The sequence below is a fragment of the Schistocerca nitens genome, chromosome 3 (assembly GCF_023898315.1).
Source record: "Schistocerca nitens isolate TAMUIC-IGC-003100 chromosome 3, iqSchNite1.1, whole genome shotgun sequence".
In the NCBI taxonomy this organism is placed as follows: Eukaryota; Metazoa; Arthropoda; class Insecta; order Orthoptera; family Acrididae; genus Schistocerca; species Schistocerca nitens.
In genome coordinates, this window is record NC_064616.1 from 705,861,073 (window position 1) to 705,933,161 (window position 72,089).

Genomic DNA, 72,089 nt, shown 5'->3' on the forward strand with positions numbered 1-72,089 from the left:
TGCCAGCCCGCCCCAATGGGGAATTGAAATACAATAAAGGAAAAAAAAAATTTCCTCTGGCAGTTATCGTTATTGACTCACAGTTCTCGCTCTATGGCAATTATCGGGCTACCATTACAGGTAACCTGGAAGTTGGTAACGGAATAACAGTGTATCTGTTTTCCTGATACAGTGACTCATCTTAGACCCTGGTGATATTACAGAGACGATAGTTACTGGAGTGAACAAATATTTACGTACTTCTTCGGAAATAGCCGCTGGCCATCGCGAATGACAAATAACATGTCAGAAAGTATAACATAATACAGTTGGATATAATAATTATTATCCTCATCATTTGTCAGGAGATTGTCAAAATATGTGAATATATCACAGTAACTGCTAATATTTACAGAATTGATACACTGTCAGAATAAAACACAGTTACGCACTTTTAATAAATTTATCATACACAGAATACCTGATCTTGACTGTTGCAACCAAGTGCTGTCAAAACTGAAATATAGCAGAATTTTTACCCAAGCTGGTCTATCAGTCTCTGTTACGATATTCATCTACAGAGTAGAAGGAGGGGTCAATGGAAGCATCTGATTCCACCCGTCTGCTTCGACGTAAAGGTGTTTTGGTGTGTGAATGTCATTACGGCACGGTGTTTATGAGCTGGTTTTTGTGTGTTTGTGTGTGTGTGGGGGGGGGGGGCTGCCAATCTAGTTTGCAGTGCCGGAATTTTCTGGTGGTAATTAATTTTTTTTTCTATCTGTGATGTTTTGTGTATTTATGGAGTATTGAATGTGATTTAATTTATGTAGGGATGATTGATTTGAGGGCTTTTGGGATTGTGGTTCTATTTTTCGCAGTTGTAGGTGTTGGTTTTTTTGGCATCAGTAGCTGTGGTGGACCTATATGGGTCACCAGAAATGTCCGATTCCCATTTTCATAGTTGTATGTGTTGTTGTTTTAGTATCGTCATCTGAGGTTGACCTATGTAGGTCAAGGGAAATGTCCGATTCCAATTTTCGTACTTCTAGTTGTGGGTATTGGTGTTTTGGTATGGTCAGCTATGGTTGACCTATATTGTTCAAGGGAAGTGTCCGATTCCTGCAGATTTTTGTTGGTGTAGCAGAATGCTGCATTTTTTTTTACTTTTTGTTCTTCATTTTGTGTTTTGGGATCATGGTGTTTTTATTACTATCTTGTCCCCACACTAAAACCCCCAACTTCCCGCAGTTGTCCCGTTCGTTTGATAGTATTTTTGGTGGGAGATATTGTATTATTTATATGTATCTTCGTGTTTGTTGCCATGTGTATGTAGTGACGTCATAGACACACTTAAAATAGCCATTTCCGGCATATTGATGACGGGTGGAATCAGACACTTCTGTATCAAATAGTCTTTCTAACACACTGTAAACCGTGCTTTATCTGAAAGCAAGTTTTTAATGGTTGCTGACTTGCTGGCAGTTTATTGAAAATGCATGTTCCTGAATATTGGACCAAGGTAAGTGATTTTAGGTCTTTATGTAGATTGCTGTTCCCATTTCTAGTACTGATATTATGTATTGAGCTATTGGTTGGAAATACTTGTAACAAATTTCATTAAGGAATAAATATACTAGGAAGCAGTGGTTAGAATACAAAGTTCCTTGAACAGGTTCCTACATGATGTTCTTGAATTTATACCACAAACGATTTTTATTACACGCTTTTACATGCGTTAAACTTTTGCTACGTTTGATAAGTTACCACAGAATATGCTCCCTTATGAAATAATAGAGTGAAAAAATGTGGTATGCCCTTCCCAACTGCATTTATTATCGAGTTGTAGTCCCAGAAATGTAACACTGTCAACCTTTTCGATCTGAATGTCTTCATATGTTATAAACATGCTGTAGCTGGAGAAATCGAGCAGTTTCCAAATCTGACATAAAACTTGGATTAGCGTACTCACACTTTCCCCAATAGGACGAGCTTTTACAGCACAGGAGTAAACGAATCTGTCACATTACGTATATTTTTTGTTGTATTACAAGGCTGTACACTTTATTCTATTATGTGAGCAGCACAAGAAATTAAGCTTCGAATTTAACCTACAGTACTCAGTTTACATATTACTTCATACTTAAAAACGCACGTTGTTAACATTTTACTTAAACAGTGCTGTGGCGAAGTTCCGCGTACTTTATGTCGCAGTTGCGAAGATAATATTTCTAATAGCGACCGATAACCTACAAACATATAATATGAAACACTAATAATCGTTCTAACATCAGCTACAATGTACCCGGAGTTAATAAGTTAAGGTTATGACACGATTCATACGACATTTCTGCCATTTCACACTACTCGCAGTTATACTGATAACTAAACTGATGGATTCAAACTATGTCGCTATTTAACTGTAGCCCCTCGGAGTATTCGGTATTCGATAGCGAAAAATAACTTGGCAGTTATTAATAACCGTTAACGATAACGGTTATCAAAGAATAACTGAAACTGTGATAACGGTTACTCCAGAATAACCGTTTGGCCCACCTCTATGCAGATAGCTCTTGCGTGGTGTTCACACTGGAAGCGGAAAACGTGCAGCAAGCAACTTCCGCAATAAATTGGTACGGTCGCAAGTCGACTTGGCGATAAGTTTACACTCGCAACTAGGGCGGCTAGTTCCTCCGCGCAAGTAAATTGCTACCTTATCCATTACTTTTTCCTTATGTAGTCATTAACATCATAAACAACTATGTTTTTCTTCGTCAGAAAAGCAGACTTATCACTTAAAATGTTATGTAATACAAAAATTTTCCTCAACTAAAGCTGGGTTTACACAAGCAAGTCGCTTGCAGAAGTTTTTGCTGCAAGTTATTGCGAGCCGCTTGCAGCTGTGTTTACACAGCAGCGCAAGAATTAAGCAAGATTCTTCCGCAAGTTCTGTGGCAAGAAACTTGCGTCAACAACTTGTTGATACTGTTTATATACACTTTCAGTACCACTACGAGTGTCAGCCAAAGTATAACATCACAAGTAGGCGGGTGAGATATGCTGCAGCTGTTGTAATTGTAATGAAAAACGTGAAAAAGAAAAAGAGAAGTATTTGGGTTAGAGAGTGGATAATGATAAGATCGCAGAATGATGCCTATAATAACCTTTTGCAAGAACTGGGTATCGAGAGCATGGATACTTTTGAAAACTTTTGCAGAATGTCCTCAAATGATATGGAGTATTTGTTTATGTTAATAGCGACCGTCATATCAAAACGAGACGCAAACTCCCGTACTGTTATTTCAGCAAAGGATCGTTTGCTAGTCACTCTATGATTTATAGCTACAGGGGAGAGCTACGAATGAAATAGGCATTTCATTTATTTATGTGAAACATACAACCAAAAAAAGTTTGAATTTTAAAATCTTTTCGTTGTAGGAGACTCACACAAGTCCCTAATGTACCTGTTTCACATTCCCGTCAGCACGATTTCTCTAATCGTACCCGACGTATGTAGAGCCATTTCTGACGTCTTGAAAAGAGAAAATTATTTGTAGGTATGTGAAAACATAAGAATGAAATTACATTTTTTTAAAATAAACTGCATTTTACAGAATGATATGCTTATAAAAATGTTTTTTTTTCTAATGCTCATAAAATAGAAAGTGACAAGCTAATTAAATAGAACATGTAATAATTACACATCTTCTTTTTCCAGACTCCTAAAACCGCAAGCGGGTGGATACAGGTGGCAAAGGGGTTGTGTCTTGAAATTATGCTACTTTCTCTGTACTTCATTCACAGATGTGTCGAATATCGACGAGATTCCGTTTAATGCGATCATCTTCTTCACTCTATCCTTAAAGTCCCGGTTATGCACGTTACATATTTCGGGGTAGCTCTCCACGGCTTCAGTAAAATGTTCTGTATCCTGCTTCATCCATTCCCGTTTCTCCTCCATTTCTGAAATTTGTTTGCATATAATGCGTAAGATGGTTGCATAAAATTAAGCCACCACTTTAAGTAAAATGTTAAATGTAAGTGTTATGCAGACGACATACTTACTATAACTTGCGCTTCCTACTTGCAGGAAATAGAAATAAATCCTAAAAGCTGCAAGTTACTTGCAGATACTTCTTGCATGGTGTTCACACTGGAAGCGGAAAACGTGCAGCAAGTCCCTTCCGCAATAAATTGCTATGATCGCAAGTCTACTTGGCGATATTTTTACACTCGCAGATCGCGCGGCAAGTTCCTCCGCGCAAGTAAATTGCTGCAATAACTTGCTAGTGTAAACCGAGCTTTATGTTCTTATTTATATATAGTATGACTGTCAGCTTTATTCTGTTATTGCAAATCTAAATAATTTTTCACTTTCACCTCAATGTGGAAGAACACTCATTGGAAAAAAAATATCCAATTCGTCATGGAACATTTGCAGTTTTCCACAAAAACAAAGCATAATAATAAAAATAAAGGTTAAGTAGACGCAAAAGTGCTAAATCCACTACTGTAACATGAGTGAGAATGGCAAAAACAGGTTAACTTCCGATATTAGCAAACGACGGCAGTGTAAAAACTTTCTTTGAGAGAAACCTTGACGTGACGTGAAGGTCTGTTGACAGCCTATGTGAATATCCCATTTGATATGCGTTGTGGAATGATTTGGTGCGACATGATTTCACGGCCAGTGTGAATTCCCTTTATTGTGACAAAGGGGAAACTCGCTGGTAAAGTCCAGGATGTTTGCTGAAAACACAGATTAAATGCAGAGGTGATTTGTTAATGCGTGGTTGAATAAGGTTAGTCTGATTTGTGCATTTACTTCTGAAGTGAATATCATTTATTTTGTTCAGGAAAATTTGTGTGACTAAAACAACAAAATGATTTATATTGCATGTCTAACCTTCATAAGTCAACATACTTGCCCATGCATAGATTTCAGTATGAGATGGAATATGTGAAGCTCATTCAGTTTGTCTACCTACATAAAATAAGACAGCCATCCAGCTCAGTGAGTGTCAGTAACTTTTATGTTGTAAATGACGACGTCCACTAATATACAGGGTGAGTCACTAACTATTGCCACTTAGAATAACACCGGAAGTATGATAGTAGCTGAAAAGTTTGTGCGAAAAATGTTGCATGGGACAATGGGGGCCATAATATGACGTTGGTTTTTTTGTTGCTAGGTGGAGTCACGTCAGAGATATGAAGGTCAACTCTGCTTTTCTTTTTTTAATGGTATGCGATAGTTCGGTACTTATTTTCTGATAGGGGCTATCGAGATGAATCCAATAATGTGTAACAGTAAGGTCTTTGAATGTCAACGAAGTTTAAAAAGTTGGCATGGGCGTCCATTTACAGAAGGTGTTCGAAGTGATGACCATTGGCATCATTGCAGTGATGCAATCTTCTTATCGTGGATTGAGTGGTGTTCCTTATCAGATCAGCACATATAGAATCACATGCTCTGACAATTCTCTCTCGTATATCGTGCAAATAGTAAATTTTCGCCGAATACGGCATATCCATCTCACATGTCATTGACATGTAAACACCATTCGACGGTTTCGCAATACAACACTTATAGGAACGGTAACACTAGTATCGTCGAATCAAGCGAATGTAAATGATGTATTCCTTCGAAGAACAAGTCGATATGCTTCTTATTTATGGAGAATGCTAACGAAATTCAATGAGAGCTAGAGACTTACATGCTGAAAGCTATCCTCAACGTACTCATCCTACACTTCGTACCTTTAAATATGTGTATGATAAATTGAGAACAACTGGATCTTTAATGCATCTGAAACATATCCAGCATAGGAAAGTTACTAACGAGGAAACGAAAATAGGAGCTCTTGCCACTGTTGTTCGAGATCCTTGTGTTAGTTCGTGTCAAATCGCAAGGGAATCCGACATGAGCCAAAGTAGTGTTGTTCGTGTTTTGCATCGCCATATCAGTCTCCACCAAGAATTAACCGGTATAAATTGTATGTGTCACATGAATTCTGCTGATGGGCTCAACTTCAGTTTCAGAGGGCTGACACATTTATTAATTTGATTTTATTTACTGATGGGGCTACATTCACGAATCATGGAAATGTTTATTTGCATAACATGCATTATTGGGCAACTGAAAATCCATGTTGGCTGCAGCAAGTTGTACACCACAAACTGTGGATCTGTGAATGTATGGTGTGACATTCTGAGGAACAGAAGGCAATCTTAATGGTAGGAAGTACACCACATTCTGTTATTGGAAGAAATACCTTTAGGAACAAGGAACAGAATGTGGTATCAGCATGATGGGTGCCAACACATTTTTCGCTGATGGCTAGAAATCAGTTGCAGAGACAATTCCCAAATCGTCGGATTGGACGTGGAGAAGGTGTCGTGGCTGGCTCGTTCACCAGACTAGACGCCTCTGGATGTTTTTATTCTGGGGATTCGTAAAAGACATTGTTTAAAAAAACATTCCAACTACACCTGAATTTGTGCAAGAGAGAATTGTAAGAGCATTTGCTTCAATAAGTGCAAATGTGGTAACGAATACCACTCAGTCCTTGTTAAGAAGATTGCAGCACCGTATTGATATGAATGGTCATCACTTCGAACACCTTCTTTAAATGGACTTTCATGCCACCTTGGTGACCTTCATTAACCTTCAAAGATGTTACTGTATCACATCATTGGATTCCTCTCGATAGCCACTATCAGAAAATAAGAACCAAACTATAGCATCCCATTTAAAATAAAAAAAACAAAGTTGACCTTCATATCTCTGAAGCAATCCCAGCTAGCAACAAAAAACCAACACCATATTATGGCCCCCGTTGTCCCATGCAACTTTTGTCCTACAAACTTTTCAGTTCCTATCATACTTTTGAAGTTATTCTTGGTAGCAATAGTTAGTGACTCACATGGTATATTAGACCTGCATGTGTGTGATGAAGGGAAATCAGTAAGTGGGAAAGAAAGCATATTGGTGGAACTCAGTAGACAAAATATTGAGCCTCCACATTTAAATCAGCACAAGTTGAAACTGAAGCAAAAATTTACTGATCAGACTGACAAAATTTCTCCAAGGCCACAGGAGGTTTCAGAAAGTAAAATGTCAAACCTGAAAGCTGCATTAGCTACTGTTGGCTCCAAAGCAAATCATCAAAGAAATGGACCCTGCATTGCTGCACCGAGAAGGGAACATGATCTACAGCCTCAGAGATGGCTATTCTCTTCAAAAAAAAAAAAGTAGAAAAATAGTGCTCCATAAGCACTTCGATAAACCATGTACTGCTGAGTTACAAGGCATTATAATTTCTCTGTTACAAGGCAGGCAATAGATACTGACTTTTACATAATTCAAATTAATCTTAACGAATTTTTGTAACGTTTCTTAGTAGTTTGCATATCGTTCTAATGTTGCTACTATACTTCAATCATTGACATAAAAATGACATTTCCCCTTGATAAGTTTTAAGAACTTGAACATGCAATGTTGTGTTTTTCCTCACTCTTATATGTTTTATTTTTTGTAGGCACAATTAAAACAGTAAAACGCGACCTCAAGAAGTTAGAGTGCCAGTGACATGGAAGAAGCTATCGTATTTTGTGTGGGACGATTTTGGATTCAGCTTCTGACACCAATAGAAAACGGGTGAGTAATACAGTAAGAAGAGATCTCCACTTTACAATTTTATTTAATTTCAGTCTTCCAGTGATATTACAGCATAGTTTCTTTATTAAGTGTTCCAGTAAAACATGTTGTTAATATGTCAATGTATCAATTTTACTAATTTTTATGGTATTATGTTAATAGCACTAATCAGTTACATATTAAAGTATCTACAGCATAGGTTCTCTTACAGAAAAATAAAGTAATCATTACAGAAAAAACAAATATTGCAGAAAATATGATATAAAGAAATGAATATTTTTGTAGTCATAAATAGATATGGTCATAAATAAAGATCTAGGAATGTATCTGAGCGTTACATGTACATGATTATTATTCATTGTGGTTCAGGAACTCCTCTACAGCTCTACAGTGTAAAATTATAAATGACCCTTGCAATAGGAACTGCCTTAATGGAGGGAGGGCATTCAAAACCTTACAGCCATTTACATGGGCTCCCTTATGTACCATACTCAGGTTTGCATCCTCGTAGTGGATACTGTCTTTTCTTCTAATATCAAGATTATGGTACACACCATCATATTTGAAAAGGGAGTGTTTTCCTTATGGGGCACACCAGGTGCAATATATATTGTTGAGTGGATGTGAAGATTTCGGGTTCCTTGAAAAGATTTCTGTATGTGGCTCTAGGGTGGACCCACTCATGTGTCTTATAGCTCTTTTCTGTGCACATAGCACTTTTCTAGCAAGTGGCTGATTTCCCCAAAATATGATTCCATATGCCATAATAGCAGATAAATAACCATAACAAGCAGATTTAATGGTTTCCATATTTCTGTATGAGCAGACAATGTATAAAGTATCAGTTGTAGAATTTAGTGTTTTGCTCAGTTTATTTTGATATCAGTATGCAAGCCCAGGTATTTTCAACAAGTCGCTGTAGCTGTCTACTGGTCACCTAGTTTTTCTCCAATTTCTACATCTTTAGAGGTGGTAAGACACTGAATATAGTTTGTTTTACTGTAATTAACAGAAAGACCATTTATGTTAAACTAGTTCACAATATCCCTAAAAGCCTTACTACGTAGTTGACACCTCAATTTTCTTTATTGAATTATCGATAAGTAGTGTATGTGATCGTCAGAGATGGGGAATTTGCGATTGTATGTACAAAGAGGTAGATCATTAATAAAAATAATAAAAAGTGGAAGGCTCAGAATGGAGTCCTGAGGCATGCCACATGTGATGATAATCCATTCTGATGACGATTAGACACCTTCACCATTATCCAGTACAACTTTCTGCTTTCTGTTTGGAAGATATGACTGAAGTTACTTTCCTGCTGCAGCATTTATTCCTAGATACACTGAAGAGCCAAAGAAACTGGTACTCCTACCTACTAGCATGTAGGGTCCCATCAGCACGCAGAAGTGTCACAACACGATGTGACATGGACTCGACTAATGTCTGAAGTAGTGCTGGAGGAAGTTGACACAATGAATCCTGCAGGGCTGTCCATAAATCCGTAACAGCACAAGGTAGTGGAGATCTCTTCCCAACAGCATGTTACAAGGCATCTTAGATATGCTCCATAATATTCATGTCTGGGGAGTATGGGGGCCAAGGGAAGTGTTTAAAGTCAGAAGTGTGTTCCTGGAGCCACTCTGTAGAAATTCTGGATGGGTGGGGTGTCACATTGTCTAGCTAGAAGTGCCCAAATCCATCGGAATGCATAATGGACATGAATGGATGCAGGTGACCAAACAGGATGCTTACGTACATGTCACCTGACAAAGTCGTTTCTAGATGTATCAGGGGTCCCATATCTGTCCAACTGCACACGCACCACACTATTACAGGGCCTCCACCAGCTTGAACAGCCCCTTGCTGATATGCACAGTCAACAGATCGTGAGGTTGTCTCCATACTCGTACACATCCATCTACTCGATACAATTTGGAATGAGTCTCATCCCACCAGGAAAGATGTTTCCAGTCGTCAAAAGTCCAATGTCGGTATTAATTGGTCCCAGGTGAGGCGTAAAGCTTTGTGTGATGCAGGTATCAAGGCTACATAAGCGGGCCTTCGGCTCCGGAAGCTTATATCGATGAGATTTCGTTGAACGGGTCACACGTTGTCACTTGTTGATAGCCCAGCACTGAAATCTGCAGCAATTTGCGGAAGGGTTGCACTTCTGTCACGTTGGACGATTCTCTTCCCCATTCTTGCAGGATCTTTTTCTGGCGGTAGCAATTTGATGTTTTACCAGATTCCTGATATTCACGGTACATTCGTGAAATAGTCGTACCAGAAAATCCATACTTCATTGTTACCTCGCAGATGTGTCGCATCTCTCGTGCTCCGACTTTAACACCACATTCAGACTCACTTAAATCTTGATAACCTGGCATTGTAGCAGCAGTAACTGATCTAACAACTGCGCCAGATACATGTTGTCTTACATAGATGTTGCCGACCGCACCGCCGTATTCTGCCTGTTTACTTATCTCTGTATTTGAATATCCATGCCAATACTAGTTACTTTGCCGCTTCAATGTAAGTAGCTTTGTGTAACAGTATTTGGAGACTGACATAGTCAGCCTCTTTTGATAGGTCATAAATATTCCAAATACCTTCATCTTTTTGTTGATGGGCTCCAGAATATTGACAGCAAATGCAAATATTGCGTCTTCTATTGATAATCCCATTCTGAAATCCAAACTGACTTTTGCTGATGATATTATGCTCACTGAAGTGCTTAACTATCCTGGCATGCATTAGTTTCTCTAAAACCTTTGAAAAATTTCTCAGTAGTGAGATTGGCTGATGGTCTCCAGTATCTGTCTTATCTCGCTTCTTATACAGAGGTTTCCCAACTGCATACTTAAGCCTTTCAGGAAATATTTCTTGCTTAAGTGATGCACCGAAAAAGTGGCAAAAGATTTTACTTATGTGGTTGCAGCATTAATTTAATAATTTACTAGAAATGTTGTCAACTACAGTAAAGTTTTTACCTTTCAAAAATGTAATGACTTTTCAATTTCCAAACTAGTGCTTGTTATTACTTCGATCTATTGTACTGTGCTAGTCATTGTGCTCTGCAGAAAATTCATGACTTGATTTATGGAGCCTTGCGATCCCATTTTTTCTGTTCTTGTTAAAAAATATTTGTTGAATAAATCAGCCACTATTTTTTTATCACTGAGAAGAGGATCCTCATTTTTTTTATTTCGATATTATCAGTGCTAACTGTACATTGCCCTGTTCCCTTCTGTACAAAATTCGAGATAGTTTTTACCTTATTGCCTGATTTATCAATTTTTGCCGTCAAGAACATGTTCTTTGATACCTGTATGGTTTTGTAAGGATAGTAGTGGGTTGTAAAGATCAGATTGCATTCGTGCTGCACATCGCACAAATATCACTGAAATTCGTATGTCCCATCAAATCTCGGTTTGCTGCATAAAATCTTTGCACACTTCACAAGCATGGAGGCGTAGTTGTACGAAGGGCGCTGGACCATGATCACCAAATATATGTATGTTCCATATCTTTGGCTACTACTTTATACAAAGATTGGATGTGTCATGCAGAGATATTGATCTCAGTGCGCAGAGATTACTTGGGACATCTTAAAGAAGATCTGTGAAAGACGCTGATGTGCGAAAACAGTGCTGAATTTGTGGTTAGGTTGCGGTAGTTCAGCCCCCGAAAACTAGTAGTACTCTGTGGTAAATATTTTGTACGTGTTTTATAATCTGCCGCAGTAAATGACGAGTTACGGAATGGGCCCAAGGACTGTATCGAAGTAAGTATTTCGCAATGAATTATGATGTCTTAAGTTCTTGTATATTATTTTCTACTTAATGCTGAAAGAACTGCGATGCGAATCACTATGCAGATCCTTCCGTGTTTTGTGATGGGTGTGATTCATTTTAGTTATATAATTGTATGACTTTTGTCCATCGAAAAACTCTTTACTACTGTAAAACGGACGTTCGGTATTTTTTCCAATTTCATTCGATGTACGTTTCCAAATTTTTTCACGGCAGTTATGAAGCTTTATCAGAACTCTTTTCGGCTGCCGCCTCCCAGCCCCCCCCCCCCCCCCCGAGCTTTTTTTTTACGCCCACTATGATTTCTTCCCTTAGTGTAAGTTACCACGACATATAAAGACGGAAAATTGCAACGTATTTAATACATGTTGTAACTTAATTCTTTATGTAAGAGGAAGTTAATTGGAGATAACGAGAAAGTGAACAAAGTTATTGATTTCTTGCCTTTTTTACTGTATCGTTGTTGTACCATGTTCATCTAGTGATATTTCATAAATTTGCAACGTTGTGTGATAAGAACAATGTAAAAATTAATGTGTGTTAGAGACTTAATAAACTTGCAATATTATTTGCAGATACCATACATTGAGAACTCATGAGACTTTTACAATTTTATTATTCCTACAAGCCTTGATTGTGGTTTTGCGTTCTTTCATATCACATCTTGGATCGGAAATGGCAGTTCATTGATGCTGCCTATTGTACATTTGCTTGAATGCAGTATTTGCAAAATTCGAACTGTTCATTCAGCGGATTATATTCCATCCCGATTACCCAGTATGTGGAATGTCCTGGCATAATTTGTTGTCAAATGTAACTGATTAAATGCTGAAGGGATACTGTCATGGAAATTGCCGAAAATTAATTAGATTTTCGTACATGTCATGGAGTCACCACATTGTCTTTAAACTTGTGCCTGTTATGTGGTTGCATAGTTTGAGGATGTAAACTTCATAATCAGTTTAGTCATATGTAAACTTAATACTTTCCTGTTATAGTCTTTTTTTTCCAAGAACAATAGTTGTTGTGGATTATGCCCTACTTGGTGCTGTTGTGCAGCTCTTTTAATGTTTGATAGTTACTTTCTGTGACATCTTGTGCATAATATTTTATTTTTTCATTCATGGCTTGTTTCTTAAAATGATTAAGAAACTGTAGAGCATTTTGGAGATTGAAAAGCTTATTTTGACAACTCAAGGTAGCTGATAGGTATACGATGATTGTATACCCCAATGGAATGTCTCTTATAAATGTCACATAGATAAAGTATCTCTAATTGAAGAAGTGTGTACTAAAGTTTATTTGTGGACAGATTAGAGGGAGAAAAAGTTATTAATCTCACTTTGCAAAACAGTGTATGGCGTTGAGAGTTAACTTTTACAAATAGAAAATTGATGATGGTCCCAATGTTTAATACTAGCAATCAAGTGAATAGTAGTATGTGACATTTGTGTATAAAATATACAACATATATGTGAGGACATGAATTACTTCCATTATGTGGAAGTGGAGGAAACAGTCAGGAAGAGGACAAAGTAGGAAAGTGAGTAGGAGTTGAAAAAATTATGTGGTGATGAAAGTAACAGCCAGTGTGTTTAAAAATGAAACTGGTAGGAACAACATAATAGAGGAAAGAATCAGTGTGATGAAAATGCTAGGGGGTTGTCAGAAGTTATTGGTTTAGCAGAATTAGCTCACTGAGAGTAAGTAGTGTTTTTTAGGCTCTTATTATACTGGACAAAGTCTGAGTAAGTGGAAGAAATGCAATGATGGTCAAATTAATGGCAATTGTTTTTCTTAGAGACATTTCTTAGAGGTAAGCAGTGTAATAGTGGAGGTTTGGAAAGCTGGTACTGATCCTTGTGTGGATGGGTCATAGTAAAGTTTAGCCCTGGCGCTTGAGTAATTGGTGTGTTCTTCTAGGTTTGTATATTGTTATGACAATATGCATTGGTATTAAAGAAAAGCATCAGATTTTGTCTATGAAGTTGTTGTTGCTATCCGTTCGGAATACTGTAGTAATTTTCTCATGCATTAGGTAATGGCTGTCAACTTTAGAAAACTGCAGTGGAACTGCACATACAGCTACTTTAAAATAGTTTAAAATGTCATAAGGTGTATGATAATTTATGAAAAAAAAGGACTTGAATGAAAGTGAAAATCTGTATTTAATGAACAAGATAGGGAAATGTCTAATACAACATAAGAAATTTCAGAGAACATCTGCCTTGTGTTGGTCCCTAGATCCAGTGGATGTACACTGTATTTTTATCTTATTGGCATTGTGTGTGTTAAGATGTGAAGCCTGCACTTAACTTTCATGTTACATAATTTGTATTGAGCAGTCCACAAGTATACTGTAGTTCATAGTGTCTGATGGCGGTGTAAAGAATTACATTGCATTGACCATGTTAAACTGTATCAATTCAGTCAGGCAAGGAAAAAGTCTTACCTTCATAATCTCAGATGTTATTGAATTTAGTATATGACTAAGTAAGGAATACGTATTGTTTTGTTTTCTCTCCTTTTTTTTTTTTTAAACTCAAAGATACAGACAGCCCTCCAAAGATGACTTTGCACATAACATTTTGAAGAAGTGAATTTTGGAAAAAAATTTAAAATACTGTATCTCTGGAACAGTTCTAGATATTCTGTTTGGGTGTTTTATTTGAAAGATAATTGCTTTATGATTACAAAGAAGTCCTCCATTTGGACTTATCTGTCAAAGTTCTTTTACTATAGCATTCTGAACTTTTTTATAGTATATGGAAAAACAAATTTTCAGAAATGCTGATCCATAAAATTTTGATTTTTTTCTTTCCCCCCTTCTGTTGATTAGTACCATATAGTTCGTTTTATTACCACATTATCACATAACAGGCTCATGAAAATCAAAACTTAGCCTTATTTAACATAATTTTAGTTTTGAAAGAGGAGTAAGACTCATTTTTCAAGCATTTTAAATGGTTCCAAAATGTATGTGAAAGGTCCAAAGACTTAAAAGGTTTCAATTTATAAAACTCCTGTGCACTTTTGTACTGACATTAGCCAGTCAGTGAACTAGTGTTCCACTGCTTCAGTATCTTCCTTTGATGTAGAGTGATGCCTTCCTGTTTAACCAATAGGAACTGGAGCACTTACAATCATTGTGAACATGAACTCAGCACTGATGGTGTTGTTGCTGTCTTGCAGCTGGAAACTTCTATCCAGCAGCTGGTTCATGTGGTAGCATAAAATTCACTACAATCTCGTGTAACTCATAACTGGTTTGTGTCTATAATCTCTGCAATCCATCAGTCACAGTCATACACACAGGCCACAAACATCTGCCTTGTCAGGTTATGAATCTGAATTTTATCCTGCTGTTTCTGAGGTGTTGGCCGAACGAACAGAATTTCTTTTCTTGCAATTTAAAGTGCATGCAATATGAGTTCGCTCATCACTTTGAGTCCAAAAATGTGTTTTCTCAATTCCTTTCGCAGGAGGGGTTTGTTTGGACCAGCCTTCTTTTTTCTGCTCACAAATTGTTAGATTTCCTCTTTGGACAAAAAAGAATGAGGGCTGTGGATGTTTAAGATTTCATGACTCTCGTAAAACCCTCAGCATTCTGAATTGCAGCTGTATTTGGTCCAGAAACATTGATTTTTAGCATGGTGCTTCAGCAGGCCACCTACACCATCATAAGGTCCCTTCCTGTGACCAGTAGCACTATATACCCAGTCAGTTGCACTAGCGACTTACTCAGTTCGAACTGCTGATGATGATTTTTAAAATGACCAGGAGCACCATCAGAAGTAATGAACTTCTCTGGCCCTGTTCGCAGTTGAATTTTGCACATTGCTAGCAAAGCATGTGCCGAGTCATGTCATGTGTCATCACTTATAACTGCAACGCTTGTGGTCTTGTTTTCAAAATGTCACTCCTATAAAAATTGAAACCTGGTCACAACTCCAATAATACCCTTGTACTTCTTGTGGGAGAATTACAGACCATTTCTCAGCAAAATCACAGTGACACACTAAACATAGTTCTTCAGCCTGTACACACCCTTTCCCTTCTGCAATATGTTGTTGTTGCAATTTCTTCAGATGCTGGTGTACTACTGCTTTCACTGACCATTTACCAAGTTCATCAATGAAACTGTCAAAGGCAACAGTTTTCTTAGTTAGTTTATTTTCCTCCCGTGTCTCATATGTAATTTCTGCAGAGTTATCTGCTATGTCTTCCAGGAAAAGTGTTTGTAAAGACAGCCCTCACTTTCCAGGGCAGTCACCACATTCTTGAAACGAACAGGTCTCTCACTTTACATCACAGACTACTAATGAGTTCACACACCCAACCAAGGTGTCATATGTCACATGCTCCAGTAAGTTCTTCAAAGTTACTACACAAAGTTCAAAATTCGTGCAGTACACACATAAACAGACATCTCTAGGTGGATGTGGAACTACCCACTTAGGTCGTAGTGTATAAAATTTTGATCTTCCAATATGTGAAGTTGTCTTATAAACTGCAGAAGTATCTTGAATGTTGCGAGTCATGTACCTCTTCACTTTCACCACTTTTTGACCTTCAGCTGTTACAGTTATAGTGTCTTTTGTTAGCACTGTGGCGAGAACAGTCCCATTTATCTTCCAGGTGAAATGACTGCTCTGTTTGAACTTGAGCTGCTTCTACAGGATGATCAGAATAGGGATCTGATCATCCAAAGACTCCTTTTACAATCCTCACATTTTTAGTTTTGTCTCCCATGTACTTTGATACTTATGGAATGGAGTTCAAAATTGTTTTCTTTAAAAATGTATCTAGAATAATAGTTAAAACTTGCACCTTTTCACTGTAGGATGCACAGTATTCGACAGGTGAATTGAAATTTGTGAAAAATTCCTGGCAAGAGGTGCAAGAGTGCTTTGGTTAATTTTCTTCTGAAGATTGAATTTTTACTTTGAAGAGTGTGGTCAGTTTTGCTGTAGTGTATTCATCCATAGCTTTAGTAATTTTTCTGCGCTTTCTTCATGCATAGAGCTTAAGACTCGACTCCACTGACCACGGTTTCTTAACAGGACTAACACCTACCTCTGTAGCTGACTGATTCAGGGTATTTAATTCTTCCTCTATTGATGCAAAATCTGCACCATGGGAGGCTTCAAGTTGTTCAGACACTATCATTGTTGTTGTTCTGTCAAAACATTTAGAACACAAAAAGTTGTCACTGGAAACATCATCACTTCGAAACAGAACAAAGTCAGAAGACATTTCAAACAGTTCTTTTCACAAAACACACTGCAACTGTGTCAACTGGCAGATTCCTTGTGAAAACACAGAACTCATTGGATGGTCCTAGATTTCTTAGAAGCCTCTTCAATAAACAAATTAGAACTGAACTACTACAATACAGAAACCTGCCATGAACAACTATGACATAGAAACTACAACAGAGTGTAAAAAATATCTGCAACAAAGAAACTGATAAGAAATAACTGCAACAAAGACAATAGATATAAACATCGTAACAAAGAAATTAGTAAGCAACAACTTCAGTGAAGACATACGTTACCTGTGAAAGTTAAAAAAATTATTTAAAAAAAATAAATAAATAAAACCTGTCCAACTTAGAAGTGGAAGTTCTCCTTTACAGAAAATATAGTACCACGGGGTACTAATCAACAGAATAAATTTAACTTTTCTGGATGTACATTTTTGAAAAAAAAATCTGTATATTATTAAAAAAATTCAAAAGGTGACAGTAAAAGAACTTTGACAGATGTGTCCAAACTGAGGATACCATTGTAATCATAAAGCAATTATCTTTCAAATAAAAAAAACTCTTATCAAAATATGTAGAACTGTTACAGAGATACAGCATTTTAAAAATTTTCCAAAATTCTCGTCTTCAAAATGGTGTTCGCAGTGTCGTCTTTCAAGGCTTGTATATCAGGGAAGGAATTTTGTTGGAGAAAACAAAAAATACATGTTTCTTACTTACTCCTGAATTTTAACATATGCTAAATTCAATAACATCAGAGACTATGAAGGTAACCCCCTCCCACCTGAAATGATACTGATTATGCTTAATGCAACTGTCGTATAACAAATTGGAGTTGATTTTTCCACTGGATTGTTTCAGAACCCCTATAACAACTGGGACATCAGTTATAGGAGTGAAATTTGACAGTGGAGTTGTAATCGCAGCGGATATGCTTGGTTCCTACGGATCCTTAGCAAGATTTAGAAATATTTCAAGGATTATGAAGGTCAACAAAAATATAATCTTAGGAGCTGGAGGGGATTATGCAGATTATCAGTATCTGTGTGATGTCATTGCTCAGAAGATGTAAGTATTAATAACTGTTATGTGTATAGGCTATGCTTGATGTGTTCTTCTGATGCAGTAACACCACATGTGCACTTTCAGTAGTAAAAGAGTAATAACTTTAAAGTTTCTGAAGTCTGTATATGCTGTTATGTATGTTTCTGTGTCTATGTACTAAACATTATTGAGTGGTTGATCTTCCCTTGTTTGTATTTGATGTGACTTTAGTGTTTCTGGAAATGACTTATTTTTTAATGTCAGATATGTAATTAATTACACTTTCTGCAACCTTGCGAGTTGGTGGACACTGAATTTAAGTGTGATGAAGATCTGAAATTCTTATCTTACCTTTGAGTATTAATGCTTTCAGATATTTTTTTGTAAAGACAGGCAAATGCCATGATGTGTGGCATATTCAAAATCGATACAGAATGGCCTGAAGAGAACACTTGAAAGTTCAGATGATCTAATATAGTTTTCAAGGATTGACATATGCTGTGTAACAAATGGCTGATATTTGACAAGAAGTTGAAGTTTTCTGAAGGGGCAAAATTCAGCCTAATTATTGAAAAACCATCTGTACCAGTGGAAATGTATCTTACTAGAGAAGATAATGAGCTATGTTCTGTGGTGTAATAGCCAAAGGCAAAGGCCGTTTAGGAGGTGTGATGTAATTTTGAAGACTTGGTACATCACTCCTTCTGCTGCCAAAGCATTCTTCTCCAATTTGCTAGACCACTCACAGGTGGTACTTATCTCATGACACTAAGTGCAGTTGCACAGCTTTCACTGCTTAATATTTACTGTGTGTGTGTGTGTGTGTGTGTGTGTGTGTGTGTGTATGTGAGTAAGTAAGTAAGTAAACGGTTACCAGCTAGTTAACATTTCTTGCCTCTTGGTTGGTCAGTGTTTATAAAGGATTATATCGTGACTTGAACGGATAAACTGGTTTAAGAGGATTGCTGTACTACACTTTAGACTGAACTCGTGAGACACAAAAAGACTTTCTGAGGAGAAGTGCACTTTTGTGACATAATCAGTGTATAAAATTACATTACATGTAGTTGAACTCATATTCTTGAAAGTACCATGGCACAGAAACTTAATAGCATATTTTTGTTATGCATACTTTATCTTTGTTATAGAATTGATGAGGATTGTTTAGATGATGGCAACCATTTGAAACCCAAATCGCTGCACTGCTGGCTAACAAGGGTGCTCTACAATAGGCGCTCCAAGTTTGATCCTTTGTGGACATCATTTATTGTGGGAGGTCTACAAGATGGAGAACCGTAAGAATTTCTATTACTTTCTATCCCTCAGCTGAGAATCTGTGTTTAATGCTTGCTTTTTGACAAGCTGTAGGTAACTATGTTCCTGGTTGTTTGCTATAGTAAACTGCAGATGGTGTCTGGTGGATAAGAGGAAATGTGAATTATCTGTGTAACAGTTAACTTTTTTTTAGTTTATAAAATTCTATTTGAAGCAGTCTCATGTAAGCATATGTGGAAAAAATAGTTTCAGTGTAATTATTCGTACATTGCCGCATAGTTGCTTATCAGCTTTGTAACTGCTTTCTGCTTCTCTCGTCTCACTGTGTTTTATGTAGCAGACTCCAATAAGGTGCATGTCATCGGAGATGCTGGCAGTTGTGGATTTTTGTGTAATGAGCCAGTCATCTTCATCTCAGTCTGTCTACTAAACATAAACAGAATGAGGCTAAAGATTCAAAGACTCTCCCAGCTGCACCTTAATTCCTCATGGTATCACATATTGAAGACGATCAGTCCTTTGCTATGGTTAATCAATTTATTATTCAGAAAGGTGTTGATACAGTTGCAGGCCCTGTGAAATCCTGCTCTCGTTTACGTAATGGCACTTTGTTTTTGGTGACTTATTGTGATTCTCAATAAGATCTGCTTACAGCTTCGCTCATCCACGTCTATCCTGTTCGTGTGAGAGGCCCATTGAATGCTGTCTCTGATCAGGATGTCACTGCAGTCCATCAGGTCTTGAAAAATGTTGATGCATCCATAGTGTCTACATGCACTTTTTTCCCTCATGTTTGATAGAGTAGTGTTTCCACTGAAGATAAAAGCATGCTATGAAGTCATCACAATCCGAACGTACATCCTGAATCCAATGCACTGCTACCAGTGTCAGTGTTACAACCACACTCAATTGTCCTGTCAAAACCTGGTCAAATGTGTTACTTGTGGTAGGAATGCTCATGAGGGTGACTGCTCGCCTCCTCCTCCCTGCTGTATTAATTGCAATGGCAACCATGCAATTTCATCCCGAGAATGTTCCGTGGATCTCGATGAGCGTCCCATCCAGGAGATGAGGGTGAAAGAAAAAGTGCCTAACCATGTCACCCGCAAGTTGTTGGCTAATCGAAAGCCCTGCGTTTTACCATCTGGCACTTACAGTGCCATTCTTGCTACACCTCACACCACAAAGGACATGCCCACGCACACTTGCGACCTTAAATTCAACACCGCAGTTGTAAAATCTCCCAGTGTCACTGTAGCATCCCCGTCTCCTTCACCTCCAACTGTGCAACAAGCCACCAAATTTTCGCCTCTGGCAGCAAAATCATCTGCTACACAAATGGCACGCTGGAAGAACAGAAGGCATACTCGTCTGAAGACTTTTTACATCCCTCAAGCCAACATTCTGAGTCTGCATCAGCCAACTGCTAAAACTCGAAGGAATCGAAGGCAAATGATCCTCTCCTTTGCTGACTCACAGATCCTCTTAAAGTGTCACCACGTGATACCCTCGCCCAACCGACCTCTGTTTCGCTGGTTTGCACTGCCAACCATTTTTCTGCCCTGGAATCTGCAGACTGACTGAGGGAGAATGCCAATGCCTCTGTAGATCTTGTGGAACAGATCCTCCAGCCTCTGCACTGTGTAGCAGTGAGTCTTTGAGGGCTGGCTGTCAGCAGCTACTGAGATGACAGCCCTTCATCCCCCCCACCGCCCTGTTCCCCATCATGACTCTCCTCCAATGGAACATTCGCAGCAAGGAGAAATTACGGCTGCTCTTGGAATCACAGTGTCCAGTTGTTTTCTGCCTCCAGGAAACAAAATTGTCCTCAAGACCACTTTCACCAATCACATTTTTTTTCCGGTTCACTTTGACATTCCCCCGAGGATGGCATTCCATCACTTATGGGTGTCATGCTGCTCATCCGGGATGACACTCATAGTCAAACCATCTCACTGAACACCTGGCTGCAAGCTGTTGCAGTCCACATTTTCTCTCTGTACCGTCTACATCCCTTCATCTCTCGGTGTCACCAGAGCAGACTTTCTCCAGCTTATTGGGCAACTTCTCACCCCTTTTTGCGGCTCAGTGACTTCAATGCGTACCATCCCCTTTGGGGATTGCCAAGAACCTGTCAGAGAGGTGCCCTCTTGGATGACCTTCTCAATCAACTCAACCTCATCTGCTGTAACACTGGAGCACCCACACGTATTCTCATTGGGACCTCTTGTTCTGCACTGCCCAGCTTGCCTGTTGTCTCAAGTGGTCTGTTCTCTCTGACACGTTAGAGTGACCATTTCCCGTGTTCTATCTGTCTGTTGCCCCCTACCCACCTGCATGTAAACCCAATTGGCAGCTTTCTAAGGCCAACTGGAAGCTTTGCTCCTCCCTGGCAATCTTCAACAAGAAACATTTCTCCAGTTGTGATGACCCGGTAGAATACCTTACAAACATTATCCTAACTGCTGCAGAATGTTCCATTCTTCACAATTCATCTTTACCTTGCCATGTCGTGATCCCTTGGTGGACTGATGCGTGCCATGATGCAGTTTGCACACTTTGGCATGCTCTCCCCATTTTTAACTGTTATCCTAAAATGGCAAACTGGATTCATTATAAACAGTTGTGTGCACAGTGTCATTTCACTGGATAGAAAAGAAGCTAGCAGGATTTCATTTACTAGGTCTTTTAACAGTTCTGCTCCCACATCCGTCATGTGAGGCCTGGCTGTAGCAGATGTCATTGTGGACCCTATTGCTATCTCCAATACCTTGGGGCACTATTTTGTGGGTATTTAGAGCTCCACACACTATTGCACTGCCTTCCTCCATTAGAAATGAGTAAAACAAAACAAAATCAAGTAAAGAAGAAAGCTGGCCATAGACAAAGATAATAGGTTAAAACCATAAGATCACTAACTACTGTGCCTATCGTATGGTGAAGGCCATATTACTGACATAACATCCCAATAGAGGAACCAAATAGCATGGCTATTTGTTGAGAGGCTGGTGGAGTGATTGATGTATGCGACTTTATGAAGAAAGTAATCTACCGAATGGAACAGTCCCCAGAGGGAAGCTGTCATGGTGGGTTGAACACTAAGGCAATATACAGGGCTGAGTGGACCACGTAACAAATGTGATCCACCATGCCACTGGTTTATTTGACCCAAAGCCCTCAGGTCAAATTACGAGGTAGGCTGTACCTTAAGTTAACACGAGTGGTGCTTAACAATCTGGACCAGGCTCTAATTTGACTTTTTAAATACTGACTAATGACATAAAGCCTTGCAACCTTCCACTCAGTTAGAGCAAAAGGTCATTATAAAAAAAGAGAGAGGAGGAGGAGGAGGAGGAGAAGAAGAAGAAGAAGAAGAAGAAGCAATGAAAGGTCATGGGGATTATGCTTCGACTCAATCATTCCACCGGTTTCACTTAAGTATGAGAAGTCATCAAGAGATCTTACGATAAATGGAGTTGGTCACTTAGAGCAGCCATGCTGAGGCAGGAGTGTGAACTTTAGATTCAACAATTATGAGTTGTGTAAGTGTCTCTTCATTTGGTAACTGAAATTGGCACTGCCTGAAGCTTGTGGTACTGTACCTGGTCATGACCAGGTCCAACACAGGATGATGTGATATTTGTTGAACGCAATCAAAGAAAACCCAAGATTGTTCTAAACTGATGTGGCAGACAGAACTATTTTCCAACGCGTGGAGGGCAGCAATTTGAATGTTCACCTGAAACCAAGAAAGGCCCAAATATGCCACACTCGCTGCAGAAACATTGATGGAATGGTCTGTGTGGGACCCTGCAGTAAATGATCAACTGTAATATGGTTTGGATCCAAGATCAGAACCTCATTAGCTGCTCCTAGTGTCAATTTAGAAGGTGTCAGTCCACAGCTGACAATGTGTCCATGCAGAAGCCAGCTAAACAGTGTCCCTTCCTATGTAGATAGTATTACACAGAATTTTTTTCCATGAAGTATGTCATTATTTGGATGTACAGCATTCTAGGACAGCTTGACATGTGGTGGTTCTGTTGTCATCTTCCTGTCTTGCAATCCATCTTATCACAACAATTCTTAAGTTTCCAAGTTAGTCAAGTTCTGCCTGATAGTTCTGAGCAGGAGAATGATGTCCCTTGCAGAAATATGTTTTACCCTCTGTACTGTTAACTTGCCAGTTGCAGGGAGCCATAATCAGTGCTCTAATTTTGCAGATTTTGTTTATAATTTATTATGGATGGTGGGGAAAGAAAGAGTGAGTTTTCTTGCCATATTTTTAATTTTTTGTCTGTCAAATGGGGGACATTAGTCTCAGGTGTTAGGAGTAGACAAGCTGCAAAACAAAAAAAGCAAGAGAAAATGTTGCTCAACTCATTATAGCAGGCTGTACCACTTAAGAGGGCCCACGCCGGGGTAGTGGGGTGCCTGTAGGCAGAAAAGTGGTTGTTACACGGCTGATGCATAGGCAGTCAGGCAGCTGCACTGTAGCCTACATGACCATATGTCCACAAGTGAAGTGTTCACATAGGATCTGCATGAAGCATGAGGTACACACACCTGCTGTGGGGCTAGTAAAAACCCAAACCCAGGACTGTAAGTGCCACCGTGGTTACTGAAGAGGCTCAGAGTATTTTTAGAATGAGGAGGTAAAGAGGAAACTGTCACTACTACATATACTTTAATTAAATGATTAGATTAGTACTTGTTCCATAGATCATGAGTGTGACACTTCGTAATGATGTGGAACGTGTCAGGTTAATAAAGTGTCTATACAGGATATTACATTACACAAAATATTACATGACACTTAATATTTTTAATAATTTTTTTTTTTTGGGGGGGGGGGGGGGATTACCCACTTACTACATCCAAAAATTCCATATCCATGAAGTTTCAGTGGGCAGTAGAACTATATAGCTGTATTTGCAGTTTATCTCAACCCTGTGGTTTTCCCCGATTGTTTCCTCAAGATCTGTCTACCTGAAGAACTTACTGGATATAATGCAGAATTACACAAAATCTTGAGGCAACTGGAGCAGACAAAATATCCAGGATGCCCAGTTTTCCTTGCTGAGGCTGAGGAAGTATGTATCATTGGGCAGGGTGCCACAGTATGAGGGAATACAAGGAAACAAATTAGCAGATATGGCAGCCAAGGAGATGTGTATAATAAATTGGGTCAATGTGCTGGCCCCCTTACATGCTATTTTTGTATGTCGAGGCCCGCTGGACAACAATGTTGGTGCTGGAACATTCATCCTCACTTTTTTAGGGGCATTTGCTTCTAGAGAGAGTCAAAATGGTGGCTTACGACCACAATGTGAGTCCAGATTTCCAACCCCTGCTATGGTACTTTATATGACAGTGCTTCAGGGTACTTCTTCCCAGTGAACTTACGACCCGATTTATTGAGCCTGTGTCTTGCCACGTCATGAAAATTCACCTTGTACATTACCATCTGTCTGGGTCAGTTACGGGAATGACCATCCTCCCCAGTCCCAAAGTGTGCTACCCTAATTAATGAATACATAATACGGGAACTGAAAGTCTTCATTTGTCTTTCATAATTTGAAGCTCAGAAGAGAGATAATCATTTATATCCTATCTTTATGATTTTGACATTTGCCTCTACTCTGCCCAGGACATAGGCAATAACTGCTGTATTTACTTCCTCAATGATGACCTTTGGTAGTTGCACAAATAAATTAAACATGGGGGTGATAGGCCCTCCCCTCACATTGTTCCTGCAGCACCATCGTTGGGAACCACTCCCCAACACCCAGCCAGAATGGCAGCAGCAGCCTCCTCCAGTGTCTAGTGGTGACAGGCCCCCCTTTCAGGAACTGCCTGCCTGGAATCCTGTAGACCAGTGGCCTTACACCAGCCAGTGTTTGAAGAAGCCACTGACAGTGAGACCCATGGTTTCCCACTCCTCTTTTGCTCCTTCACCCACAGGGAACTAGTTCTCACAAGATTCTTGACCACCACAAGAGTAAAACAGTTTTTTGTTGCCTTGTACAAGATTGACATCACTGCAAAAAGTCATAGAGATAATGGGATTCCTTGTTTCAGACTGTTTCTGTGCTTCATTTTATGTGTGTAACAATGCCTTTCAGATAACCAATGTATATACATGCAAGTATTGGTTTTCAACTGTTCGTTTCAGTAAGGTTAAAGTATTTGAGCTCTCTCTCTGTTCTGAAAACTCTTTATTTCATGTAGGCTAAGTGCTCACACATGTATACATGACTTTTTCTGCAATTCATTCTTTGTGAAGTCACATGTAGGCAGTTTAATAAACAGTAGCAGTAGAAGCTGATGGTTATGTTAATTGATAGTGAGTTTATACACAATCATTTTACTGGATTTTTTTTTTTATTTTTGTGATAGGTTCCTTGGAGCTGTAGACAAGTTAGGAACTGCATATGTTGATCGGCATATTGCAACGGGATTTGGAATGCATATTGCTCTTCCTATGTTGAGAGATGCACTCGAGAAGAAAGAGACACTAACAAAAGATGAAGCTGTTCAGTTAATTAAAAAATGTATGGAAGTGCTTTTCTATCGTGATGCTCGTTCATTTCCAAAGGTGAGTGTGCAAACTTTAAATGATAGAAAATAATCTAACTGTTAACACCTACACCATAGACTTCTGCCAGTTATCTTTTCATTGTCCCTTCATTATACATTATAAACATTATACATTATATTAATTGTTTCTGAAGTTGACACACTACCAAGACACACAGTATACCATGATGAGCTAAAACACTATGACCACCTGCTTAATAGCATACTGGTCCATCTTTGAAATGCATTATAACAGTGATTCTGCATGGCATCATTTTGACTGGTCTTTCATAGTTTTCCGGAGGTATGTTGCACAATATGCCTGTGCATACATCACAATTCCCTGTAAATTATATACCAATTGCTTGAGAATGTGCAGCTGGTGCCTGATAGCATCAGAGGCTTGTTCTGTTGGATTAAGATCTGACGAATTTGATTGTGAAGGCATAAATGTGAGATTATTGTCATGCTTCTCAAACTTCTGTAAGAAAGATTCTGGCCTTGTGACAAGGACGGCTGGGGAAAATGTTAAGCATGAAGGGATGCATATGGTCAACAATGTCAATGTAGTCCACAGCTGTCATGGTGCTTTCTATTGAGCAACTGTTCACGTGAATGATGTCATATCTGGACACAGTCAGCGACATACTGTAACAAGAAATGTGGGTCATTCAGCCTGGTGACACATTTCCATTGGTTCACAGTACAGTCTTGATCACATGCCCTCTACAATCATAATTGACAGTGTCACTGTGTCAGCATGGGAGCATATAGGGGTTGTTTGCTGATGTGTTCAAAATTGTGTGCCAAACAGTGTGTTCTGTAACACTTGTCTGCACCTTCAGTGTACTGTCAGGTCTGCCACAGATCACCACCCTTGTTGCTTTACCCCCTGTGGGTCCGGGGCTATAATAGGCCCGAGCTATTCCTGCCTGTCATAAGAGGCAACTAAAATGAGTCTCTCACGTTTTGGCCTTTATGTGATGATCCCCTGTAGGATTTGACCTCCATTTTCAAAATTTTCCTGAAGAGCGAGCCAATTCGGGAAGGCCACCTTACATGGTGCATCGTGTCCATTGTGCATTGAGATATTTAGCCCACTTTCTCATCGTCACATATGCAGTCCCACCCACTCTCCATCTTCTGGGTGATGACATCTTCCTGGGTGTGTTTTCCACCATGCATTATGCAGTGTCACTTTGTGCCGACAGTGACCATGGACTTCTTTGCACTTCATATCCAACACAGTAGCCAGTCCGTTGTGGTGGGTCCGCCATGTACCCTGTTAGCTGTAGCCCCCTGACAACACAGGGATCGCTGTGCTGATGCCTGCGCCATAAAGTCCCCACGTATGCCAAGGAATAGATGCCCGTCACTGGGGCATTGGGACTCCCGGCAATGGCCATGCTGCCAGGTGGCCTTTGTTGCGGCTGGGTGGCGTCTGTGGGGAGGGCCCCTGGTCAGAGTGGGTGGCATCAGGGCGGATGACATGCCATGAAGTGTAGTATGTCATCTCTTTCTGGTGGTCCGCCACCAGTATTCTCTAAGTGGGCAAAGTCTAACTTCAATGCTAAGAAATAAAACCCTGTCATTCCCCGCCCTGGCCGCACCTTGGGAGGAACATCAGGCTAAGGATGGCAGTGAAGCTTATTCACTCCAGTACCTCATATGTATGAGAGTTGATGGGGAATCTTTCATGTCCATGAAACCTCAGTTTTATGTGGAGCATTTGGAGGACAAGTTTGGGGAGGTGGAGGGCTTGTCCAAAATGCGCTCTGGGTCAGTTTTGATAAAAACAGCATCCTCTGCCCAGTCACAGGCATTACTCGCTTGTGGCAAGTTGGAAAATGTTTGTTACTGTCACGCCTCATAAGAGTTTAAATATGGTCCACAGGGACCTTCTTTTGCAGTCTGACAGCGAGTTGCATTCCAATTTAGAGCAATGAGGTGTTCATTTCAGCTGATATCTGTAGAAGAGTGTAAGGTTGTGGACTGGGTGTGGGAGAGTGATTCTTTGGTGGAAGTGGTGTGAGGTGCAGAAGATGAAGGTAGCCCGCAGTGACAATTTTTTGACCTCTGGATGGGATAGGTGAAGGTACGGTGCCCACAGGATGTAGCAGTAACAGTTGGTGAATCTCTGGCTGGGGCTGGCTGTCATTGGTGTGCCTGAGTCTGCACTTTTCATCAGTATGGGGCTCAGCAACAACCTTGCCAACAGCCCTTCATACTGCCTCATTGCTGTGTCAGATGGCAGTGCACCTACTCTCATATATGTGCGGTCTGGATGAGCCGACCTGGTGGTGGCCTGAGCTCAAACCTGAGAGCAGTGGCTGGCACTATTAAACCCCAGCTGGTTCGGATCAGAGAGGACATTAGCCCAGCCCCCAGCCCATCCAGGTTGCAGCTAGACCCGTGGCTGACAGTCCAATCATGATGGCGGAAGAATGGTGGTGGCCTTTCAGCGGAAGGCAACATGCAACGGGCACTGATTCAAAGTCCAGCTTTGCAACAGGCCCAACATGGCCGGAAGGCCAATTTTTATACATGACAAAGCGGGTCTTGTAGCAGTTAAGGTCATGTATGCAGCATGCCAAACTCATCGAAATGGCTTAAAATGCTCGTTATGACGCCAGCACGTGGGTTATAGTTACAGAACTGCTGGCGTCGTGTAAATGTTGAGCCAGCAGGTGTCAGCAAGCACTTGGATTCTGGCATGGCCCCTGACTGGAGACCTTGTCATGACACTCTTTCTGTCTTGGATTGATTTGGCTCACCAAATTCCTGACTGGACAGTCTGGCTGAAACAGATGTACTGTTACCACAAACTCCCAGTCAAAACACAAGTCTGGGGTGCAAATTGTCGGTAAGCTTCTTTATGAATGTGAATTGGTGTAAAGAGTATAAATATAAAGAGGAAATGAAGAGTATAGTCATAGGGTACCACTCTTCATTCCCATCTTTATATCTACACTATTTAAACCATTCCACTCTCACAGAGTCTTTGATTCATAACCTATGCAATACCTCACTTTAATTCTTCAAGGTATGGTCCTTTCCTAACTCATTCTGAGACTGTCAGTATAATCCCACAGGCCAAAATACGGGAAGGGTGGGATCTGGGCAACTCTACACTTTAGGTAACAATAAACAATACCTACTATGACCAAGATGGTGAATGCACTGATGTGGTAGTTCCTACTGCAGTGAGCTGATGCTGATGTTTGGCAAGGTATATTTTCACTGGTCCAAGCAATGTGCCAATGATTCATAGCCATTCTGGGTGGTCAGCATCTGGTCCAGAGGGGCCAGAAGGGTTAGGTTTAGGTGTCAACATTTATTTATTTTATTTATTTATTTATTGTTCCGTGGGACCAAATTAAGGAGAAGTCTCCATGGTCATGGAATGAGTCAATACATGAAATTATAACACAATAGTAGAAACAGATAAAATTAAATATAAAAAACATATTCAGGCAACAAGTCGTAAGTTTAAATAAGGAAAATCAACAATGTAACACGGGAATTTGCTTATTTTTTAGCTCTTCCAGGAGCTCCTCGACAGAATAGGAGTAGTGAGCCATCAGGAAACTCTTCAGTTTAGACTTAAGAGTTTGGGCTACTGCTAAGATTTTTGAGTTCTTGTGGTAGCTTATTGAAAATGGATGCAGCAGAATACTGCACTCCTTTCTGCACAAGAGTCAAGGAAGTGCATTCCACATGCAGATTTGATTTCTGCCTAGTATTAACTGAGTGAAAGCGGCTAACTCTTGGGAATAGGCTAATATTGCTAACAACAAACGACATTAAAGAAAATATATACTGTGAGGGCAATGTCAAAATTCCCAGACTATTGAATAGGGGTCGACAAGAGGTTCTCGAACTTACACCACATATAGCTCGAACAGCCCGTTTTTGAGCCAAAAATACCCTTTTTGAATCAGAAGAATTACCCCAAAAAATAATACCATACAGCATAAGCGAATGAAAATATGCGAAGTAGACTACTTTTCGTGTTGAAGTGTCATTTATTTCAGATACTGTTCTAATGGTAAATAAAGCAGCATTTAGTTTCTGAACAAGATCCTGGACATGGGCTTTCCACAACAGCTTACTATCTATCCGAACGCCTAGGAACTTGAACTGTTCCGTCTCGCTTATAATATGCCCATTCTGTTTGATCAAAATATTGGTTCTTGTTGAATTGTGAGTTAGAAACTGTAAAAACTGAGTCTTACTGTGATTTAGCATCAAATTATTTTCCACAAGCCACGAACTTATTTCATGAACTACATTATTTGATACTGTTTCAATATTACACACAAGATCCTTCACTACCAAGCTGGTGTCATCAGCAAACAGAAATATTTTTGAATCACCTGTAATACTAGAAGGTATATCATTTATATAAATAAGAAACAGCAGTGGCCCCAGCACCGATCCGTGGGGAACGCCCCACTTAACAGTGCCCCATTGGGACTGAGCATCACTACCACTCTCAATATTGCGGAGAATTACCTTCTGCTTTCTGTTCTTAAAGTAAGAGGTGAACCAATTGTAAGCTACTCCCCTTACTCCATAATGGTCCAACTTCTGCAGTAACATTTTGTGGTCAGCACAGTCAAAAGCCTTCGTTAAATCAAAGAAAACAACTAGCGTTCGCAACCTTTTATTTAATCCGCCCAAAACCTCACAGAGAAAAGAGAATATAGCATTTTCAGTTGTTAAAACATTTCTAAAACCAAACTGTACATCGACAGCAAATTGTGTGAATTTAAATGCTCCAGTAACCTTGTATATACAACCTTCTCGATAACTTTAGCAAACACCGATGGCATAGAAATAGGTCTAAAATTATCAACATTATCCCTGTCTCCCTTTTTATAAAGGGGCTTCACTACCTAATACTTTAATCGGTCAGGAAACCGACCACTCCTAAAGGAAAAGTTACAGATATGGCTAAGTACTGGGCTAACATACATATAACAATACTTCAGTATTCTGCTAGATACCCCGTCATATCCATGAGAGTTCTTGGTCTTTAGTGATTTGATTATTAACTCAATCTCCCTCTTGTCAGTATCATGGAGGAGCATTTCAGGTAACACTCTCGGAACACTTTTTTCTAAGAGCGCTATATGATTCCCTGTTGGGACTAGGTTTCTATTTAGTTCACCTGCTATATTCAGAAACTGATTATTAAGTACTGTACATATATGCGACTTATCAGTAACACGGACATTCCCACTACGCACTGATTCTATATCTTCGACCTGTCTCTGCAGACCAGCCACTTCCTTTATGACTGACCAGATGGTTTAAATTTATCCTGAGGCTTAGCTATTCTATATGCATACCACATACTTTTTGCCTTCCTAATAACATTTTTAAGCACCTTACAATACTGTTGTAATGGGCTGCTGCATTTAGATTTTGCCTGTCTCTAACGTTTTGATATAATTGCCACTTTGTTCTACAAGATATTCTTATCCCTCTAGTCAGCCACCCGGGCTGCCTGTTTGTGCTAGTACCCTGTTTTGAACGTTCTAATGGAAAGCAACTTTCAAAGAGCACGAGAAAAGTCTTGAGAAAAGCATTATATTTATCATCTACTGTATCAGTGCTATAAACATCTTGCCACTTGTTCCTTGATAAGGTTTACAAAGGTCTCTACAGCAACTGGATCAGCTTTCCTAAACAGTTGATAACTATATTTAACATGTGTTGCAGCACAAAAATCTTTTAGAGTTAAAATTTGTGCACCATGATCTGAAAGTCCATTCACTTTTTTGCTAACAGAATGCCCTTCTAGTAATGAGGAATGAACAAAAATGTTGTCTGTGGTTGTTCTACTGTTCCCTTGCACTCTCGTTGGAAAGAATACGGTTTGCATAAGATTATATGAATTAAGGAGGTCTACCAGCATCCTTTTCCTTGCACAATCACTTATGCAATTAATGTTGAAGTCACCACATATAACTAACTTTTTGTATTTCCTATAAAGTGAACCAAGAACCTCCTCTAGCTTTAGCAAAAATGTTGTGAAATCGGAGTCTGGGGATCTATAAATAACAACAGTTAGAAGTTTAGCTCCATTAAATTTAACCACAACATTATCAAAGTGGTCCCTAACAACACTTATCACACAGCCTTCCCAAGACTTGACAACTCTGTAGTGTGGTGCTCAATGGTTCCTTGTTTATACTTCATGCTTGCCAGTACCTGATACAGCACAAAGGATTGTTTTTCCTAAGTATTCCACATCAGTGGTACCTAAGATAGTCTTTAAAATCAGACCACCTGAGTTCATGCAGCCTCTCTCGTGTTGGACTCGTAGAATCAGTTCATAGTCTATAGCTGCCCCTGTAACTGTGCAGAGAAGAACCAGAACAGCTGGTACTCCCCTTGATTGTCATTCAACACTGTTTTATCCTGTATCATGAGTTGCAATTTAACAAAGATTTTCTCCAGTTTTTGAATTTTGTTTTCAGGTGCCCATATGTTAAAGTCCATTCATATTGTCCACTGATGGTCTGGCAGCACTGCATCCGATTACTGGTGAACAGTACGCCACCATTCAAAGGCTGTAGCCTGAGAACCTGTAACTGCACGGCAGTCCCAAGACAGTCGCTATGGCAGTGTTCCTAGATTTCACAATTCCCTCCATCAGGTACTCCGTGGCCGAAGCAGTGCAGCCACCCGTCACCCCTGTGGATTAGATCCATACTGTGGTAGAGGAAAACACTATGTTAGCTTGCTAGGCCAGCCCCTGACTTTGGGATGTACGGATATATTGCAGTAACCACAGGCGTATCTTGTTCCTTTTGTCTGATCTTACCTTTCTTCCTTACCACTTTGCTCCCCACTTTCGGAGGAGTTTCTGGCAACTGAGGCAATGTGTCAGGGTTGCCCTTAAACTGTTACACCCCCCCCCCCCCACCCTCAAGTGTAAAATGGTGACAAAAGTCGGGAGTTGCAGTTTTACATTAACCAGAGCTGTAATTTCAGTTGTTTGATAATGCCTTTTTTACTGTGTACCAAACTTCTTCATTTACTCTCGTTGCACGTAAGGGTTAGAAAACATCACCCATTGTCCAATGTAATACATGGATTTTTTGCTTTTTGCACACCCTCCAGTGGCTCCAGGGTTTTCGTATTTATTTGAAAAACAGTGTAGTGTACAGTAGCGCCATTGCTGTCGACCATTTTATCGACCCTCGTATCGTACAGGCTTTTGTTTGTTTGGTTAGAACAGCTCAGTGTCAGTTAGACCGTCAGTGAGAGAGCACTTAGATTTCCTGCTGCTAATAAGGCGAGTACACCATTCGTTTGTTGCATTTTTTTACGAGCTGCAAACAGGAGTGACTGCAGTAATGGTTAGGAACTGTGATTGTTGTGTACAGATGCGAGCTGAGGTGGCGACACTTCATTCACAGCTCTAGGCTGCTTTGGCTTCCGAAACACAGCTTGTGGCTGCTGCCAAGGGGCATCACTGTGGGGGATCGAATGCGGGGATGCGAGGGACGTCGAGCACGTCCCACGTATCCTCCGATCGGTCCACTGTTGTGGCCGTCACGGGTACTGTGTGCACTGAGGTTGACCCCTCACCTGTTGTCGAGTGGGAGATCATTCCAAAGTCTGGCAGGCAGCGAAAAACTTTCAGTGGCCGATCGTAGGGTCTCCCCGGTTCGTTTGACAAACAGGTTTTGGGTGTCGTCTGTGGCTGACGATGTCTCAGTCGGATGTAGTCGTCCACCCTGTTCCAGAGGAAGCTTCTCAGCCCGCAAGGTCTGGGCATTCACAGGGTGGGTTTGCTAGTAGTTGAGAGCTCCAACGTTAGGCGCATAATGGGGCCCCTTAGGAACATGGCTGCCAAGGAGGGGAAGGAAGCCAGTGTGCATTCTGGGGGGAGTCATTCCGGATGTGGAAAGGGTGCTTCTGGATGCCATGAAGAGTACAGGGTGCAGCCAACTGCAGGTGGTGGCTCATGTCAGTACCAGTGACGTGTTGGATCGGAGCAGATTCTGTCTGGTTTCGGGCGGCTAGCGGAAATGGTAAAGACTGCCAGTCTTGCTTCCAAGATTAATGCGGAGCTCACCATCTGCAGCATTGTCGATAGAACCGACTGTGGTCCTTTGGTGCAGAGCCAAGTGGAGGGTCTGAATCAGAGGCTCAGGCGTTTCTGTGACCGTGTAGGCTGCAGATTCCTTGAATTGCGCCATCGGGTGGTGGGTTTCCGGGTTCCGCTTAATAGGTCAGGAGTCCACTACACACAGGAGGCGGCTACACAGGTAGCAGGGGCTGTTTGGAAGGGACTGGGCGGTTTTTTAGGTTAGAGGGTCTCTGGGAACCACAGAAGGTACGTCTGTCTAAAAGTGGGCAGGTAAAACACAGTAAGGCAATTGTGGAAACGATTGGTCTTGTAGTTGTAAATTGTCATAGCTGTGTTGGGAAAGAACCAGAGCTCCAAGCCCTAATAGAAAATTTAGAATATCAAACAACTGAAAGAGTATTTTTATTACTCCATCCCAAACAAGGACATCAAAACAGGCCTTGAAAATTAGATATCTGTCTTTGTTTTAGCTTCTGGGACTGAATTTGATTTCTGTGCGTGTTCACTCTGTGGTCAGCCTGCTCATGTCATGTAGAGATCAATTGATATATTATGTGCCAGTTATGAAACTTACAACTTATTTGTAATTTGTGCCAGTAATTCCGGAATCTTGCAAATTGGAGTTGGTGTTCCTTCACAGATAACATTGATGTTGAGCAGGTGGTTTGTCTATGTCTCTCTGTTTTCCCCTCATATCCCAGAGTTATTTAATATCCATGTTTGGCTTTCAGTATGAGATTGGAGTTATCACAGCCGATGGTGTGGAGGTTATAGGACCTGTTGATGTTAAAGGCAACTGGGAAGTGGCACATATGATAAGGTAAGTTATGTATCAAGTTTCATAATAAAAATACCTAAAAGTACAGATTCCCCCCCCCCCCCCCCAATTTACGCTTGTACTTCGCTGGTTTAAACATGTGTACATGTGCTCTTAAAGATTAAGAAAACCAGACAAAAGCTGTTTCTAAACTCCAAAAATCAACCAATCTCTCTCTCTCTCTCTCTCTCTCTCTCTCTCTCTCTCTCTTGTATGTTCACTGTAGGGCTCATTACATTTTTTGCAAATTATGAAGCACCATTTGATTGCTACACTTGCTCACAAATTATAGGTATTTAAATAAGCAAGCACACCAGATATTGAAAAACAGTGAAGATTCTCAGTGTGCAGGGCTCCAAGCTGTAATGGAATTTAGATAACATTTTAATTTATTGCACTATGGAATTAGTCTCTCTCCTACCACTTTATTTTTTAGAATCCTTACTAAAGCAAATATTCCCATGTCACTGGTCACCAGGAAAGTGGAAGCCACTTCAGAGTGTAAAAGAGGTATAATGATGGATGAACAGAAATACAGAATATTCTAAGCTCAAACATCATACCTTCCTGGAGGAAAATGAGCTCCATTAAAAAGAATCATTGTAGGTTCAAAAAAAAAAATATATTCTAATGAAACACTTAACTTATTTGCAAAATATCATGTAAAATAATAAATGCAGGTGGAAGGTATTTAATATTATACAATATTGTCAACAAATAACATATGGAGTATCTTCCTGATTTTTTTTTTTTTTTTTTTTTTTTTTTTGCCAGTTCAATGATTTTTTGACCAAAAAAAATCCAGTATGCTATGCTCATGGGAATATGTTAAAAAGAAATGAAAGCCACATCAGATTTATTCCAGAGAAGTCCAATGGAAATGCTTATGTTCTCAATACACACAAACAATCTACCAGAGTGAGTTGGCAATGCTGTGCTAGTTCATTAGCACTACTGCCTACAAAAAATTGTTCAGTAAGTCTGACAGCTGATATGAAAGGATGACAGTAATTAACATTGCACTTATCTAGTAGGATACTGGGAAAGCAATATTGTATCCACAAAACTACAAATGTAAGTGAAGCTGGTATCTGTACAGCTATCGTTGGTTAGAGAATAAATATTTGGGGAATGCCGTCTAACAGTTTTTCTGCCTCCATATCTCGCATAGTGTTTTGTGAAAATAAAATGAGAGATCACAATATATTCTGAAGCATAGAGGCAGTCAGCTTAACTTCACTATATACACAAATAGCATAGAACCAAATGTCAGTGACATATGAAAAATATCTTCTGCCACACACAGCTCAGTCGTGTGCAGAGCATTTATGGTGATGTAGAAAATCCTCAAAACTGTCCCATGAGATCTTGGCCCTTGTGCTTTGTCCCAGAAAATTAGTGAAAACTGAAACTAGTAAATGTCTAATTTGTTGAGCAGTTCAGCATAAACAAGCTCTAGATCTGTTTGCAAACCTCAGCAGAGTTAATGTACCATGCAGCTTGGTAGCACAGTGGTAGTCAAAAATCTAAGTGAAGCTGGTATCTGTACAGCTATCATTGGTGATCTTACAGCTCTTGAGGAATGAAGTTATGATGAAATCTAGACCTTTTGCTGCTTACAGGCGTTGATAAATATTAATGGGGACAGTTGAAAAATGTGTGCCCCGACCTTTTGCTGCTTGCAGGCGTTGGTAAATATTAATGGGCACAGTTGAAAAATGTGTGCCCTGACCAGTCCAGCACACATTTTTCAACTGTCCCCATTAATATTTATCAATGCCTGTAAGCTGTGAAAGGTTTAGATTTCATTACAAATCTAAGGGTCACCATTGTGATCAGTGTTCAATCGTAAGATTTTTGTCTGTCGCTCATCGCGTCTTTTACTTCTAAGAATGTTTGTTACTGTGAAAAATGTTGAGTTGCACCTTAGTTCAATGTCATTGTTAAGCAGTAGATCCCCATATAAATCTGGCTAGGTGTCAGTTCAAAGGTCGAAGAATGGCAAGTGTGTGTGATCTCCAGTAGGACCATGCTTAGTAAAGCTCTGGTGTTGAGACTAACCTTTGGGTTGATGACAGCTGAATCTCAAATAAATAAATAAATAAATAAAATTTAATTTTAAAAAAATGATGGGTGCTGAAGAACTTCACAGAACTACAGAATTTTAAGCAGGACATTTTTATTCCAGCGTAACTGCATTATATTTTATCTTCCTGCAATATGTTTTGGGCATACCACATCAGGATGTTTGTGAATTACAAAATAAAGCTCTCTGGGAAGGTTCTGTGTTGCCTAATTTCACCTTTTATGGTCATAAAAGAAATTTTTTTACAAAAAGCTTGAAGATATGTCATCTTAATGTTTTAAGAGTTAACCCTTTCACTGCTGTGGATGTGTACACATGTCCCACTCTGCCATTGCCCAGGTGCTGTGGACTTGTATAGGTGTACCGCATGGATTTTGTCACAGTGCTATTGATATCTGTACGCATGCTGAGTCACCAACCTCTCACTGTCGGAGGATGAACTGCTTCCATATCTCGGTGAACAGAAAAGTTTCAAGTATTTATCATACTCTTCGCGCGTGCTATCATTTGCAAAAACCTTGTATTCATCTTGAACCATTTATGAAATATGATGATCATTATAACCATGTAATTCCTGATTTTCAGGAACAGAAATGAGCACGATTCAAATGACCCATTGGATATAAAAATCAATAACTTGAGAACATAATGAGATATTGTTCTGTGGTCAATTTTAAATAAAACTTTCATATATTATGTTCATTTCATATACTTCAGTATATGAACTAAAATCAAAAGTTGACGTAACGAGTTTTTACCTCTGCAAACAAAATGGTGTGCAATATTTCACTTAATTTGATGCAGCACGGTATGTCGAATAACGAAAAGATATTCAGTCCGTTAGCGAATGGAGGTATCAGATTGTAAGGGTGCAAAAATCAAAATTTTTCAGTAAATAGTTTTCTTAAGATAAGTGTAGTATCGTAGCATGTTGATATTGCTGGATCCACCACCTCGAAGATTCGTGTGGGTGCCACAAGCGGCTCTTTCAGCATCACTACCATTGAAGAACCTCCAGACTGCTGACTAATGAAGAATGCCAGGACGGTATTATAAGCAGTGGGCACGTGGGCCCAGTCTTCTATTTCAACGTTGCTTCTAGTCGAGATTATTTCTACCTGCTAGTTGATGCTGAATGTTACAGAGTTGTTGATAGTTAGATCTATCGGCAAACATTCAGTATACCTAAGACATGCCTATGCTGGACCTCTGGTTATAGCTAGTCACGTCTACTACAAACTGTCAGCAGTGAAATATTTCTTTCACACAGGTTGAGTAAAATATATTTATTTAAACTGCACTTGTGTCAACTAATGGTTTGCTTGCCTGTCCAGATTTCTAAGACAACAGATCCCATTGGCCACCTCCCACCCATTTACAATTAGCAATGAGGACGTAACATTTGACTCCTCAGAACGTAAGTTACCCAACTCGCATCGTAACAACAAGTGTGTCGTAATGGGTGGAACGTAATTTCTCAGCTTAGGTATCGGCATTTGACGAGCAGTACAGCCACAACAAAGCATGCTCAGGACAGAATGTCGAGAGCACGTCTTTAGCAGCAAATGTGTTAAAACAGATATTCATATCTCCATATAAGCCATTGATTTAGAATTACTTGCTGTATAGTGTGCTGCAATATCCATTGCAACAAATAGGATACGGCTTACAATATTGCCTCATAATTCACATATTTTGGTATGTCTCTGATCTACATAAATAAAGGGCAACTGGTTTGTATATGCAAAGGATGTTGAAGTTGTCAGTGTATTTTTATTGCAGAATTCAATCAACCCACTTGCAGTGCAGGTGCTTAAAGTCACTCTAAAAGGGCAAACTTGTGAAGAAGTCTGTATTTTAGAAAACTTGAGTGACTGGTATAATACATATCACCAATTTTATTGTTATTGGTAAATAAACAGAAAGCACGGAAACAGGTGTTCAGAGCTAAGTAAATCACATGTAGCTACCGGAAACAATGAAAAATGAAACATAATCAATTATTACACCATTAAAGAGTAATTAATCCCTTTGATATGAACAAATTTAAAGGATGATTATGAAGACGGGTGTACATTGTGTTAGTTGTTCTGTCACCAGGTCTTTCAGGTGTGGCCAATTTTCTGACAAATTAAAATACTAGTTATTGAAACCACCTTATAAAAAGGATGGAAGTGAGACAATTACCAGACAATTTCTTTCCTACCAGTGTTTTCAAAAGTTTTTGAGAAAGCGATGTGTACCTCTGTACATTTAATTTGCTGTCATCCCTTCTGTTTGGCTTCGGGAAAGGAGTATTCAAAGAAAATGCAATTTTTTGTGTGTGAGATAATAGCAGGGCTAAACAATAGTTTGAGGACAGTTGGTATTTTTCTTTGATGTAACAAAAGCATCCCCCAATAAACAGTGAACCTTGGCAAGGGCGAGTGGTTTGTGTGCCTGTGTGATACAGATAGCTGTAGTAGAGCTGCAACCTTATCAGAGGGGTAACTGTGGAGAGGCCAGACAAACATTTGGCTCTTGAAGAGGGACCCAACCTTTTCAGTAGCTGGGGGGAAGGTGGGTGGCACCAGTCTGGATAATTGACTGATCTGCCCTTACAACATTAGGCATCATGGCCCCGCTATGTTGGTACAGTGACCAGCTAAAAACAAGGGGAAACTATAGTCATTGTATGTCCTGGGCACATACAGATCTACTGTGTTGCTTAACAATGGTGGTGTCCTTTTTGTTAAAATATTCAGGAGGATGTTGTAATCAGGAGAAATATAAAAATGGTGTTACATGAAGGTAGTTGCAAAGATCTCTAGGCTTTGTTATGTCATCATTCCATACACATGCTGGAAAAGGTACTAAGATGTACCTTGTGCACAGAATGCAACTGTGTGAAAATGCATGAAAGTAAATATCAAGTTCATAAATGATGATCAGTGGCAGTCCTCTATATGTCAAGCATTTAGCAGAAAACTGTTTAAAGGACAGTCTAACACTTTGGGAAAAGGTTATAAATACAGTTAAAGAAGATCTAGCTGCAATTTGTTTGAACATGAACTTCTGAAAAAACACACAATAGTGATGGGAATAACTATCTGCTGATTGCTAAGATGTAAGTCATCTCAGTGTTCTTTAGGTGTCACAGGAAGAGGAAGTTAATGTTCTAAAAGTAGATTTGGCTACATCACATTTGGAATATGAAGACCATATGAAGAAATATTTTGTAGTAAAGATAAAACTGACAACAGAGAGTGATAAACACATAACTGGTGTATTGTGTTCACATGTGGCTACAAATGCCGATAACCACCACCACATTATTATGAACAAGGATTGTGACTCTAGTGCTTAAAAAAAAAACCTTCCAGGAATAATGTGTGTCCCGCCAGTGATGAAATGCAATCCCAACTGTAGTATAACTCCATCATCACACACCTCACGCTTTTCTACACAATGGAAAACTAAATTGCTAGCTAAATACAGTGTCAATTCAAATAAAAAAGAATGAGGCAATAAACACAATGTGTTGTTTTTGGTGGACAGTCACAGCAGGACACTAACTAGTGTATTAAGTGACATAAAAAGTGGCATTGCAGATGCTGGAATCATAAAACTGGGAGCAAAGAAGAATGCTGGCCTAGAAGACATCAGCCAAAATAAAATAATGGAGCAAGAAATTATATTGTGCATTCAAGTGGCTCCAATAATGTGGCATGTAATGAAGCAGATGCCTGTACTACAGCTATAGAAATGTTCTTATAACATAACCAATCAAAAAATCCTGTTTTTGTTAACAATACTCTACAGATAAGATTTAACTTTGCATGTGTTAATAGAGAAATACTTAAAACGAATACTCTGATCATACAACTTTGTTCACAGTATAGTTGTGACATTATAGATGTAGGCAATATTGATCCGCAGTCAGTCCTATCGACGATGCTGCAGATGGTGAGCTCTGCTTTCATCCCGCTAGCGAGACTGGCAGTCTTCACCAAATCAGATAGCCGCCGGAAGCCAGAGAGGATTTCCTCAGATCCATAGCGACACACATCATTGGTGCCGACATGAGCGACCACCTGCAGATGGGTGCACCCTGTACCCTTCATGGCATCCGGAAGGACCCTTTCCACATCTGGAATGACTCCCCCCCCGGTATGCACACGGAGTGCACATTGGTTTTCTTCCCCTCTCTTGCTGCCATATCCCTAAGGGGCCCCATTACGCGCCTGAAGTTGGAGCTCCCAACTACCAGTAAGCCCACCCTCTGCGACCGCCTGGATCTTGCAGACTGAAGGGCAACCTCTGGAACAGGACAATCAGCCATTACTACTTTAATTCCTTTGTTTATAAATTTTGTAATCATCATTCTGCGAACTAATTTACTGACTTGTTACACGACCAAGTATAAATAAAAAATTAGGATATTATTTGACTGCTCAGTAAAATGTGTGTGTATAGCTCAACTTTCAAAATATTGATTAATTTTACATTATCTAATCTATGAAGGATATGATCCAGTATCAAGAAGTACTGTTAAATTCGTTTATGAAGTATACCAAATTTGGGATTTTTTAAACTATCCCAGATTGTATTGTAATATAGTTGACAGGACAACAATCATTATTATATGATTAACAAGTGTTAGTATTCAGGTGCTAGTAGGTCTGATGCTCACTGTGTAAGCTACCACTGACAACTGTTTGATAATTAATTGCTAGATAAGAACATAGAACAACAAGAAGAAAACTAGAACACAGTCGTCTGCATTTGGTTTTATCTAATCACAAATGTTTTTCTGGATATTGTTACATTTGAATAGCAAAATGCCAAGGAGGAAATAAAAACATAAATAATTGTATTTTATAATTACTTGCAGTAAACTTTTATGCCATTCAATTTTCATATTTTTTTGTTGTTTGTGTGTGTGTTTAATTTTTTTGTGACAGAGCAAACCACTATCTTGTGACACATTGTCATACAGAAATGACTTCATTTCCAGAAACAGTATTTTTCATATTTTTAATGGCTTATGTGGTGTAATTGGTAAGAATTCATATTTCAGTTAATTTTAATTGTGCATTTTTTGGGAAATGGTTTGATGCACTTTTTGCATTACTAAGCAGGGGAGTCAGTTGGTGAGGTTGTGATGGAGACAGTTTTCATAGTCCAATTACAATGAGTACTTAAATATTTTAAGAGAAAATATTACAAGTAAATTATATATGTAATACAAAAATGACATTTACACATTAAATATGGAACTTAAGAAACAGCTTAAGTTATTTAATCAGCATCAGTCCATTGTTCACAGACATCTTTATACCTCATTAACAAATTAATGCCTAAAAGTACTTCTTCCTTCTGTGAACAAGACCTGAATCCATTTTTTAATGTTGTTGCCTGTATAAATTGCTGAAGAGTGATATGATTCAACAGACATACATTTGAAAAGAGTATACACAAAGATGATGTGACTTACCAAACGAAAGCGCTGGCAGGTCGATAGACACACAAAATTCTAGCTTTTGCAACCAACGGTTGCCTCGTCGGGTTGCCTTTCCTGACGAGGCAACCATTGGTTGCGAAAGCCAATTGCAGGAGAGGAAAGACTTACCTTAGGGGGGGAAAAAAGGACAGGTAATACACTCGCACGCACGCACACACACACACACACACACACACACACACACACACACACACACACATCCATCCGCACATACACAGACACAAGCAGACTAAAACATGCTGAGAAAATTTATGTGAAATGTATTATTTACAAATGTCTGCTTGTGTCTGTGTATGTGCGGATGTGTGTGTGTGTGTGTGTGTGTGTGTGTGTGTGTGCGCGCGCGCGCGCGAGTGTATACCTGTCCTTTTTTCCCCCTAAGGTAAGTCTTTCTGCTCCCGGGATTGGAATGACTCCTTACCCTCTCCCTTAAAACCCACATCCTTTCGTCTTTCCCTCTCCTTCCCTCTTTCCTGATGAAGCAACTGTTGGTTGTGAAAGCTTGAATTTTGTGTGTGTGTTTGTGTTCCTTTGTGTGTCTATCGACGTCTAATGAGGCACCCAAAGGCTGTGTGTAAATTCTCGGTGCAGATGCAATGTCAACATTGCACCATATTGGCTAGATATGGAGGACAGGATATCTTAGAAGACTGTTGCAGGCATCTGAACTGAAATGTCGGAGAGAGAGAGAGAGAGAGAGAGAGAGAGAGAGAGAGAGAGAGAGAGAGAGAAATTCATCATGGGTTTATGGGTTTCATTTTGGAACCTGATTCTTCTAACAGAAGGCTTTCTTTAATCTGTTTTCCTGTAGTCATTTCACAACACATATCTGCAAGTGGGAAATAAATCTGTTATGTCCAAACATATTCTAAAAATCATATCTAAAATTAGTCTTATTGCCCTTCCCATAATCATAACGTTACACTACAATAAAATGTTAATTAATTTTCCTTCTTACTGTGAATAATTTGATGTCACTTTCAATGTAACATGCAATAATGAAAATTTTGTATTCTTATGAAAAGTTTTGCCAAAGAATTCTGAAATATAAAGCAAAAGCATTTTAGTACTTACCAAAAATTATGCTATTGTGAAACAATGGGTCCAAATGTCATGCTGTACACAATTAACGACAGTGTGACTAGAAGTTAAAGGCACGTATGAGCCAAGTAATCAGTATATGACATCTTTTTGCTCACAGTAGATTTACATGTAATAGGTGACTGGTAGCTCTCATCACTAAAACAGCACAAAACAAAAGGTTCTGAAGTATGTATGAAAAGTACATCACCAGGTAGCAATAGAAGTAATTTTTCTGTTCAATAAATTGCATCACTGTGCCACAAAGGTACAACACACCAAGCTGTTCTGTCATAACAAAGGACTTCTTTTTGCTTAAATCCATCCTTGTGTTACCTAAAAATGTCGTACTCAAGATTGTGTAGTTCTCGAGTGTGGGGTGTCATGGGCAACTTTCATTGTAAAACTTGTAACAACATTGTGTGGTAATGTAACACTATTTTCTTACTGTTAACTTCCTACACGGTCCTAACTGGACTTTCTTGTAAATCTTGCAGATCACATAAAATACATGCTTTGTGATTAATGAGAGAAAAATTACAGAACACTGGGAAATAATATTGCAGAGTTCCAGATTGTAAATGTGTGCATAAAGTATGCTTGCCATGAATGTGGAAAATTATAGAACAAGTATGTTTTTCAGTATTTTTGTCATAAACAAATCAGTGACCTACTGTGTTTTGATTGAAATCTTGAGGAAACTGCTTGCAAAGGTGTAAAAGAGAGATACTGGGAGGTGCAGCTCAAAGGCCTGTGTTTTAGGAATACTAGTAAAAAATAATTTTTTAGGTGGAGATGCAGTAGCGGTATGGTATAGTTAAATCTATTTTGGGGAAGACAGATGCCAGGCTGAAATTTGTTGTAAGGATCCTAATGAATTCTGGTCATTCAAGTATTACACAATAAAAAATCTCAGGAAGAATACAGGCTGCATTCTGCCTTCCTCTAGATTGTAAGTTTTAAATTTTCACACCACACTTTACCATAAAACTGCGATTATTTTTGTATAGTCTGCATTTATATAATTATCGTAGTGTCTGTTTCTAATGAAGTCTTTATTTTCAGGGGCTATGAGTGATAACTGTATGCTGTTCCCCTGAGGCCATTCTTCATTTGGTTGTTAAGTGGTAAACTAAAATGATTTTTTTTTTGTCAAACTTTCAATAAAGTGTTTTTTCCAACACAGTTATTTTATTTATAACAGTTATTAAAAATTATGATGATTTATACTTAGTTTTGTCACATTCATTGCTGAAGTAACAATCGTACTTGCCTCTAAAGTTTTTGATACTGGAATTTTTGGAGGTTAACTGTAAAGAGCTTGTTCTGTATGGGTCATTTTTATAAGAGTGGTATAAAATGATGACTTGTAAATAACATATGTATGAAGTTCATTGATGGTGCCCTAAGCTTGGCATAAATGTTTGTACATTAAATATGAGCAAGCTAAGGGTGTACAAGCTAAATTCTTATTCTTACTATTCTTGTCTTGTTTCCCAATTTATGACTGTTGTTTCAAAATTCTTCTTGTGGTGTGTGTTATTTGAAAAACCATAATTAACTATTAAAAGTATAGCAATGTATTGAAATGTTCTGAAAGGCACTGAATAGAAACTATGTACATTAACGATACAATACAAGCTATCGGTTTCCAAATAGTGCTCTTGAATACTAGGAAAAATCTTTTGCACAGATGCAGTATTAACTAAATGAAGACGCTTAAGTAATATGTGAAATACAGTATTGATCTTTATTTGTACAAGGTGTATATGCCCCGGGAAATCCCAAAAAACCTGAGAATTTCATCATCTGAAACAAAACTGGGAATTTTGCATTGTTTCAGTTTTCCGTCAAATTTTCATAATTTTGACTGTTTAGAACTGATACTCTAACAAAGAATTTTACTTTAGCCCACTGCTGCAGAATAATACTGCAGCAATAAAACATAAATGAGAGAATAGTGCCAAAATAAAATTTTAGTTGCAAAGAAAATGCCCAATTTACAACAACAAAACACATAGCACACACAAGTGTTTGCCAACAGCAAAATGTGTCAAAGGCTTTACAGCAAAGACCATGCAATACGTCATAGGGGCAAACTGCTTTAGACATGTGTGATATCGCAACTACATTTTTAATAAATTGTGGGAAAATATTGTAAATGGTGGTTTGAGAAGTATTACTTTCAAAGTAAATTTACTTTTATGCAAGATAAATTATGTTAATTGTGAGTATGTGCAATGAATTTCTTAAATCGTGGAGCATTTGAAACTCGTTCAAAAAATTTCTTAAATCAAGGATCATTTGAATCTCATTCAAAACTCAACACTTTAAGGATCAACCACTTAGAAAAATTTTGGGCCCAGAAGACCAGTCATTAATGCCATTATTGAAAATTGTATAGGCACATCTGTGTTTGATATGTCTTAAAGGGTAACACACACTAAAAGATACCAAGCTTCAAGGTTAGTTTTTCATATTTATTTTAGTTCTTTCATAGATTTCAAATTATGCAATAGCAATGGCAGAAAGTACAATTATCCTTTAAAAAAAAGTGTGAGGTGAGTTCTTGAGCAGTTTCATATATATTTGGCTTTTCTAGGGGAAAGTGAAAGTGTTCGACAGAACATATTCAACCAGGTCACCAACAAAATATTTGGTACACAGCAGTGAAATTTATAATCTTGCTTGTCAGAAATAGCTTGCTGCAATGTAAGCTGTGATCTTAGGAGCTGGCCCAACCACACCCTTGGGAAAAAAAAGAAAAACAGAAAAAAGTTTTGATGATCAATATATGTGAAAGCTTAGCTTTTCTTGTCTCAATACTGTATGTATATTAATTTAAACCATTAACTTTTCCCGTTTATGTAGTGAGATCACATGACAGAGCAATAATTGTCTGGTGAAAGAGCATCACAATCTTGACTTCAGCGCTTCAGAAGCTACCGTGCTGTATCTGTTGGAATTAGTAGTTATACTATTGTAATATGAAAACATGCACTGTATGTGTTGCTGCACATCAAAGATATTTGCAAAATACTTTTTTAAAATTATTTTTTAAGTGTTGGTAAGTTCTACGCTGGTGTATACAACCTTTTCCATTCAAAGGATTGATAGGTTTTATAGCTCCATAGGAAATTATACTGTCACTTTACATGGGAAAAATGTACTTTTGTCTGGGGTGCACTGTATTTTCATCCAGGAAAAAGATTTTCACGGGGGGAAAAGTGTATTTTTAACTGAGAAAAATCTGAGGGTTTTTTTCCTCACTTCGATGTATACACCCTGTTTTCCACCTCAGTTAGTTATTTGCAAGTTCTGTCTGTGGAACATATTTGCGACCTTTCAATATGATATTGAACAAGTCAGTTTTATAATTACAGAACAGTTTCTCAGTTGAAAATATGGCAACATGCTGACCATTTACATGGTTTTCCTCTACTACAGGTTCAGAAATTCTGCTGTGGAGAAGAGTAGTTGTCAAGCAGATATCATTTTGGATCTGTGGTTGAAGTTAATTTTATTAACTTTGTGGCTCAGTGGTAAAATCCAGACATCTCGGGTTCGATCCCAAGTCAGTCCTAGGATTTTTGTGTGTCACTTACTGCTCCTCTCATGTCTGACAATGTTGTTCTGAAAAATGCTAAGTCACACTGCTATTCAGAATCCGCATTAAACTGTAGGTCTTCCTATAGTTGGTTAAGTGAGGTCGGAGAAAGGCAATGGCGTATCGTCTCCAAAAGGTGATCTAGTAAAGCAAAACAATCTTCTGATTCATGACAGCCGTACTTTATTATTCATGAGCAATGTTCTGGTAAGGCTGTGTTATTAAAGTAGTTTGATATCCACAGCTTAAGGTTATTATCAAGTGTACAAGTATTATTGAAAATGATAAACATATCTTTGAAAGCAAAGATTTATTGTAGTTTATTGCCCTAGTGTCAGTGAGGTTCACAAGCAATACTCTTACTGACTGAGGTATCCAGGTCCATAGCTAAGGAGTCTAAAGTAATATTTTAGGAATGAAGAATATTCCTCTACCATTGAGATCGTTAACCTGGCAGACAGGTAGGTAAATCTGTAAAGCTACACACCATAGCGTACTCAGTATTTGTTTAAACTTCTGCAACATTTGGTACTCAGAGTTCAGGTAGTAATAAACAAACTGAAGCATACCGAACAGGCTTCGGAAACAAGAGAAACTGCTGTGAGAAGGTACTGACACTGACATTTTACACTGACTCAAGATTGAAGAAGATTACAGAAATATTAGTAGCATTTGTTAGCCCAATACTAAGTGTACTGTCACTTATATTGCAGTGCAGATGTACAGTATTGCTAAACAGTGGAAGAAACACCAATCTCCTAATTTACATGTAATGAATTCATTTTACTGTCCTGCATTAAAAACAATCATATTCAATATAAGTGTTGTAATCGAGCTACTTCCAGAAGCCTGTGGCAAAATGTTGGCAATGAAGACATCGAAACTGACATAATCAAATACTAAATGCTTCCAAAGACACTTAAACACAGGAAATGACACAAGTTAAGAATGGCACTTGGTATGATGTACTGTGTTTTAATTTTATTTGTAACAGTTTCATATTTTCTGCTTTCTCTATGTGTTGATAGAGATTTGCAGTAATTCATCCCCACACAATGTTAAATTGTCTTCATACCAGAACAGCTTGTTTCCAGATGCATTCAGTTGATGTTAGCATGAGAATCAGACTGTTAAAAGAAAAAGAATACCATAAGGGTTGAAATACTTGTTGCACATGTAAAATAAATGGCTGCTTGATGTTGTATTTAACACAATGTGTAATCTTTAATTATTTTAAGCACACATACTTTATACATAAACTGCTTCTAAAATCTGAATCACATGTGCTTGTTAATGCAGTGATTCATGTCCTAAACAGATTTCAGAACTGAAATATGTTGGTGTCTGAATACATTTTACACCCAGTGTACAAGGAGATAAAGCAGAGAAATGTTTCCAGCACCTCCTATAGTTGTCATTGCCATGAATGTACACTGCTATAATGTTCAGTTTGCTATGAATATACACTTTTTTATTGTTCAGTACAGCTATTTCGTGCTTGCTCCAAAGAAGCTACTACTCAAATAAAATGAACAAATATTCCAATCACATTGTTCACCATTGAAGGACTTCCAGATTACGTGTATTCCATTTACTGTGAATACAAGGCCTCACCCTCATTTATGACTCAGCTTATTGGTCCATTCCACACGTTGGTTGAGCCTATTGGCAGCATCAACATGGAGAGCCACTGAATTGTAACGTCACAAGTGTGCTTAAATTCTTGAGTCCCTTGAAGTATGATTCACGAGAAATTCATTAAGTTTTGGAGTTTCTTGAGAGCTGCTCTTGTATTCCATTCCTATTCACAGCTACCATACTATAAGAAAGAGAGAAAGCTACCATACTATAAGAAAGAGAGAACACATTCCAAGGAACTAGAGACTTTGAAATTATATGACAAGTGGAGACAGTCCACATCTATGTCAGAAGTACACTAATCAGCCAGAACATCATGACTATCAACCTACTATTGATATAAACCTTTACAGGTGTCACCTGGGAAGGAATGACACACATGTGGTGCATGCAGTATCAGTGAGTGTGCTATCTGTGTGTAAAATGGTGATGGCATGCAATCCGAGTTTGACAGAGGGCAGATTGTGATCCTCCAGAGTCTTGGCACGAGCATTTTGGAAACTACACAACATGTCAGGTGTGCAGTGGTGAGTGTCTTCAACATTTGGTGAAACCACATCCAGTCAGCGTGGGGTTGGTCTGCTAAACACACAATGCACCGAACACTTCTAACAATGGGCCTCCACAGCCAATGACCCATGTGTGTGCCAATGTTAACACCATGACATTGGCAGCTATTACTGAAATGAGCATGTGACCATCAGCAATGGACTTTGGCAGAGTGGCAGAGTATTGCATGGTCTGATGAATCCTGATACCACCATGCTAATGGGAGGGTGCGAATACGTAGTCTTCTAGGTGAACAGCTCCTATACTGCGGAGTTCCTATACTGCGGGGCTGAGACAAGCTGGTGATGGTTCCATTATGCTGGGGGGAGGGGGGGGACATTCATATGGGGATTCATTCATCCAGTGGAGCTTGTGCAAGGCAAGGAATATCACACACTTGTTGCGGACCACATACATCTGTTCATAACGATCATGTTTCCCAACAGCAGTGGCATTTTTCAGCAAGATAATGTGCTGTCACAAGGCCAGGATGTGATGGAGTGGTTCGAGGAACACACTGATGAGTTCCAGTTGATGTGCTGGCCCCCAACTCGCAAGATCTGAACCCAATCACACACATCTGGAATGTGATTGAATGTGGTGTCAGAGCTCATCACCTTCTTCCCAGAATTTGCAGGAAGTAGGTCACTTGTGTGTGCAGATATGGTGCCAACTCCCTCCGGTGACCTACCAATGCTTCGTTGAATCCATGCCACGACACGTAACCACTGTTATGCATGCTAAAGGTGGACATACTGGCTATTAGGTGGGTAGTCGTGATGTTCAGGCTGATGGTTGGTTGGTTTATTTGGGAGAGGGGACCAAACAGCAAGGTCATTGGTCCCATTGGATTAGGGAAGGATGGGGAAGGAAGTTGACCATGCCCTTTTAAAGGAACCATCCTGGCCTTTGCCTGAAGCAATGTAGGGAAATCACGGGAAACCTTAATCAGGATGGCTGGATGCGAGTTTGAACTGTTGTCTTTCTGAATGAGAATCCAGTGTGCCAGTTCTAGCTGATCAGTGTATATGTAATCCATTTTTACAGTAGAATGGCAAGGCAATAATTGAATGTTAACTTATGGAAATTGTTAAACATCATTTTAACGGTACATACTGTAGTATAACTTTAGACAGTTCCCTAACCTACCAAAAGTAAATGGAAATATTCCAGCCAGAAACTCCTGACTTTGTCTCATGAAGAAACTGAACAGAATATCATAGGAAATAGATGCCTTTATTGTAGGTTTCACAGATATCACCTTAGTGTACACAACTGCTTAATATTGTGCCCTATCTGATAACACAAACACCATACTAGAATGTGTGAGATTAATTAAAGGGACACTGAATAAACTCCTATAAAATGTCTGCACACCAGCAGTAACCTCACACCTCCACAACTAGGGTAACAAGAAGCAACAATAGGGGATTTGAAAATGTTACCTAACCTTAACCATCAATCAGGCTTCTCAATCTGCAAAGCTGTAAATGAAATTTTTCCAAACTGGCTTAACCCCAGGAAAAGTGTGTGGCACGGTATGAAGGAGAATCTTAAAATCAAAGGTGTAGGGTGCCAGATATGGAGCTATGCCACAAAGAATCATCAAACTGTTCTAGATAATTCAGGTAAGTTGCAGAGATTCAATTTGAAGAGGAATGTGAGAGTTAATCGGCTGCACAAAAAAAAGTGTGGCAGTCCAGCAAAACCTCACAATAATTGCACTTGTTCTCATCATAAATAAAAACAAACTGTGAATAGGTTGTGCTTCCCCACCCCACCCCCAATCCTAGCTTGTGGATATGCCTTTCAGTGTAAGCAGTCTTTTTCTGTTCCCATAGTAGTAGTTTCTTGGTGGAGCCCTCTTGTTGATTACATTTGAGATTATTTCTGTGCAACAGTTAAAGCAGTCCATGTGTCAAAACACGAATTACCATTGGAAAAACAATGGTAGGGGCACTATTCATTTTTCCAAGTGGGAAATGTGGTGAGAAGTACAATTTTCATCCAGAACATTTGATAAAAGTTAAAGAGAAATGGGATACAATTTTGTTCACTATCTGATGACACTGTAATTTCAGCATTATTTTTAGTGTAGTACATATCACTAATATAAAACTTCAACAGTCCAATGTAAAATTTATGAGCAATTTAATCAAACTTGAAAGTCTCAGATCTAAACACCTTTGTTTTCTATTTTATTGTAATTGGATTTTTCTGTTGATGATACGTCAGCAAGCTTCAAAAGTGGGATATATATATATATATTTATTCCCCTCCCCGTCGGGAATGCTGGGGCAAAAATGAAGAATGTTAAATTTACTTGTTAGAGAGACACCAAGGTAGAATTAACTAAGAATTACAGGTAACTGGTGTTTAACACTTATAACACAGCTCAAGGAGCTAAACAGTACAGATGAGGCAATTACATTGTACAACTTGGAACTGGAATTTTAGCATCTGTTGTCATCTCAAACCTACATTGTAAGTCTCAAACTTGAAATCTGCATTCCTGCAGATGTTGCTGTTTTCGTAGCCTGTGTGTTTGGAGTGGCCTCAGTTCACTGAGAATAAATTCTGATTTCATGAGCTTGGAAACCAGGCTGTTGTAATAGGTTGGATCTGTAGGTTTGGTACTTGCTTGTAATCAGATGGAAAGCAAACATGTTGATGGAACACACTCGTGGCGGAGTACATGTTAGTTTACATATCCCTGAGCAAGTTTTAAATATGTTTCATTTTATGGTATTTCTTCATAATCATGTGTGTGTAGATCATTGCTGGACCTTTATGGTTTATTGAAAAATGTGATTACCGAGTTGTACATGGAGTCAGTTCATCACAGCCATAAAAATAGTATGCACTCGTATTGTTCATGTACTAACAGCATTACTGAGCGAAATAGCCCATAAAACTTCTGACCCTTATTCAGGAATAATTCAGTGTATCTAATTTGGCTCATGTACAGCTTTCCCATTTGATTTAATTGTTGCCTAACAAGGTCTTGTCACAGTAACATAGCACTATGTCCCTAACGATTGAAATGAACTTTGAAGTAGAGAGAGGTTCTAGAGTAGCAAATTTTGTTAAGGGAAAGGCTTTGTTCCACTTGTGGATACTTAATGAGACATTTGATTTAGGAAAAGTTGATAGTATTAAAGTGCTTCAAATGCAAATCTCAACAATGTTCTGTAACATTATAGTGGTGGTTGCTTCGATGGCATCCAGGAACAAAGCCATACTACTACTCCAGTGACCCGTGTTTGTGATAGAATGCTAAAATATGGAATGCTAATAGATTTACAGACCTGAGTATGGAACATGTATGTGGTGTTTAATATTAATCAAAAGTCTGATTTCCACGTAATAAAAAGAGCAGAACAGCTATCTGGCACATCAGCTTATGAATTGTAAACATCAGACATGAAAAATGTTTTTGTGTAATTAAAACATCAACAAGTGGAAATGTTAGTTACGAAAATCTTTGAAAAGATCTTGTTTGTTAATTATGTTTTCTTGCTATTGTCTGTCACAGATGCACACAGGAAAACAAAGTTTAATGTCTTGCAGATAAAATTATTTTATTTTGAGAAGAAAACAAACATACAGAAAAAATGGGATTGTATTGACAAGACAGTAAAATCGAATGAAATGTGATTTGTTATTTTATCTTATAGAGTTGCTTCTGTTTAAATCTTTCACAGCTTGGGGCTGTTCTTCAAAGCACCATTCAGTTTTTCTTGTTTTGTTTTGTTTAATAATAACTTTGGAGAACTGTAAACAATCATCAAGCAAAAATCTCACACTATGGTCACCTAGACAGAGATGGCTCGCAAATAAATCATTTTGACATTGTATGAAGCTCTGCTGCAGCAGAGAATGTTTCTCTGATTATTTTTCTACAGAAATTATGTTTCTTTTTCATCATGTCTATTTTATGTGGTAACACAAGTATAAGCTATACATTTTCTGGCAACTGGTATCTTGTAAGAGATATAGTATATGGAAGTTAAATATAATTTGTGATTTTGAATACATGGACAAAGAAAAATCCAATGCTGTGCATAAATAAGAACATACATAATCATCCTGGCTATGTTTTAAAAAAAACTGCTTCGATAATAAAACTGGCAGATATATTGCTGGAGAAAATTACATTTCAATTCTTTGATATTATTTGGCAATTGGTAGAAAAACAAGACCAATGCACAAAGCAAATGGTGATGTGTACTGCCTTTTAAGAACCGTACATACTCGAATAATCGGCCCACCCCAATTTTGAGGAAGAGGAAAAATAAATTATTTTTTGCTTTAATTTGTTTTATTTACAAAAAAAGATTGTCCCAACGTTATGATGTGTTCAAAAGTATGTATAATAACTACTGGTTTGAAGCAACGCTGTTGTACAGGTTAATACATCGTTAAAACAACCGATTCAGCGGCGTGCAGCTGGCCCATTAGACGGGCGGGCGGGCGGGGAACATTGTCACCGCCAGCCGGGACTCTAGCGTACCTACAATAGCAAAAAAAAAGAAATGTGAATTATCTTGCTTAAAAATTTGTTAATACGGTATGTGTAATAAAATATTTTAGTCAATACCGGTACGTTTCCTCTCTTACCACTCTATTCATCACTTTCATCGTCATCACTAGCGGGAGAATCATTGTTGTCTTCACCATCTTCCCATCTGTTCCATCCAGTGAATTTGTGATTCCACATTTTTTGAAGGATTTTTCCACCAGTGGTTGCGGAATGGAGTCCCATGCACTTTTCACCCATTCACAAATCTGGGACAAATCCGGCCGTTTGATTTTTCCACTAGGTGTGAACTTACGGTTTTCATCAGCCATCCATTGCGTATATCGCTGTTTAAGTGCAGCTTTGAAAGGCCGATTTATACACACATCTAGTGGTTGTAGGATGTACGTTAGGCCTCCAGGGATAATGACCAAGTCAGTTTTCGCTTTTTGTAATTTGTCTCGCACTTCCTTAGTTGTATGTCCGCGGAAGCTGTCCAGGACCAATATGTTGCGTAAATTCAGTAACGCGCCAAGACGACGTTGCCAAACGTGTCAGCCAGTTAGTTATAAGTTCATTGTCCATCCACCCTTTCGGATTCACTCTCACTAATACCGGTATGCCTTTTACTGATATTTTCGGAATAGTTCTCCTTTTAAATATCACGTAAGGTGGCAGCTTTCGTCCATCGCCAGTTACACACAACACCACTGTACATCTTTGTTTCTCACTGCCGCCAGTTCGTATCATGATGCTGGATTCTCCTTTCCTGTTCACTGTGTTGTCGAGCGGCCATCTCAAAATAGACTGGCATTTGATCCGCATTACCAATTTGCGATTATATATAGGACTGTTTACGGCACAGATTTATCACATAACGATGAAAATTCACTATTTGTTCCTCATAATCACCTGAAAGCCGCTGAGTGATAGTAGTTTTCCTCCGGAATCCTAAACCATTTCGGTTGAAAAATCTAGATAGCCAGCCCCGGCTAGCTTTGAAACTGGTAATGCCTAGTTCTTCGGCTAAAGACAATGCTTTAAGTTCGCACATTTCACTTGTCACCGCGCATCCGTATTGTCGCTTCTCATCTACATAATCACAGAGCCTTTTCTCGAGGTCAGGATGCTTCGCCTTTTGGACGCGAAATGCCCAGCGATTACTATTAGTTTCTTGAAGCTGCGTTTTATTTTTTCGCCAGTCGCAAATACAACTCTCACTCAGTTCGTACTTTCTTCCTGCTGCACGGTCTCCAATATTCTCGGCTTCTTCAATAATTTTCACTTTTTCTTTAGCAGTGTACGAGCGATAACGAGAACTTGTAGCCATAATTAACAAGTTTGAAGACGCTAATACTTCACTCCTAACGTGCTACTGATGCGTCACAGACTGAGGCCACAACAATACAACAGTATAATGGGATGTATTGTTGGAGGCAGAGTAGTACCAACATTGTTTCAAATAATCCTCGCACCCCAGTTTTTCGTCCAAAAATTCGGGAAAAAAACAGGGCTCGGATTATTCGAGTATATACAGTACTATTCTGTTTGTAAGTACAGTGTATATTTTCTCAAAGAAATAAAATATTGTCTATTTCAATAGTTGCAGGATATTTTTTTTATTCTTTCAGATCCATGCAGTGTATAGAATTTACCCTGTTACCTTTGAGTAAAAAATCCAGTTTGAGTTTTGCTTCAGCCATTAATAATTTCAAATTTTGTCACTGCTGGTTCCTAAATGCTGAGACTTTCTTGTGACTTTTCATAACATGCATGATGTCACTTTCACTGTTCAGTATTGGGCAATGTGACGTGATGGGATTATACAATGTTATATACAATGTAGTGTAATCACCCCGTGATTTGATGACACAGTGCCATGATGTTGTTTGACATTGATATACAGTGTGAACTGGCCTTAAAACTGTTTCTCTCATCTGTAGAATTTTCAGGAAAATTATTCAATATTCAGATTTAATTATTTTAGTACATGTAAACACAATAACCACTAACATATTCAGGCTACATGTCTTCATCCAGGTTGTCAGTTTTGCCATCAACATGCACATTTAAAGATTTTTAGATTGTTAACAGTCTTCTCATATGGTGCACTTGATGCATCAACAAAGAAAATCATTTCTGTTAGCAGAGTGTCTCCAGTATCATTTGACTTCAAAACTAAGGTTAGTCTGTACTCTGGCTTTGTTTCAACTGCCCGGTGAACAGAAACATGATAGATGCCACTACACATCTGACAATACTTTCTAAATCTGTCTTCTGACATACCCATTTGTACTGAAGTAGAAATAAAATAGCTCTTCTCCTTCTAATAAGGCCAACAGTTAGTAAAATGGATGATGTCATCAGTTTTGTGCTCAAGGGCAACATATACAGGGTGTTACAAAAGGGTACGGCCAAACTTTCAGGAAACATTCCTCACACACAAGTAAAGGAAAGATGTTATGTGGACATGTGTCCGGAAACGCTTAATTTCCATGTTAGAGCTCATTTTAGTTTCGTCAGTATGTACTGTACTTCCGCGATTCACTGCCAGTTGGCCCAATTGAAGGAAGGTAATGTTGACTTTGGTGCTTGTGTTGACATGCGACTCATTGCTCTACAGTACTAGCATCAAGCACATCAGTACGTAGCATCAACAGGTTAGTGTTCATCACGAACATGGTTTTGCAGTCAGTGCAATGTTTACAAATGCGGGGTTGGTAGATGACCATTTGATGCATGGATTAGCATGGGGCAATAGCCATGGCGCGGTACGTTTGTATCGAGACAGATTTCCAGAACGAAGGTGTCCCGACAGGAAGACGTTTGAAGCAATTGATCGGCGTCTTAGGGAGCACGGAACATTCCAGCCTATGACTCGCGACTGGGGAAGACCTAGAACGACGAGGACACCTGCAATGGATGAGGCAATTCTTCGTGCAGTTGACGATAACCCTAATGTCAGCGCAGCGTCAGAGAAGTTGCTGCTGTACAAGGTAACGTTGACCACGTCACGGTATGGAGAGTGCTACGGGAGAACCAGTTGTTTCCGCACCATGTACAGCGTGTGCAGGCACTATCAGCAGCTGATTGGCCTCCACGGGTACACTTCTGCGGATGGTTCATCCAACAATGTGTCAATCCTCATTTCAGTGCAAATGTTCTCTTTACAGATTAGGCTTCATTCCAACGTGATGAAATTGTAAATTTTCACAATCCACATGTGTGGGCTGACGAGAATCCGCACGCAATTGTGCAATCACGTCATCAACACAGATTTTCTGTGAAAGTTTGGGCAGGCATTGTTGGTGATGTCTTGATTGGGCCCCATGTTCTTCCACCTACACTCAATGGAGCACGTTATCATGATTTCATACGGGATACTCTACCTGTGCTGCTAGAACATGTGCCTTTACAAGTACAACACAACATGTGGTTCACGCATCATGGAGCTCCTGCACATTTCAGTCGAAGTGTTCATACGCTTCTCAACAACAAATTCGGTGACCGATGGATTGGTAGAGGTGGACCAATTCCATGGCCTCTACACTCTCCTGACCTCAACCCTCTTGACTTTCATTTATGGGGGCATTTGAAAGCTCTTGTCTACGCAACTCTGGTACCAAATGTAGAGACTCTTCGTGCTTGTATTGTGGACGGCTGTGATACAATACGCCATTCTCCAGGGCTGCATCAGCGCATCAGGGATTCCATGCGACGGAGGGTGGATGCATGTATCCTCGCTAACGGAGCACATTTTGAACATTTCCTGTAACAAAGTGTTTGAAGTCACGCTGGTACGTTCTGTTGCTGTGTGTTTCCATTCCATGATTAATGTGATTTGAAGAGAAGTAATAAAATGAGCTCTAACATGGAAAGTAAGCGTTTCCGGACACATGTCCACATAACATATTTTCTTTCTTTGTGTGTGAGGAGTGTTTCCTGAAAGTTTGGCCGTACCTTTTTGTAACGCCCTGTATGTTTGCCCAAACCACATACAGGCATTTCTTGACAACGGCTGTTTAGCCACTGTTAAAATTATGGGTCTAGCAAACAACACATGACAAGGGCATATTCATTTATGTGTGACGTATTTTACATGGATGGCATCTGCAGTGTTTGTAATTATATGTTTCAGGTGTAAGCTGTCATTCATGTGTTTTGTTCACAATATATTACTTTAGTTCTCATGGCTGTGACTTGGTTTATAGTTTTACTAGATCTATATACCTCTATCAAAGCTGGTGGTCCAGTGAGGGGGTCAGTGGCAATGCTTGTTTGTATACTATATCTACTGTAGGTTCTGGTTATATGGAAAATCTCAATAATGTTAATGTTAATTCTGCTGTGACCAGTGACATTGGTGTCAGTAGTTTCGCACTGATCTGTAATATAGTCTGAAGGCTAAGTTGGTTTAGAAGAATGTAGTTTTGTTGAATGTGACAATCCTTTATTTTTGTTTTCCTCCCCCCCCCCCCCCCTCCCACCTTCTTTAATCTAGAGTTACATTTATATTTCCAAAGAAAGCTGCTTTCCCACTGTGGTCTGATATTTTCAAGTTTTTAGTGTGTTTAAAGAGTTAATAACAGCAACATCCCCACCCAAAAACTTCTATTTCCAGAGAGGTCCCATTGAATTCTTAGTTTTGGGTTGGTAATGTGTTCATGTTTGTCGCGTCATCCCATGGTGGTTTTTCAGGACTCCTAGCTCTGAAATGTTGCAAAATTACCACATAAAGCTGAAAGTATGTAAAGAATTTGGTGTGATTTGTTCCTGAAATCTGATGTTAAGCCTCTATCCTTTCAGCAAAGCTTTTACATAAATAACATTGCACCACTTGCAAATAACTTAAATAAATGAGGCGATAGTGTTCAATTTGTTTCTTAGGAGCAAATTTGTTAAGGATGGTGGCTGTGGAGGAAGTTAAAATCTGGAAGTTAAGTTTTGTGGAAGTTGGATTAAAAAAATTCAGTGTCAATGTGTTACCAAATTTTAATTACTTTCACATTTCAAACTCGTGCAGCATCTTAAAGGACTTGACAGCTGCAGCACTAATAGCTATTTCATTGTAAATGCTTGAAATTATTTAACTTGCTTTTTATACTCCACCTAGTTATGATACATGCATTTTATTAAAATATGGATAGTACTAATAGCATATAGCTGGCAACTAGTATTGTTGTTCTGCAGGATTACTATGGATGATATAGTATTATGTTAATTGTTCCATTATCAAAAGCAGCTCCAATAAAATATTATTTTATTTTTTAAAAGTTGACGATTATGATCTTGGTCATTTCAAACACAAAATTATCATCAGTGCGTTTAACTGGCAGAATCTGAGACACATCTTGGTGCCTTGAATGCACACTATGAATCATGAAGACTCATTTATTAGATGAGCATTCGCCATTGGAATATGCTTGGCCAGCTGTATTATCATCCTTATTATCCAACTGTAACCTAATATAGTTCATCAGTAAGCAGCAGCACTGTATTATCCCATTCCAGTGACTTTTTAGTCAATATGATGTTAAAGGCTGCTATCTCCACTGAGTACTCTATTATTTCTGGAGAAACACCTAGAAACATTAATTGGTTTCTCTTTTTACACTACACTTCAATAATGATTACCATGTGGCAGAAACACTGTTACAGTGTCAACAACTTAGTACTTATATCTAAAAAGAAAGATGATGAGACTTACCAAACAAAAGCGCTGGCAGGTCGATAGACACACAAACAAACACAAATATACACACAAAATTCAAGCTTTCGCAACAAACTGTTGCCTCATCAGGAAAGAGGGAAGGAGAGGGAAAGACGAAAGGATGTGGGTTTTAAGGGAGAGGGTGAGGAGTCATTCCAATCCCGGGAGCGGAAAGACTTACCTTAGGGGGAAAAAAGGACAGGTATACACTCGCACACACACACATATCCATCCACACATACAGACACAAGCAGACATATTTAAAGACCAATTTACGTGTATCTGGAGAAAATGAATTTATGAAAGAATGTGGTGTCTTGGGTGTACCTTCCGTGTTATTCTGCAGTTTGCCCTGACAAACTGAGCAAGGTGCTTAAGACACTGGACTGGCATTTGGGAAGAGCAGTGTTATAGTTTGTTGTGATACAAATGTTACAGAAGTGTGGGAGTCATTCTCATGGTCTGTTGGCATGGTGTAGCTACTCTCCTACAAGGACATTGTGGGTTCGATGAGCTGTCAGGGGCTACTTATATCTGTCAGAGATGGAAGTGGTCACAGCAAGAGTTGGAGTTAAGAAAAAGTCCTTATTATTCATCAAGCTAGAGATAATACATGACCTTACCTGATGGACAGCCTGATGTTGATCTAAGGTGTCTTCATATCAGTGTAGCATCAGTGGTCATCCCTGAAGGCCATACTCACTGCTGAGAGGCAGTGAGCTGACCTAATACTGAGTAGCACTGGCCAGCTGTAGCTAATATAGCATTCTTGCAGACCGAAATGACTGTGCCTACCACAGCTGTCAGTGGCTAGGTTAGACTTCACTGGATTCTAGAGGCAGCTCAGCGGCAAGTGAACTGCGAACTACAAGTGTGGCCGGTGGCTGGCTAGAGGAGACTGTCTGACCTGACACTGTTGCTGAACCCTTTGCTGGCCCTGTCACTGTTAGTAGGCAGCCGTATGTAGCACCCTCATGCAGAGCAGTTAGCTGTTTGGTGGCAGTGGCATGCATTGCTGATTGATGGAATGCTAGTCAATAAGTCATTACTGGGGTCTTGTCACTCACTGATGTGATGCATGGGCAGGTTTGCGACTCAGCTATGTGTCTTTGTCACAGTAAGCAGATCAGAATGTTCAAAAATTTCTTGATGTCACAGTGTTTTGCCCCCACTAGACCCTACCTTCCATCTTTGGAGGAATTCAGTCACCCAATACAGACTGGTACTGCTCTGTAGAAAGGTAGCTGGAGCACACACATTTAAGAATGCTAAGTTACTCTATGGTTTGTATAGTTCTAGTCAGTGGTGGGTTCCAAAAATTATGGACATGTGCCATGAAAAGACATAAGGGTAGCTAATACATTTATACACTTTGATTCCAGTGGTTACTTCTGTTCGCACTATTCATGCTAAAGTCTACTTTTTACATGGTCCACTCACTACTTCATGAAAAATTTTCTATGCTGCCCCACAGGCTCTGTTGGCAAACCTAGTCTATAAAACACTGACAGTCTACGAAATTCACTAGTCTGTTCTGCAACAGTGTTGAACCAGCTCTTAGTGATAGAGTTTTGGGATTCCGGAAGGTTTTGTACAGTTATGTAATTTTAACATTATAGTACTCCCATTTGACCTATTGAAAGTTACAGAATCTGTACACATTCACTTTAGATGTATACCAATCTTCAACAACACATCGCTCATCACTATAGTCATCATGTTCTCTGCATTATATGTCATCTTATTAACTGATTACATTGCTAAATCTAAGGACAGAAACTATTTACAAGAAGACTCCATGGTAGAGCCACTACAGACACATTGCTGATAATAACATTTGGAGAACTATTGCTGAAACTGTAAAACTTCACCAGTTACATCACATTTCCTACAGCCACCACCACAGTACAAGGGTGCTGTCATGAATGACGCCACTGCCAACATAGTGGTTGATTGGGAGGTCGTTCCAAGGCATGGCAGGCAGCGAAAGACGTCCCCGGAGGCTGATCAGAAAGCCTCCCCGGTGCGTCTGACAAACAGGTTTCAGGCACTGTCTCTGGCTGAGCCAGATGCAGCTGCCTGCCCTGTTTCAGAGGATGATTCTCAGCCTTCAAGGTCCGGGCAATCACAGAGGGTGGGCTTATTGGTAGTTGGGAGCTCCAATGTTAGGCGCGTAATGGGGCCCCTTAGGGGTATGGCGGCTAAGGAGGAGAAGAAATCCAGTGTGCACTCCGTGTGCATTCCGGGTGGAGTCATTCCTGATGTGGAATTCCGGATGCCATGAAGAGAACAGGGTGCAGCCAGCTGCAGGTGGTGGCACATGTCGGCACTAATGACGTGTGTCGCTTTGCATCTGAGGAAATTCTCTCTGAATTCCAGCGGCTATCTGATTTGGTGAAGGCTGCCGGTCTTGCTTAAGAGATGAAGGCAGAGCTCACCATCTGCAGCATCGTTGACAGAACCAACTGTGGACCTTTGGTGCAGAGCCGGGTGGAGGGTCTGAATCAGAGGCTCAGACGGTTTTGCGACCGTGTTGGCTGCAGATACCTTGACTTCCGCGCCATAGGGTGGTGGGGTTTCGGGTTCCGCTGAATAGGTCAGGAGTTCACTACACTCAGCCGGCGGCTACACGGGTAGCGGAGGCTGTGTGGCGTGCACTGGGTGGTTCTTTAGGTTAGAAGGCCTCGGGAAAGTACGGGGTGGGCTGCAATCTCAAAGGGTGCATGGCAAATACAGGACGTGCTTGGATCAAGGAACAGTCGGAATTGTAGTTGTAAATTGTTGTAGTTGTGCTGGGAAAGTCCCTGAGCTTCAAGCGCTAATAGAAAGCACAGAAGCTGAAATCATTATAGGTACAGAAAGCTGGCTAAAGCCTGAAATAAGTTCTGCAGAAATTTTTACGAATTCTCAGACGGTGTTCAGGAAAGATAGATTAGGCAGAATTGGTGGTGGAGTGTTTGTGTCTGTCAGTAGTGGTTTATCTTGTAGTGAAGTCGAAGTAGATACTCCGTGCGAATTGGTATGGGTGGAGGTTATACTTAACAGCCGAACTAAGTTAATAATTGGCTCCTTCTACCGACCCCCAGACTCCGATGATATAGTTGCTGAACAGTTCAGAGAAAATTTGAGTTTCGTAAAAAATAAATACCCCACTCATACGGTTATAGTTGGTGGGGACTTCAACCTTCCCTCGATATGTTGGCAAAAATACTTGTTCAAAACCGGTGGTAGGCAGAAAACATCTTCCGAGATTGTCCTAAATGCTTTCTCCGAAAATTATTTCGAGCAGTTAGTCCACGAACCCACGCGAATTGTAAATGGTTGCGAAAACACACTTGACCTCTTAGCCACAAACAATCCAGAGCTGATAGAGAGCATCATGACTGATACAGGGATTAGTGATCACAAGGTCGCTGTAGCTAAGCTGAATACCGTTTCTTCCAAATCCACCAGAAACAAACGCAAAATAATTTTATTTAAAAAAGCGGATAAAGTGTCACTAGAAGCCTTCCTAAGAGACAATCTCCATTCCTTCCGAACTGACTATGCAAATGTAGACGAGATGTGGCTCAAATTCAAAGATATAGTAGCAACAGCAATTGAGAGATTCATACCTCATAAATTGGTAATAGATGGAACTGATCCCCCGTAGTGCACAAAACAGGTCCGAACTCTGTTGCAGAGGCAACAGAAAAAGCATGCGAAGTTCAGAAGAACGCGAAATCCCGAAGATTGGCTAAAATTTACAGACGCTCGAAATTTGGCACGGACTTCAATGCGAGATGCCTTTAATAGGTTCCACAACGAAACATTTTCTCGAAATTTGGTAGAAAATCCGAAGAAATTCTGGTCGTATGTAAAGTACACAAACGGCAAGACGCAGTCAATACCTTCGCTGCGCAGTGCCGATGGTACTGTTTCCGACGACTGTGCCACTAAAGCGGAGTTATTGAATGCAGTTTTCCGAAATTCCTTCGCCAGGGAAGATGAATGGAATATTCCAGAATTTGACACACGAACAGCTGCTAGCATGAGTTTCTTAGAAGTAGATACCTTAGGGGTTGCAAAGCAACTCAAATCGCTTGATACGGGCAAGTCTTCAGGTCCAGATTGTATACCGATTAGGTTCCTTTCAGATTACGCTGATACAATAGCTCCCTACTTAGCACTCATACACAACCGCTCACTCACCAATAGATCTGTACATACAGACTGGAAAATTGCACAGGTCGCACCAGTGTTTAAGAAGGGTAGTAGGAGTAATCCATCTAACTACAGACCTATATCATTGACGTCGGTTTGCAGTAGGGTTTTGGAGCATATACTGTATTCAAACATTATGAATCACCTCGAAGGGAACGCTCTATTGATACGTAATCAGCATGGTTTCAGAAAACATCGTTGTTGTGCAACGCAGCTAGCTCTTTATTCGCACAAAGTAATGGCCGCTATCGACAGGGGATCTCAAGTTGATTCCGTATTTCTAGATTTTCGGAAAGTTTTTGACACCATTCCTCACAAGCGACTTCTAATCAAGCTGCGGGCCTATGGGGTATCGTCTCAGTTGTGCGGCTGGATTCATGATTTCCTGTCAGGAAGGTCGCAGTTCGTAATAATAGACGGCAACTCATCGAGTAAAACTGAAGTGATATCAGGTGTTCCCCAGGGAAGCATCCTGGGACCTCTGCTGTTCCTGATCTATATAAATGACCTGGGTGACAATATGAGCAGTTCTCTTAGGTTGTTCGCAGATGATGCTGTAATTTACCGTCTAGTAAGGTCATCCGAAGACCAGTATCAGTTGCAAAGCGATTTAGAAAAGATTGCTGTATGGTGTGGCAGGTGGCAGTTGACGCTAAATAACGAAAAGTGTGAGGTGATCCACATGAGTTCCAAAAGAAATCCGTTGGAATTCGATTACTCGATAAATAGTACAATTCTCAAAGCTGTCAATTCAACTAAGTACCTGGGTGTTAAAATTACGAACAACTTCAGTTGGAAAGACCACATAGATAATACTGTGGGGAAGGTGAGCCAAAGGTTGCGTTTCATTGGCAGGACACTTAGAAGATGCAACAAGTCCACTAAAGAGACAGCTTACACTACACTCGCTCATCCTCTGTTAGAATATTGCTGCATGGTGTGGGATCCTTACCAGGTGGGATTGACGGAGGACATCAAAAGGGTGCAAAAAAGGGCAGCTCGTTTTGTATTATCAGATAGTAGGGGAGAGAGGGTGGCAGATATGATACGCGAATTGGGATGGAAGTCATTACAGCAAAGACGTTTTTCGTCGCAGCGAGATCTATTTACAAAATTTCAGTCACCAACTTTCTCTTCTGAATGCAAAAATATTTTGTTGAGCCCAACCTACATAGGTAGGAATGATCATCTAAATAAAATAAGAGAAATCAGAGCTCGAACAGAAAGGTTTAGGTGTTGGTTTTTCCCACGCGCTGTTCGGGAGTGGAATGGTAGAGAGATAGTATGATTGTGGTTCGATGAACCCTCTGCCCAGCACTTAAATGTGAATTGCAGAGTAGTCATGTAGATGTAGATGTAGATGTAGAATGAGATGCAAGCATCCACCTCCATAGCTCCAGCAGCGGGTGTCTTTATGTTTGAACGTTCCTGTGCTGACCCCATTTTGTGTGCTTGCCAGCTGATCTGTTACAACTTCCTTGCACGCTGTGTAATTATTTAGCAGATACAGGATTGGCAAGTAGATGTCATTCATGACCAGAGAATTCAGATATTAATTTATTATAAATGTAATATCAAATAGTAAAAATAATACATAACTTTTTTGCTGAAGTTGCAGCGTCAGTTGCTAGGAGGACTCTAAATTTATAACTTACATGACAACATTATTTTAATAAATTACATATGCACTCTCATATTATTTTGCACTCACATATGCTTTCTCAATTCCTTAATTTCCAGCATTTTTCCTGTGAAGTATCAATATAAAGAAAAGGGACAGACACAAATCCAGGAGCAATAGATCACATCATGTCGGGCATTTGTTTTGTGTTTGAAGAATCACTTGCAGTAGTTAGATCCCTCAGTCGAGTGGTAGAGTTTGTTACTGCAGCAGTGCATCAGAGTACTGTGAGTCAAACAGCTTCTTATAAGAAGTGATTTATTTTAATTTTCCCCTCTGTTCTTTAGCTTAAACTCCACTATTTCCAAGCATGTTGGCATATTTATCAGGCCATCTTTAGTACGGATTGCTGTGATTGCTGTGTTCAGATGTGAGCCAAGTTGGCGACCCTTCGCTCATAGCTCCAGGTGGTGTTCACTTTGGTCATACAGCATGAGGTTGATGGAAGTGGTCATCACTGTGGGAAGCCACACATGGGGATCCGAGGGATGTCCAGCACGTTCCACATGTTCCCTGATCGGTCCACTGCTGCTGTTGGCCTGAGTGCTGCCTGCTCTCGCTCTGAAGTTGCCCAGCCACCCATGGAACAGTGACAAGCTTTCCAGGGGACCAATCAGAGGGCTTCCCCATTTCATCTGATGAGCAGGTGAACTCACTCTTACCCTGCTCTAGAGGAAGCCTCTCAGCCAGGAAGGTCGGGCATTCACAGAGGGTAGGATTACAGGTAGTTGGGAGCTCCAATGTTAGGCACATAACAGGGCCCCTTAGGGATATGGCTGCCAAGGAGGGGAAGGAATCCAGTGTGCCCTTTGTGTGCATACCAAGAGGAGTCATTCCAGATGCGGAACGGGTACTTCCAGATGCCACAAAGAGCACATGTTGCAGCCAACTGTAGGTGGTGGCATATGTTGGTACTAGCAATGTGTGCCACTTTGGCGTGGAAGAGTTTCGCTCTGGTTTCAGGCATCTAGCTAAAGTAGTAAAGACTGCCAGTCTTGCTTGCTTATCTTTTTTGTGTTAAGAGCAGAGTAGTACTGTGTCTCGTATTATAATCATGCCTTCAGTGTGTTACACTTAAATTTGGTAGTTCAGTGAGTATGTAATTAACACTTTTTAGAATAAATAAATTAATTACAGTTAAAATCTTTAACTTAGTGAACAAAGACTTGCAATGAGTTCTGCTATCAGATCTTAGCATTACTCTAATAGCATTCTTCTGAATTACAAGAATTTAATTAATTTTTGCAATTTCCATGGAGTATTAATTAATATTTTAAATAATGGTTCAAATGGCTCTGAGCACTATGGGACTGAACTTCTGAGGTCATTAGTCCCCTAGAACTTAGAACTAGTTAAACCTAACTAACCTAAGGACATCACACACATCCATGCCCGAGGTAGGATTCGAACCTGCGACCATAGTGGTCTCGCGGTTCCAGACTGCAACGCCAAGAACTGCACGGCCACTTCGGCCGGCAATATTTTAAAACAGATTGAGAAAACGCAAAATATGCTGTCCTTACATACTCAAAGGTGACACATGATATCAGTCTCTTCATTGGGTACATTACTTTTGATAATCTAACTGTTACTTGTTCTACATGAGTGCTCCATGTTAGTTTGTTGTCAGGTGTAATGCCTAAAAAATTTACATTTTGTTTTTCTATTTTTTCAGTCTTTGATAGACTGAACCACATAGTCTGCATCTTATTTATGTTTAACAGTAAGCCATTTGCGTTGTACCAGGATGCTGCACTTTCTTTCACCAAATTCATTCTTTTGACAAGATGATGGCATGAACAGTTCTGAGAAATGGATTGTTTTGTGTAAAGGAAAATCACCGGGCCGCCCCCGAGTGTCTGGCACAGACGTTGAAATCATCCACCACAGTTGCACAAGGAGTCTGCAGAAATCGGTTCACCGTGAAGCTCGACATCTCAATGTGAGCCTGATGTCCACCTGGCATGTGCTGTGTCAACTTTTACACTGGCATCTGGAAGTGCGGGAAGTTTTAAATCAAAGGATTACTGAATGATTAATTGGTCACACTGGACCAAATGATTCAGCCTTACATTACTGGCCTCCAAGGTCACCGGATCTGACTGTATGTGATTATTTCTTGTGGTGGTCTATAAAAGACTCTGTTTATGTGCCTCTGTTACCAACAACAGTGAATGAACTGAGACATCGCATAACAGCAGCTGTGGAAATTGTAACTCAAGACTTGCTTGCTGGAGTGTAAGAACAGTGTGAATACCTCATTGACATATGCCATGCATCTCGGGGGGGGGGGGGGGGGGGGGGGCATACTGAACACCTATGAAAAGGCATGAAAAAAAAAAAGCTTTTGAATTTGATACACCCTGTATTTGTTTATACATGATGCTTTCAAAGGCTTTGGCTGGTAGGGGGATTAGTGAAATTGGCCTGTATTTTACAGGTTCAGATTTACTGGAGTCACCTTGAATAATTTGAGGGGATCAGAAAAAACGCCCTCTGTAAGACACAAGTTTACAGAGTATGTTAAAGGAGCTACAATGTAATATATTATTTCTTTCAGTAGGTTATTTGGCATATTAAAACTATCTGTACTATTTGAATTTATCAAGTATTTGACAATTTCAAGAACTTCCTCTTGGCTTACCTACCTGAAGTTGTTTAATGAAGGTTCGGCCTGATCATGATTTAGTTTTGTGTTTTTAATATAATCCATATACATTTCATTAGGTATTCTTATTAAGTTCTTGATTTCCTCTGCACAGCTTACAAATTATTGGTTGAATATATATTCTGAATTGGAACCAGAGTTTCTGACTACATATTTCATATTATTAATTACTGAACATGGTGCTTGGCGTTGGTTTTTACTATTTTCTGTGAAGTTAGTATTGAATCTTTGCTTAGCCTTCCGTGACTCTTTCTTGGTAATTCTTTGCAGACCTTTAATTTCATCAGAAATATTAACTTTGCTTAGGCAGCAGCAGTTTATTCTTTAGACTCTCCAATTCTTGGGTGTACCATGGTTTTCCCTTTCTAGTTATGTTTTTTTCTTTGGAACAAGATTAGCATTTAACATACTAATTAAATAATTGTGGAATGTTTCATAAACAAGTTGGGCATTGGAACTCATCATATTCGTCTTAGTCTGTCATGCTCAACAGGTGCACTAGTTTCTTCAGATTGTATTTTGTTGGTATTAAGGTATTTTTAGACTTAGTTAACTTTTGTTGAGATTTGTTCCTGACTACTTTTCTAAAATATTCTAACTCTACTGTTAACTTGCTGTGATCTGTAGAAATAAATTCTTTCTCACTGGTGGAATATGTATCTTGTGGACAGTTACCAAAGACATTAAGCTTGCTTTTATCTAGTAGGTTTTGAATTAAAGTAATGGAAATTATGCTGCATTAGGACATTCAGTAACTTTTTAACACTAGGTTTTGTTACAGGTTACATCAAAGCTTGAATTTGTGTCTTTCCCCCATAATTAGTAAAAGCTGTTCTACATATTAAATCATTCCATTAAGTTGGAAAACATATCTGCTCCATCAGTGAAATGGCTATTATACACAGACTTCATAATTCTGTCTGTCATTAAATGTTTTTATCAAAATTGCAGTGTCATAGTAATTATTTAAGTGTAACCCAAGTAAGTAGGAAAATGTACTGACAAACCACACGAAGCTTAAGGCCGATGCAAAATATTTATCATTTCAACAAGAAACATAATAATTTATGAGGGTGAGTCGAAAAGCTTCTAGCCTAACTAATACAGAATGTCATAAATTTCATAATACCAATTTATTTTTCAATATAACACCCATGTACACTAATACACTTACAGGCACACTCAGATAACTTCTGCAAACCATTCAAATAAAAGGTTTTCGATTTTGAGTCCAATCAAGCATTCACAGCCTCAGCAACTGCATTGTCATTGTCAAATCGCCATCCTTTGAGATCTTTTTTTAGGTTTGGGAAAAGAAAAAAGTCTGATGGAACCAAATCTCGAGAACATGGCAGATGACGTAACAATTCGAACCCGCAATCACGCAGAGTTTCCAGTGTTGCGAGGACTTTGTGCACTGGTGCATTGTCCTGATGAAAAAGAACTCCTTGCAAAATTTTCCACTTCTTTGTTACTTTATCTCTTCTCTCACATGATGCAGGAGAGTGTGATAGTGTGATGCATTGATAGTTACGCCCTTTTGCAAGTAATCCACCACAATTACCCCTTCTGCATCCCATAAGACATCACCTTACCTGTTGATTTTTGCAGCCAAAATTTTTTTGGGGTAGGGAATGAAGGATGTTTCCATTGTTGTGATGGTTGTTTTGTCTCAGGATCAAAGTGGTGAACCCACATTTCATTCATTGTTACATACGTTGCAAGAAAGGTTTCAAAATTGTGGATGATTTCTTCACGACACTGCTCACGCTCCCATCTCCGATCTGCATTAAAGTCTTACGGGACCCACGCAGATGAAACTTTCCACATTTCCAAAATATCCACAAGAATGTCAGCTGTATGCCCATGGGAGATTCCAAATGTTGTTTCAATGTGTTGCAACGTTGTTCGACGATACTGCGAAATTGTTTCGTGAATTGCAGTCACTTTTTCATCAGTGGCAACGGTGACAGGCGTTCCACTCCTTGATCCATCTTCCACACGCATTCTTGCACGTTTGGAGTCGGACACCCAGTTTTTCACTGTCACATAAGATGAAGGACTGCCCTTAAGTGTATGCTGCATGTCCTCCACAATTTCCTTGGGCATTATTCCCTTCAAATGAAGATATTCAATCACAGCACAGTTCATGAGTCTCAAGATTTGCCATTTTTTTACACTATGGTATACGACACATCCTAGCAGCAAAACTAACGAAGCTGGAGCCACGAAATTAGACTTGCATACCTACAAAGGGTCACCATAAATGTAGGTGGTATTGTTTGTCCGAGACACTATGGTAACTATCTCAGGCTAAAAACTTTTGACTGCTCCCGTAGAACACACATCTGTGTAATTAAATTCAAAAACTACAGGTTTTCACAAATTACAAATTAAACATCAGATCATGTAAAGTGCAAAATAATTAACTCATGACTACAAACTAGCAGAGAGAGGATAGCAATGACAGTAAGAGATAACTTTAATAGATTGACAAGATATAATAAATGCAGTGCAGAAAATGAAAATGGAAATAGTGCTACAACAGCTTGAGGTCCTGTGATCGACAAGCATGTAATATACAGAGTATGGATATATCTCTGAGGGTTTACAGAAAATATACTCTCAGCACTGTAGCAAAATTAAATGACTTGCAGCTACAAAGCAAACATAAAATAATTCAATTCAAACGCTAACAAAATAAAAAACACAGCTTAGTTATTGGATCAGCAATTCATCAAATGTATCAGTCTCCAACATAAAATCGCACGTAGCAAAATCAATAAAGTCAATCAGCATAAAAAACTGCATTTTCTAGTAAAAGGCACATCATACACAATTTTATTGTTTGTCAAAAGCACAACATAGACATAAATCAGTTCTTCTTCTTCTTCTTCTTCTTCTTCTTTTACTTGCACCTTTGTCCCACAGTGTTTGCAGGGTCGGCATGGTAACAATCAGATTTGGCAAGGTTAATCTGAAGGGATGGCCGAATGTCCTTCCTGCCACCACCCTGTACCCCCCAGGACGGAAGCAGTGTACCCCAACTGTCTGCATCTAGTGTAAATCATGAAATAGTGCAAACGTGTTTCAAATGTCTGTGAGTCATTTAACTAAGGTGGGACGTGGGGACCAGCCCGGTATTCACCTAGTGGGATGTGGAAAACCACCTAAAAGCCACATCCAGGCTGGCCAGCACACTGGCCCTCATTGTTAGTCCACTGGGCGGATTCGATCCGGGGCTGGCGCACCTACCTGAGTCCAGGAAGCAGTGCATTAGTGCTCTCGGCTAACCTGCAGGTACATGAATCAATTAATAACTAGAAAAATCATCAATTGCCTCTGTTCATAGTACAGTGTAAATCTTAGCACAAACCATAACAAAACAAAAATTAATAGTTCATTCACTGAATAAAGCTAAGAAGAAATTTTTCAGTTCTCAATTTTTTATTACTTATTTATTTACATCATCATTTGCCTGTCTATAACGGCATCTCTGTTATTAACTTATCTGTTGGTTTTTTGACTCTCTTAATTAATATATCCTGTGATACCCTTTCCATCACAATTCCAGCACTATCCATAATTCTGCTTTTATGTTTTACAGCTAGTCTTTCCCTTAAATCTACTGGTACTGTCAAAGCAAAACTGGGTAAACAAACATGGCTCTATGTTCATATACTGAAGTTACTTTTCCCCCTTAACGTAACTGACAGGCCAGAATTGTATAATTTTTTCACAAGAGTCAAACATTTCACACAAATCAACATCATTTACTTTACTACCAGTAAATTCTTTTGAATGACTTTTAAACTGATTACAAAATTTGTTCTGATACCTCTCCCACCAGAAAAGAAGAACTTGTTTACAAAATTTATATATGGAAACTCTTCCCAGTCAGATTCCTTACTTGCAATAGAGTCTGAATAATTTTTCCCACATAATCTTGAAAATTCATCCACTTTTGCATCCTCAAATACTACACTTTTACTTTCCCCTAACAAAAACTCGTCTTTTGAAACAATAAAACATTTTGTTTTCTCATCAGTGTCATCTACTTCATTCAAAACATTTCATTCTACATAATCATTAATAAATTAAGTACATCAACATCAATGCTAACTACATCATGTAAGTCAGCAATTTTAATGTTAATTATAGTATTTTTCTCTACTTTCAAGCCTAATTACACCTGAAACTTTGACTGTTTCTACCACGATTTGGCAGTAACTTTTAATTCTTGGATTGGTGATATAATGTGTGCAAATTAAATGCTGTTGTACTGAAGTTCACATTTCAATTC

General features: G+C 39.3%; 1 protein-coding gene across 1 annotated transcript; it reads left to right on the forward strand.

The window, feature by feature from the left end:
* Window positions 1-11,209: 11,209 nt before the first annotated feature.
* On the forward strand, window positions 11,210-44,392 carry LOC126248675 (proteasome subunit beta type-4-like). The gene is made up of 6 exons (XM_049949907.1): window positions 11,210-11,423; window positions 17,579-17,785; window positions 18,910-19,056; window positions 25,436-25,634; window positions 34,457-34,545; window positions 44,277-44,392. Exons 1-6 carry the CDS (start codon window positions 11,386-11,388, stop codon window positions 44,287-44,289), a joined length of 693 nt encoding a protein of 230 aa, XP_049805864.1. The 5' UTR covers window positions 11,210-11,385; the 3' UTR covers window positions 44,290-44,392.
* The last annotated feature ends 27,697 nt before the right edge of the window (window positions 44,393-72,089 follow it).

Excerpts from the sequence above, each read along its gene's own strand:
- LOC126248675 (XM_049949907.1), top strand. The coding sequence starts at position 11,386 with ATGACGAGTTACGGAATGGGCCCAAGGACTGTATCGAA. Across the intron at positions 19,057-25,435 it reads GGTCTACAAGATGGAGAACC|GTTCCTTGGAGCTGTAGACA; the intron begins GTAAGAATTTCT and ends TTTTTGTGATAG. Across the intron at positions 25,635-34,456 it reads ATGCTCGTTCATTTCCAAAG|TATGAGATTGGAGTTATCAC; the intron begins GTGAGTGTGCAA and ends TTTGGCTTTCAG.